Here is a 72089-nt window from a genome sequence, read left to right as displayed (position 1 = left end):
GGATGAATTTTATGATGCTGTATGGAGTCTAGAACCCACTTCTCCGACACATGGGTAATCTGGGCAAAGTTCCCTCGTGCTCCTGATGCAGCAGTGGGAATACCTATTACCAAATTTGCACTGCGAATGTTTGATACCACTACAGCCCCACACAAATGCAACAGGAGCTGAAAAAAAAGTATCAATACATGTATAAACATTTACATTAAAGATTTTCTGTACTGCAATGCTTGTATAACAAAATATTTAGAGGTAACAGACTTTTCATAAGCATAGCCAACAAAATATCAATGAACTAGATTCTTCAAGATGCTAATTACTGTACTGGGTCATGTTGCTAAATTATCATTACTGAACAGTATATAGTTTTAAGGCATGCATGTGCAGTTATTAATACTGGATGATGACTTGACCACATGAATGAAAATCACTATTCTTATATTATTATGCTGACAAAAAAAATTAACTTTGTATGGGTCATTTAATGCAGCAGCACATACCTGTAGCTGATCTGACGGAGGTACACATCCCTCCAGAACAAAAATGCCACCTACTCCAGAGAAGAGTGTATGCTTGTACGAGGCTCCTTGAAGCTGCTTTTGTTCTCGACAAATCTGAAAACAGAAAGATAAAAGAGTGATACTGTTAAGTCTTAATAATAAGTGACATTTAAATAACATCTAATACAGGAGATCCCCCAACTTACAATCTCCCCAAGTTACAAATATTTACACTTACAAATGGGGCACTTAAAAGCCAGTTAATTTTTACAACCTCTGAGCAGCAGTACTAACATGTGTAAAACATAACCATTCCTTGCCATATTGCTTTAATACAAACCATTAAACTAGTAAAATTATTCAAAATATTTTTTTACATTCTGCAATCCATATCCAGTGGAAATAGAGGAAATATCTTCCATTTGTGCTAAAAGAAATACTGGATTCTTGTGGGGAAACTGGTACTCCTCCCTCCCATAAAAATGGATCTTATTCCTTGCCACAAACTATTACCACATTAAGGAGACTTAGCATCCAGGGGGCAGCAAGGCAACATGACTGCCCCATTGTTCACTCAATAGCTGTTTTTTCAAAGTAGGAAGACATCTCAATTCCAATATCCTTCATTTTTTGAGTATAGGCACTGCACTACCTACCTCAAGGACTTAAATAGTCCAGCTAACTGGTTTCTCTAATTTCCTTTATAAATGCTACCTTGCTCACACTCAACTGTGCATCAAATCCTTGAAAGCTCTCATCTCCACTCTGATCTAGCACACTCATATGACTGCTGGATGCTCAAGTCCCTATACTAAAGACCTCCTTCACATCCTCTCTCCAACCTTATCTGTGATGATCCCCTACCTTTCTATCCTTCCAAAATAGATTTATACACTCATTATATTTTGCTCTATCCTCCCTGAATGCTCAAACTTTAAAACCCTACCCTCTGCCTCTGAATTACTGTATATCTTTTGTAACCTCACATTATCTTCGAACTTCTATACCTCACGGTCTCTCCATAGTATTAACACTACACATTGCTCTCAAATATGGCATCTCCACTGCCTCCAATTTATTCCTCATTGTAAACTTATAATACAACAGAAATAAAAATAATAACAAAATACCTTAGCTCCTGGGGCAAATGTAAATATTTCAAAAGGTTCCTCAGGGGCCCAAGTTCCCATTTCCAAGGACTGATATAGCCAAGATACATCGACAATCCAACATCCCCTCGCTATGCCAAGCAAGAGATTCATCGTGCGTCTGGCTGCTCCGCACACTACATGTGATGTGTCGCTGTTCACGTGTTCAGTTACACCATAACTTCCAAGTTTCTTGATTATTGGAATGAGGATACTCATTTCTCTGTTGACGATTCACCAGACTAATGTAGACTCACAATTTAACTTCTCATGCAATAAAGTTAAACAAAGATGCTTAATAAAGAACAAAAAGGCACACAGGAGAAACAAACTTATGACTGTTATGGTCCGACTTGGACCAAAATATCATCACGAGTTTCTTTCTCCTGTGTAAAGATGCTTAATAATTGATGAAAGTAAAATAAATACAACAGGAACTAAATCAAAATCTGCACAGAAAATAATCAAATTAATTAAGGAACAACAATACAGAAAACAATGAACACATACCAAACTTATCAAATAAAAATAATTATGCAGGTCAAATCATTAAAAATTATAAATTAAACCTGACAATATAAAACGTAAGAGGAAATTGTGATGATACATTTTAAGTACTGTATCACTAACCAAATTAAATTTGTTTTTTTTATTATTATTATTAACACATCGGCCGTTTCCCACCAAGGCAGGGTGGCTTGAAAAAGAACTAAATTTGTATTAACGGTTAAATAAAAAGGGGACCACGAAGGGTGTGATAAGCGCATGCTTAATAATTGACAGTTCAGTATTTAAAGCTATCCTGTCTACATTATGTACTTACTTGGAATGTACACTTGTGATGCACATTGACAATTTCTTGACACGTTTTGGTCTATCTCGCTTCCCTCCCTTTGGTGTTATGCCGTTCTTAAACTCAAATTCTTCCGTTGATCTTCTAGTTCGTGGAAGTGGTTTGATTTTTGACTTCTGAAACACACTATCATTCCCAGAGCTATAAAGTGTTTCATCCTCTGATGTAGATTCTTTATGTAACATATTTTGAGATGACAATGAAGTGTCTGAATCTATTTTATTTAACTCATTTTCTTCTGATATAGACTCATATTTTTTCCTTTCTAATAAAGAGCAAAATTCAGTAGATAACTTTTTATTACAAGATTTAGTCTTGTGGTTACGTGGCAGTGGTATAGACGCACTTCTATCTCTCTGATTCCTCAGCATTGCTCGCTGTGTTCTGGTGCCTTTAATCTGTAGTTCAGCGTATGGTCCCGATGTAAGTTTTTCACGAGCATCTGGAGTAACAGGTATTATAAGTTCTTGAGAGGGATTCATAACATCCATACTGAGTAGCTTTCTTCTGCGAACTTGTGAGGAGCTGAAATACGAATTATTATGCGAGTCTGATACAGAAGGAAACTGGTTATCCCTCGAGCATTTTATATCTTTACTCGATAACCTCTCTGCTTGTTTACTCAATTCGCTATTAAATTTTTGACTGCTGTTTGTGGGAATACTACAGTCTACTACTTTATCCTTGTATGTGTATGATGATTCGGGAGTGTCTTTCTCCGAGGTTGTATTATCATTAACTTTTCGTTTTCCTCTGCATCTTACTGATTTTTGTTTCTCATTTTTTGTAATTGAAGTTCTGTTATTAGTTAATTTATTACTGTTAGAATTTGTGCTGGATCTAGTAATTCTACCTGTTATTTCAGATGCTTCAGTAGCTATTTCATATTCGCCTTGTTTTGAACCAATTAATCGTTTGGGATTTGAGTCCTTCATGTATAATGCTATATTTTCTTCTGATGATGTAGATTTCCTTTTCTGTGGAGACTTATTTTCAACACTCTTATGATTATGGTTTGAAACACATCGACTTGACAGTGGCAACACCTTGTCTATTCTGCCACATCTGTCTGACCTTGTTGGCACGCTGTCTATTGTGTCACACTTGTCTAAGCTTTGTGGCACACTATTTATTGTACCACAACCCTCAGGTTTGTTCACAGAGTTACAGTGCTCAAGGCTGGAATCCATCAGCAATGAGTTCTCATTATTGCTACAATCTGAAGTTTCAAATGTTAATCTTTTATTTACATCTGAGAGGTCAACAAGCTTCCTATTCCTTCTACGTGGTTTACTATACACTGTTTCTATAGCATTTTTCTTCCCATTTTGCACACAATTCACAGTTCTTGTATTTGCTTTGGGTTGCATCTCGGTTAATCTTATAGGCATATCTCCTCCTTCATTATTATCACTGTTGTCCATCAGACTTAGCCTCAAGTTCATACTCTCATCACTAGCAACTGTCATCTGGCACTCCAGGTTTTCTAATGTACCATTATGTACCCTTCCTCTTTCTGAAATCTCTCTATCACTTTCACAAGAGGCATCATCACTAGAGGTGTTCAGAGTGAGACCTTGTTCCTTATCTCCTATGGAACCTCTTAATGGTCTTTCAGTGATACTGCACTTTGGAGAGATGAATCTGAAAATAAAATTGCTAAATTAACCCTCTGACTGTTTTGGTCGTATATACAGTGGACCCCCGCACAACGATGGCATCACATAGCGATTAATCCGCATACCGCTTGCTTTAATCGCAAAAATTTTGCCGCGCATACCGCTTAAAAACCCGCTCACCGATTTTCGTCCGAGACGCGTCCAATGTGCGCCCTCAGCCAGCCTCACATGTGCCGCCCGTGCCATTGTTTACCAGCCAGCCTCCGCGGTAACATCCAAGCATACAATCGGAATATTTCGTATTATTACAGTGTTTTCGGTGCTGTTTCTGGAAAATAAGTGACCATGGGCCCCAAGAAAGCTTCTAGTGCCAACCGTACACCAATAAGGGTGAGAATTCCAATAGAAATGAAGAAAGAGATCATTGATAAGTATGAAAGTGGAGTGCGTATCGCCGACCTGGTCAGGTTGTACAAGAAACCCCAATCAACCATCGCTACTATTGTGGGCACCAGAAAGGCAATCAAGGAAGCTGTTCTTGCCAAAGGTTTAACTGTGTTTTCGAAACAAAGATCGCAAGTGATGCAAGATGTTGAGAGACTCTTATTGGTGTGGATAAATGAAAAACAGCTAGCAGGAGATAGCGTCTCTCAAGCGATCATATGTGAAAAGGCTAGGAAGTTGCATCAGGATTTAATTAAAAAAATGCCTGCAACTAGTGATGATGTGAGTGAATTTAAGGCCAGCAAAGGTTGGTTTGAGAGATTTAAGAAGCGTAGTGGCATACATAGTGTGATAAGGCATGGTGAGGCTGCCAGTTCGGACCACAAAGCGGCTGAAAAATATGTGCATGAATTCAAGGAGTACATAGACAGTGAAGGACTGAAACCTGAACAAGTGTTTAATTGTGATGAAACAGGCCTGTTTTGGAAGAAAATGCCAAGCAGGACCTACATTACTCAGGAGGAAAAGGCACTCCCAGGACATAAGCCTATGAAAGACAGGCTTACTTTGTTGATGTGTGCCAATGCTAGTGGTGATTGCAAAGTTAAGCCTTTATTAGTGTATCACTCTGAAACTCCCAGAGCGTTCAGGCAAAAGAATGTCCTCAAGGATAATTTGTGTGTGCTGTGGAGGGCAAACAGTAAGGTATGGGTCACTAGGGACTTTTTCTAGAACTGGTTACACCATGCATTTGCCCCCAATGTGAAAGATTACCTAACTGAAAAGAAATTAGAACTTAAGTGCCTCCTGGTGTTAGACAATGCCCCTGGTCATCCTACAGACGTGGCAGAGCGACTTTATGGGGACATGAGCTTCATTAAGGTGAAGTTTTTGCCTCCTAATACCACTCCTCTCCTGCAGCCCATGGACCAGCAGGTTATTGCAAACTTCAAAAAACTGTACACAAAAGCTCTGTTTGAAAGGTGCTTTGTAGTGACCTCAGAAACTCAACTGACTCTAAGAGAGTTTTGGAGAGAGCACTTTAATATCCTCAATTGTGTAAACCTTATAGGTAAGGCTTGGGAGGGAGTGACTAAGAAGACCTTGAACTCTGCTTGGAAGAAACTGTGGCCAGAATGTGTAGACCAAAGGGATTTTGAAAGGTTTGAGGCTAACCCTGAGAGGAGTATACCAGTTGAGGAATCAATTGTGGCATTGGGGAAGTCCTTGGGGTTGGAGGTTAGTGGGGAGGATGTGGAAGAGTTGGTGGAGGACGACAATGAAGAACTAACCACTGATGAGCTGATAGATCAACTTCAAGAGCAAGAGGCCAGACCTGAGGAAACTGGTTCAAAGGAGGGGAGAGAGAAATTGAAGGAATTGCCTACTACAAAGATTAAGGAAATGTGTGCAAAATGGCTTGAAGTGCAAACCTTTTTTGATGAAAATCACCCTCACACAGCTATTGCAAGCCGTGTTGGCAACCTGTACACTGACAATGTTGTGAAACACTTTAGGGAAGTCATAAAGGAACGAGAGGTACAGGCCACTATGGACAGATATGTTGTGCGAAAGAAGTCCAGTGACTCTGAAGCTGGTCCTAGTGGCATTAAAAGAAGAAGGGAAGTAACCCCAGAAAAGGACTCGACACCTCAAGTCTTAATGGAAGGGGATTCCCCTTCTAAACACTAACACTCTCTCTCCCCTCCTCCCATCCCATCAATCATCACCAGATCTTCAATAAAAGTAAGTGTTATGTAAGTGTGCATGCCTTTTTCAGTTTGTGTGTATTAAAATTAACATTTCATGTGGTAAAAAATTTTTTTTTTCATACTTTTGGGTGTCTTGCACGGATTAATTTTATTTCCATTATTTCTTATGGGGAAAATTCATTCACATACCGATTATTTCGCATAACAATTACCCCTCTTGCACGGATTAAAATCGTTATGCGGGGGTCCACTGTATACGTCTTACGAGCCAGTGTTTCAGATGTATATATACTCAATAATTCTAGCGGCTTCAAATCAAGCGGAAGAAAGCTGGTAGGCCTACATGTGAGAGAATGGGTCTGTGTAGTCAGTGTGCACCACATAAAAAAAATCCTGCAGCACACAGTGCGTAATGAGAAAAAAAAAACTGATCGTTTTTTTGGATTAAAATGCCGACTTTGAGGTGTATTTTCGTATAGTATTTATTGATGTATTTGCGTTTTCATGGTCTTAGGTGATAAAATGGAAAACATATTACAGAAATAGAGATGATTTTCATTACTTTGACGATGAAAATGACCTTGAAACTGAGCTCAAAGTAGCGGAAATGTTCGATTTTTACCAATGTTCAGGAGTAAACAAATCACACCACACGTCCAATACACATCAACTGGGGAGTCTAATATTCTTTCACTAGTGCACTGATATTATTTATACCATTTTTACAATAATGCAGTAGTCTGCATAACAGTAAATTTTGTATTTTTTTGTATGAATAAAAAATCAAAATAGAAAGCAATAATAATATAAGAGGGGCCTAGAGATGTGACTAATGAACAGAGGATATGTTATTTTAGTGCCAAGAATGTCTACCTTGTTTATTCTGGACCCTATTTTGAAATTGGCATCTTTTTTAGTTTGCGTGAAATTGGCCAAATTTCCAATTTCTGACCACAATATTGGGTAGTCCAAATTGGTAAATGGGCGGTTTCTTGTACTCAGCTGATAGATAAAATGGAGTTCTAAAGAAATAGCTATGAGTTTGGTCAACTGGAAAAACGGAATTGGCTGAAAATAGGGCTCAAAGTCTGCGAAATCGCCGATACGCATATGTCGCTGAGACCGCTAACTTCGCGGGAGCGTAATTCCATGAGTTTTAGACCAAATTTCGAACTTTTGGTGTCATTACCATCGGGAAAAGATTCTCTATCATTTCATAAGAAAAAAATTTTTTTTTTTTTTTTCAAAAATTTAGAGACATAGAATGACAGTTTCAGAAAGGGGCCTGAAACAGTCAAAGGGTTAAACAACAGAAAAAATTACCACACATTTAATTTTTTTAATGCACAGGTTATCTCCCACCAAGATAGGGTGAACCAAAAAAGAAGAAACACTTTCATCATCACTCACTCCATCATTGTCTTGCCAGAGGCATGGTGATACTACATTTCACAATTGCAAATATCTCCACCCCTCCAGAGTGCAGGCACTGTACTTTCTACCTCCAGGACTCAATTCCAGCTAACTGGTTTCCCTGAATCCCTTCATAAATGTTACCTTGCTCACACACCAACACGTCAATTCACAAAACCACTTGCCTCCACTCACTCCTATCTAACACACTCACACATAAATGAATATGAGTAGGTAATACTTAGATAATGTGTGAGTGTTTTAGAGTGAATTTAGAGGAGACAATCATTTTCTTTTAGTTGACATACCACTGGAGTGTGAGCAAGGTAAAATTTATGAAGACATTCAAGAAATCTAATCAACTGGACTCAAGTCCTGGAAGTGATACAGTGCCCCCACACTGAAGACCCTGATATTTAGGCACTTCTGGCAAGACAGTTAGAGAATCAGTAATGGTGAATGCTTATTTTTTTTCCAACAGTTCTTGGTGGGGAAACAGCTGGTTTAAAAAAAAAACATTTTTAATACACCCCTGATAAACATGCACTTCCTAACAGATACAACTACAACCCTGTAACACTTAGTAAGTGCTTTAGTTCCAATTAATTTCTTCCTAAAATATTCTAATTGATGTGCACAAGTTGTGAATCCAAAATCCCATGAAATGCATGTACTTATCTAGAGAAAATAAACTAATTATTTAATGCCTAGCCATGCTAGGTGTTCTAGTGGTACACTCTGTAATTATTATTTTACTTCATGTAAACCACACAATAACCAAATTCTGTAAACTCAGCATTGTAATCTTTATAGAGAATAAACTTTGAATTTGAATTTGAATAGATTTGATGCCCTGCTGGAGTGTGAAGATAGTAGTAAATATACAACTCTGGCACACAGATACCTACACCCAAATTTGTAACGTCTGTAAGCACAATGAATTTATTCTAAAAGTGTGGAAGGATGTGGGATGGTCAAGACCATCCCAGTCCAATAATAATCCATTATAATGGTTTGATCTGCTTCCCTCTGGAGAGATAGCTAGAGTGAGTTATGGTAAACAAAGAAGTAAAAATATGAAAAGATACTAGTAACTACCTTATCAAAACAATTGTTTCTTCGTACTTTATACCTTTTATAGAGGCGTTGTACAAGTGGGGAGTTAATGTCTTGTGGCATGCCTGATACTGGGTTTATTTCTTCCTCTTCACTGGAAGTCGAGGACCCAGACTTCCGTCGTTGTGGGGTCAACAAATGCCCAATGCCAAACAGTGGTGAGTCTCTAGCCTATAAAGGTACTATTGTTTAGTAATGGGATGATGAAGAAGGAAATATATTAGAATTATGTTTTAAAAGAACATTCATGGAAGCTACATGTAAAAAATATTCATTCTTAATACAGTATAAATTTTTTATAGAAACATTCACAATCTATGCCACTTTCTTTCTCAAACCACAACTCTAGTTCTTCAGTAATCTTAAGAGATGGTTATTATTCATTACTTGATGTGTTGTTGTAGTGTGAGCAAGGGATTCAGGGAACCTGGTTAGCCAGACTTGAGTCCTGGAGGTGGGAAGTACAGTGCCTGCACTCTGAAGGATGGGTGGGGATACTGGAGTTTGGTAAAGCATCTGAACTGTTGTATTAGTGTGCCTCTAGGAAGACAGTGATGGAGTGAGTGATAGTGAAAGTGTTTCTTCTTTTAACACTTGCCATCGCAGTGAGAGATGGGCAGTGTTAAAAATAAAATAATTTTTCATTTATTTTATCTATTCCTTGGTATTCTCTTGGGTAAGGAAAGACATATGGAGAAGTCTCCCTGCATCTGCTACCCATGCTCATCTATCAGTAAATAGGTAACTGGGTTGCATCCTAGGGGACAAAACTTGAGCACAATACATATATACCACAGTTTGATTTTCTTGGGTTATTAAGTTTCTGGGGCAAATAATATAAAGGAAATCTTCTTATTCTACCTCCTTTTCTACTGCATTCCAGGTGTTTACCATCCTTAAGCCGAGTTCTTTCTTAATACTACAGAAAGTTCATTTTATTTAATATTCGTGTTTTCCCTCATACCCTTTTCAAACACCATCTTAATACACAAATAACCCGCACATAAAAGAGAGAAGCTTACGACGACGTTTCGGTCCAACTTGGACCATTTACAAAGTCACACTAACCAGAAGTGGAGCAGGACGGCTATATATAGGCAGGAAGAGGTGGTGGTAAGCTTCTCTCTTTTATGTGCGGGTTATTTGTGTATCGTTCCGGTCACGGTATTGTGCCTTTTTTTTTTTGTTACCATCTTAATCTACCCTGCTGATACCTCTGAGTATTTTCTCTGAAGTACAGGAGGGCCCTGCTTTACAATGTTTTGCTAATGCAGTTGTTTTAAATTATACCCATTCTTCACTTATTCAGAGTTCCTACAATATATATATTGACCACTCACGATAAGCTAAGGAAGATAATATTTTAAGGGAAGTAATGTGTGTATTGTATATACACTTTTTAGGCCTAGCTATATTGCTTACTTAATATATGATAGCATAAACATGCTATTGGGCTCTGGTGGCCTGGTGGTTAACGCTCTCGCTTCACACGGTGAGGGCCTGGGTTCGATTCCCACCCAGAGTAGAAACATTGGACGTGTTTCTTTCCACCTGTTGTCTATGTTCCCCATCAGTAAAATGGGTACCTGGGTGTTAGTCGACTGGTGTGGGTCGCATCCTGGGACACTGACCTAAGGAGGCCTGGTCACAGACCGGGCCGCGGGGGCGTTGATCCCCGGAATTCTCTCCAGATAAACTCCAGATATATGCATTTGAAAGTAATTTTTGCTTTACAGCAGTAGCCCGGAACCTAACTTGCCGTATAAGTGGGGTCCTACTGTAACTCACACACTGGAGGTGAAACTAAGCAACATTTCAGTCTATTATGTACTATTATCAAGTAGCACCTTGATACCTGTGCAGGATGGACTGAAACTACAATGATACAAACAAGGTTCAAACAGATAAAATACTGAGAAAGCAACATGTGTGATATAGCTATTCTTTGTGCTATCATTTTCTAAAGTATACTAGGTTCAGGGCTTTAAATATCTTATTCAACAGTGGAAACACCAGGAATGATACTCATTCTCACCTCATTGATAGAACTATATGATGGAACAGAAAATTGCAATTCACTCTTCAGAGAAGATGGAGTCGATGAAGAACTTAAGGTCTTTATCCGGCGACGTGCACGAGCAGCCGCTAGATTTTCCTCTTCTGAAAGCTCTTTTGGCTGCATAGATTTCAACCTCTGAAAAGAGTTTAGTCTTTAAGTTTGCCTTAGCATTACAAATGCTATTTTGTTCAATAATAATTTAGGTGAAGAGTAAAGTAGCTCTACTGGTAACTTGATAATTGTCCACAATGATCTGAAATACTGTTTAAAGATTCATGGTCAATTAGTAAGTTGTGAATTATTCCAACCACAGTTTGGGTCTTTATTCATAAATAAAATAGCTTCACTCGCCCCCTTTTTTTTTCACCCATAGTTATATATGCATGTCATAAGAGTTGACTAAAATGCTGGGAGTAAGGGGCTAGTAACCCCTTCTTCTGTATAAATTACTAAATTTCAAAAGAAAAAAAAAATTTTTTTTTTTTAGGTCACCAGGTGTGCCAAAAGAAAGAAGTTATATATGACTGTGTACACAGTAAGATATACTCATCCACACTGTGCTTTAGCTGGGTCTCAATGAGGATTTTGAAGGCAACATTAATTTTTAGCAATTCTAGCAGAGCACTGATGTTTTCTTTGTTTGCTTAGTACCATGGCATTGCAATTAAACCTTAACATATTCTTGAGATCTGGAGGTGGAAAGTACAGTGGCTGCACTGTACCTCCCACTTTCCTACTGCACTCACTCTGAGTTTAGTGGGAAGCATTGGAGCTTTGTAGAGGTCAATTGAACAACTGGGGAAGAGTGCCTCAGGTACATGTTGACGCTTCTCCCGACAAGCCTCCACCCACAGTGATGACACTAAGTGTAGCCTAGACTTCACAGCTCGATTAAAAACAGACTGCAATAGAGATATTTGATCATATTTTAAGACACCAAAGAAAGTTTACGATGATGCAAGTACTGTTTCTGATTCTGAAGGGGCTATGCAAATTCAGAGAAAAATGCTAGAAACTGCTGAATCAGTGAAATATGCAAAAGGGATTTTTTTTTCAACAAGTCGGCCGTCTCCCACCGAGGCCGGGTGGGATATGTTGAATTGTTTCTAATACTAACAGTCAAAATGTTGTGGGATGGATCAAGTGTGGCAAATTTGTTCCTATTCACCAAACATTTACTGATATAGAGATTATGAAATGATTGATGTTGCCTTAAGCTCAACTACTGTGGAAAGTGATGACAGTCATGAGGATTCAGTCGATGGAGGTACAAGTATGACAATGAAAGTTATTAGTTAGACTGATTGATGCCCTCCTTAATGGCAGAAAAATACTGCAATTAATTAATGTATTTAACAGTAAATCCTGCAGATATCTATTATACAGGAAACTTTTACCGATGAGAAGCCTAAATGTGTAATTCAGATGACACTGATACCATTATTTAAAAACAAATTACCAATACTGTTATTTGATGAAGAACCAGGACTGGAAAAAACTGACCAGCAACATATCAAACGACGAGCCCAATACCAGTACTCCCACGACTGTAGAATTTGCCTTCTCCCCAGCTCTCTCTACTTCCTCAACCCTTGATGATATTATTGTTATAGCTTGCAATGGTTCAAGGAATTATCGCTCCCAAAGCACAGTTTCAGACTAAGCTTCATAAAGTCGACACGAAAAATTACATGAATAAAAGTTATTAAGAAATACACAAGAAAGTAAAGTAGAAATTTGTAAGAATTTTCTGAAAAATTTAAATGAAATGAAACACAAAGTAAAGACCAGTAATCCTGCCAGAGTGCAAAACATTTAACAAGTATCTATTTCACACCTACATGACAAGTCTGGTAGTGCCTCCTTGGATGATTGCTGTCTATGAACTTAGTACTGTACCTTAACTTTTATTAAACTTTAAGATATGAAAGGGAACGGTGATGAGATTGCCTAAATCATCACACTGCCAGATTCAAACTTAAATATAATTACAGACCTTAGAGCCATCCTTGAAAATAACATGGGTAACAGCTGCTGTTAACCTTTCCCGCACCTCTGCCCCCAAAGCTCGCACTTGTTCTTTAATGACTGCAGACCGATTGTCACTTCCCATGCGTACCTCCACATATGCCACTACACCTGTTGATGAAAGTTCGCTAATTGCAGTAAATACTTTTGACACAAGTGCGCATGCGGGCATGTATACTTATGTGAGTATGTATGTATATGTACAGGTCTCCCTCAACATTCACGTTTTCAACTTTCACGGGCTTCACACATTCGCGAATTCCCAACCACCAAATTCCCAGCCACCAAATTCCCAGCCGCCAAATCATATTTAAGTTTCCCGCCACCTGCGAGTCCCTACTACCCCCCCTTTGACCCCCGCAACTGGCAGCCAGCCCTCCCACCACTCAGTGTGGTGAGTGTTTTGTTTGTTCATTATTTGCTATTAAACTACAGAATAAATAATGTAAACCCATTCATGACTGCATATTGGAATGGCTATTAGGAAAGGTATTAGATGGTGACATCATGTGTTTACTCTTGAACACTGCAAAGAATTAAACATTTCTGCTACAGCTAATAATAACAATAGTAATAATAATAATAATAATAAATACGATATAATTGAAGGAGGATATTGTACAAAAATACGTGGGAGTGGTTGACACATCGTCAGTGTGACTTTGTTTATGCTGGAGTGAACATTAGTCTCCCTGCTCTTCCAAACATTTCACAATAATTCATTGTGTTTGGTGCTTGTAGATTGAGTGTGACTGGAGTGGTAGAGGCAGTGATTGAGGCAATGGTATTTAATAACATACATGTTAATAATAATACATGTTATTAATAATATGTACTCTTATTATTTATAACATATATGTTATTAAATACATACGTTATTAATAATAACATGTACTATTATTATTTATAACACATATGTTATTAAATACCACTGCCTCAACCGCTGAATTATTGTGAAATGTTTGGAAGAGCAGGGAGACTAATGTTCACTCCAGCATAAACAAAGTCACACTGACGATGTGTCAACCACTCCCCCGTATTTTTGTACAATTTCCTTCTTCAATTATATCGTATTTATTATTATTATTATTATTATTATTATTATTATTATTATTACTATTGTTATTATTAGCAATAGCAGAAATGTTCGATTCTTTGCAGTGTTCAAGAGTAAACACATGATGTCACCGTCTAATACCTTTCCTAATAGCCATTCCAATATGCAGTCATGAATGGGTTTACATTATTTATTCTGTAGTTTAATAGCAAATAATGAACAAACAAAACACTCACCACACTGAGTGGTGGGAGGGCTGGCTGCCAGTTGCGGGGGTCGGAGGGAGGGTAGTAGGGACTCGCAGTGGTGGAGGCATTGGTGGAGTCTGTGGTATTAAATAACATACATGTTATTAACATACGTTATTAAAGCATAACATGTATATAGTATTTAGTACAATTTACAACATTTTCATGTATTTTATGATTATTCATGGTTCAACAAGTTAAGGAAGCAGTATTGTAATATATTTCCCTACAATATATTGGGGCACCAAACATTCACGGTTTTTCAACATTCGCGAGGCTCTTGATCCCCTAACCCTCGTGAATGTTGAGGGAGACCTGTACACTCCAAGAGTTCATCAGGTCCCAAAAACCATTTGCCTCCACTCACCGACTCCTATCTATCTGTCTGTGTGTGTCTGTCTGTATGTGTAAGTATGGTACATCATACAGGATTTTGTTAAAAGTGTGCTCACTGGATTTCCCGTTCCTAAATCTCTTAAAATTCTGGACATTATTGCGAGTGTTAATATCAGTGAGGTCACAGATGTCACCTCTGAAACATTACTGTGAGTGTTAACATCAGTGAGATCACAGATGTCACCTCTGAAACATTATTGCGAGTGTTAACATCAGTGAGGTCACAGATGTCACCTCTGAAACATTATTGCGAGTGTTAACATCAGTGAGATCACAGATGTCACCTCTGAAACATTATTGCGAGTGTTAATATCAGTGAGGTCACAGATGTCACCTCTGAAACATTATTGCGAGTGTTAACATCAGTGAGATCACAGATGTCACCTCTGAAACATTATTGCGAGTGTTAACATCAGTGAGGTCACAGATGTCACCTCTGAAACATTATTGCGAGTGTTAACATCAGTGAGATCACAGATGTCACCTCTGAAACATTATTGCGAGTGTTAACATCAGTGAGGTCACAGATGTCACCTCTGAAACATGAGGTCACAGACGTCACCCCTGAAACAAAAAGCCCAAAATTTATTATAAGAACAGATTTTTATGATTCTTTGCAATTTCTGGAATAGGAAGGATGATTCTAAAAGTTTTACACTATGCAAATTAGGATGTATCATCAACATTTATAAATACAATTTATTTATTAATGCATGCACTTATATTTCAAATTATTACACGAGTAACATTAAATAAATTCAAGATATATTATTAAACTCAAAACTGTCTCAAGCACTTTACCTAATAAAATTGAGCTCAGTTCTGGAAGAGATTCTGCAGGTTCCTTTGCTGTAGTATCGTTGCTATCATTATTCTTCCTTTTAAGGTTGTTATTCCAGCTGCAATCAAGTTTTGCTGGTGTTGCATCATTGTGTTTCTTTTTCGAGTTGTTATTCAAGTTGCAGTCATGTTCTGTTGCTGCTGCACTTTCCTGCACTTGATGCTCCATCGCTACTTTATGTTCATTACCATCAACTAACTGCTGCGATTCCAGCCCATCTACAATACTCTGCACAGCATTCTCGATCAAATGCTGACTGCTGCTGACTGGAGTCAAGAGGATATCCTCACTATCAAAATATATAGTTAAATTATTTCCCTTTTCAAACTGTGTATTTTCCTGACGAACATTTTTAATTTTTGTGCTTGACTGTGTCTGCGATGTGTTCAAGTTTGTTAGTCTAGAATTTGTTGGGGTACTGATAGACTTCCTCGATTTCTCTCTTTTTTCAATACCTTTAAGTTTGTGTGAACAATGCTTTGAATTATTAAGATCAAATGGCAATATAGTATCTGCTAGTGATAATCTCTTTCGTCCTTTCACAGGAGAAAGCATCCCTACTCTTTCTCTTAATTTTTTCTTTTTACCAACATTATTTTCACGAAAAAGCATCGAGCTATTTTTTATTTTTTGCGACTGGAGGGATTTTGTGAAGGAATGCTCAGATTCTAACAAAGACAAAAGTTTCTTTCTTCTGCCGAGGTTAAGATCCGGCGACACATAAAGTAAGTCCGATTCATCATTTTCATCACAATCGTTTTCCTGTACATCTTCACTCTTTTCATGATTTTCATTGCTTGCATTGGTTTCATCTTTATTTACCACATTTAGCACCTCTTCGTCTGGCGTTTCCATTACCGATACCAAGGTGGAAACAGCGGCCATGCTAGTGCTGGGACACGACATTTCTGGTGTTTCTGGGACCACCAATGAGGTGCTAGTACTATACCCAATACGTGAATTAAAGAGGATATCTTGCATATTAGATGTATTTTTGGGCTGTAAGGAAGTTCTTGGTTGAAACGCTTCTTTTCTGTGCTTCTTCATCTCTGAGGATGAAAACCTGTAATTATAAATAATAAATTACCATATGTATATATATTTTTTAATGTACAGGCCAGAAGCCACCAGTGTAGGGCAGTTATTGTGGGAGATGGGGGTTATTGTAGGTGGAGGCAGTTATTGTAGGAGGTGGAAGTGGGGTTATTGAAGGAGGGGATATTGTAGGAGGGGCTATTGTAGGGGTAGGGGGTTATTGTAGGGGAGGAGGGGGTTATTGCAGGGGATGGGGGTATTGAAGGGGAGGAGGGGTTATTGTAGGGGAGAGGAGGGGTTATTGTAAAGGAGAGGATGGGTTATTGTATGGGAGAGGAGGGGTTATTGTAAAGGAGAGGATGGGTTATTGTATGGGAGAGGAGGGGTTATTGTAAAGGAGAGGATGGGTTATTGTATGGGAGAGGAGGGGTTATTGTAAAGGAGAGGATGGGTTATTGTATGGGAGAGGAGGGGTTATTGTAAAGGAGAGGATGGGTTATTGTATGGGAGAGGAGGGGTTACTGTAGAGGAAGGGTTATTGTATGGGGAGGGGATTATTGTAGGGGGGAGCACACTGTTATTGTAGAAGGACGGGTTTATTGTAGGCAGTATACAAATATGTTACAATGAAAGACGACCATAATCATCAAAAACTGTGTAATCATACTTAATTAAACTTATTACTTAAGGACTAAATACAACCCTCACTGCACCTAGCAACCTCAAGTCGATGTTTAAATAATTAAAGAGAAAGTTATCTGTACGACTTACATTATATAGTAACTACCACTTACTATGACATGTAATACAGTGTTTGAGTGCCTCAGAGTGACCCCTGATAGGCAATCTGTGACCCTGATAGGCACTCTGTGGCCCTGATAGACACTCTGTGATGCTGACAGGCACTGTGACACTGACAGGCAAGCTGTGACCCTGATATGCACTCTGTGACCATGATAGGCACTCTGTGACCCTGACAGGCAGTGACCCTAATAAGCACTTTGTGACCCTGATAGGTACTCTGTGACCCTGATAGGCACTCTGTGGCCCTGATAGACACTCTGTGATGTTGACAGGCACTGTGACACTGACAGGCAAGCTGTGACCATGATAGGCACTCTGTGACCATGATAGGCACTCTGTGACCCTGATAGGCACTCTGTGACCCTGATAAGCAGTGACCCTGACAGGCACTCTGTAACCCTGATAGGTACTCTGTGACCCTGATAGGCACTCTGTGACCCTGATAGGCACTCTGTGACCCTGATAGGCACTCTGTGACCCTGATAGACACTCTTGAGAGTTCACAAGACACTTGTAGTTGACTCTGGCTCCTCTAACTCCCTCACAACACTCAACCACTGGATGTAACCACACTCGTCTCCCTCCCATCAGGTCACTTCACCACCAAACTCTGTCATTCGCCCATAAAAATCATTATTAAATGAATTAAAAGACAGAAAAATGGTTTAAAATACTGTGTAGTGGCGGGAGGTCTGTCAGGGGCACAAAACAATGGCTGCGTCTGACTTACATCAAGACGTCTTGGTAGACATTAGGATTTATGTACTCTTATTGGGAAAATTAATATTTCGTTAATTTATATGTTATACTAGTATTGTACATGTAAATCTAACCGAGTATAAAATTTGTATATATGATTATTCTCATAATTTTTCAATATTACAGTCTGGTAAGTGAGGGATTTTATGTACAGGGGTAAGTTTTCAAATAATCCATCCGGAATGATGTTATCAATAATCTTTTAATATAAAACATATATGCAGTCAGAATAACATGTATGTACATAATTTAATTTTGGAATATTATTATAGACAATATTAGTGTTAATGCTTATCTTATCTTACTCGAAATACTGAGTGATTAAACAATGACAGACTTGCAGCCGGGAATGATATACACATTATGCTCTTTTCAAATTATTATTACATGTTTAATTATAATATTTAGGATTTTTTTTTTCGATTTTTGACATAAGGTGAGAAGACATTATCTTAGTTTTGTGATGCGGCCGAAGAAGGTGAAAACACTATCTTGAGTGAATTTCTCAACGAAAACTAACATTATTATTATTATTGTAAGTAAGTAAGTAAATAATTAAGTAAGTAAGCAAGAAAGTTTACTTAGATAGAGGTGCACATAAGTACAATTATCATACATATTGTAAATTACCCAGAAAAGGCCAAGGTGACTTATTACCATTACTGTCATTGTCAATTTCTTAGTTAAATCGTAAAAGTTAAAACACCTAACTCAACTGAGAAATGTTGGCCTCCAGCCCCTGGGCCCAAGTAACTCAACTGAGAAATGTTGGCCTCCAGCCCCTGGGCCCAAGTAACTCATCTGAGAAATGTTGGCCTCCAGCCCCTGGGCCCAAGTAACTCAACTGAGAAATGTTGGCCTCCAGCCCCTGGGCCCAAGTAACTCATCTGAGAAATGTTGGCCTCCAGCCCCTGGGCCCAAGTAACTCATCTGAGAAATGTTGGCCTCCAGCCCCTGGGCCCAAGTAACTCATCTGAGAAATGTTGGCCTCCAGCCCCTGGGCCCAAGTAACTCATCTGAGAAATGTTGGCCTCCAGCCCCTGGGCCCAAGTAACTCATCTGAGAAATGTTGGCCTCCAGCCCCTGGGCCCAAGTAACTCAACTGAGAAATGTTGGCCTCCAGCCCCTGGGCCCAAGTAACTCATCTGAGAAATGTTGGCCTCCAGCCCCTGGGCCCAAGTAACTCATCTGAGAAATGTTGGCCTCCAGCCCCTGGGCCCAAGTAACTCATCTGAGAAATGTTGGCCTCCAGCCCCTGGGCCCAAGTAACTCATCTGAGAAATGTTGGCCTCCAGCCCCTGGGCCCAAGTAACTCAACTGAGAAATGTTGGCCTCCAGCCCCTGGGCCCAAGTAACTCATCTGAGAAATGTTGGCCTCCAGCCCCTGGGCCCAAGTAACTCAACTGAGAAATGTTGGCCTCCAGCCCCTGGGCCCAAGTAACTCATCTGAGAAATGTTGGCCTCGAGCCCCTGGGCCCAAGTAACTCAACTGAGAAATGTTGGCCTCCAGCCCCTGGGCCCAAGTAACTCAACTGAGAAATGTTGGCCTCCAGCCCCTGGGCCCAAGTAACTCAACTGAGAAATGTTGGCCTCCAGCCCCTGGGCCCATTACGTGCCACGGGACAAGTATGACCTATTCATCAGCATGAATGAATAACACACATGTTTAACATCTGGGTATCTTTATTGATGAATAACACATGTTTAACACCTGGGTATCTTTATTGATGAATAACACACATGTTTAACATTGGTTATCTTTATTGATGAATAACACATGTTTAACATTAGGTATCATTATTGATGAATAACACACATGTTTAACATCTGGGTATCATTATTGATGAATAACACACATGTTTAACATCTGGGTATCATTATTGATGAATAACACACATGTTTAACATCTGGGTATCATTATTGATGAATAACACACATGTTTAACATCTGGGTATCATTATTGATGAATAACACACATGTTTAACATCTGGGTATCATTATTGATGAATAACACACATGTTTAACATCTGGGTATCATTATTGATGAATAACACACATGTTCAACACCTGGGTATCTTTATTGATGAATAACACATGTTTAACATCTGGGTATCTTTATTGATGAATAACACACATGTTTAACATCTGGGTATCTTTATTGATGAATAACACACATGTTCAACACCTGGGTATCTTTATTGATGAATAACACATGTTCAACACCTGGGTATCTTTATTGATGAATAACACATGTTCAACACCTGGGTATCTTTATTGATGAATAACACACATGTTTAACATCTGGGTATCTTTATTGATGAATAACACACATGTTTAACACCTGGGTATCTTTATTGATGAATAACACACATGTTCAACACCTGGGTATCTTTATTGATGAATAACACACATGTTTAACATCTGGGTATCTTTATTGATGAATAACACACATGTTTAACACCTGGGTATCTTTATTGATGAATAACACACATGTTCAACACCTGGGTATCTTTATTGATGAATAACACATGTTCAACACCTGGGTATCTTTATTGATGAATAACACATGTTCAACACCTGGGTATCTTTATTGATGAATAACACACATGTTTAACATCTGGGTATCTTTATTGATGAATAACACACATGTTTAACACCTGGGTATCTTTATTGATGAATAACACACATGTTTAACACCTGGGTATCTTTATTGATGAATAACACACATGTTTAACATTGGTTATCTTTATTGATGAATAACACACATGTTTAACATTAGGTATCATTATTGATGAATAACACACATGTTTAACATCTGGGTATCTTTATTGATGAATAACACACATGTTTAACACCTGGGTATCTTTATTGATGAATAACACACATGTTTAACACCTGGGTATCTTTATTGATGAATAACACACATGTTTAACACCTGGGTATCTTTATTGATGAATAACACACATGTTTAACATTAGGTATCATTATTGATGAATAACACACATGTTTAACATTAGGTATCTTTATTGATGAATAACACACATGTTTAACATTAGGTATCTTTATTGATGAATAACACACATGTTTAACATTAGGTATCTTTATTGATGAATAACACACATGTTTAACATTAGGTATCTTTATTGATGAATAACACACATGTTTAACATTAGGTATCTTTATTGATGAATAACACACATGTTTAACATTAGGTATCTTTATTGATGAATAACACACATGTTTAACATTAGGTATCTTTATTGATGAATAACACACATGTTTAACATTAGGTATCTTTATTGATGAATAACACACATGTTTAACATTAGGTATCTTTATTGATGAATAACACACATGTTTAACATTAGGTATCTTTATTGATGAATAACACACATGTTTAACATTAGGTATCTTTATTGATGAATAACACACATGTTTAACATTAGGTATCTTTATTGATGAATAACACACATGTTTAACATTAGGTATCTTTATTGATGAATAACACACATGTTTAACATTAGGTATCTTTATTGATGAATAACACATGTTTAACACCTGGGTATCTTTATTGATGAATTTATTTATTTATTTATTTATTTATTTATTTGAACATGATACAGAGAAATACAAAAGAATACAGTTAAGTGCAACATGCCAAAGCCCCTTGTATGCAGATCATTATGGGCAGCTTAAAATTAACTTAAGATTAACTAAGCAATGATATATTCAGTGGTACAAACATTATTGTAAAACAGACAACGATTTAGTACAAATGAGTATTACAAAGACAGGTTATATGGTCATTACTGTGTTGCTGTGTAATCACTAGAATGGAGTATTATGTTAGGTAATGAAGTTAAATAGTAACAAAGTTTGATTGGGTCACAGGTTGACATTTATGAGATACAATAATGAGATACATATATGAGATACAATTTATGAGATACAATTATTCAGTATTTATTTAGTTGTGGGTGAGTAAGTGATTTTTGAGAAGAGACTTGAATTTATAAACAGTGTTTCTTTTATATTCACAGGTAATGAATTCCAGATTTTAGGGCCTTTTATGTGCATTGAGTTTTTGCATAGTGTGAGATGGACACGAGGAACATCAAAGAGTGATCTGTGTCTTGTGTTATGGTCATGTGTTCTGTTGAGGTTGGTAAGGAGATGTTTGAGGGGAGGGTTTATGTCAGAGTTAAGTGTTCTATGTATGTAGTAGGTACAGTAATAAGTATGGATGTTTTGTATTGTGAGTAGGTTTAGAGTTTTGAATATTGGTGGAGTGTGCTATCTGTAGTGGGAATTTGTTATCATTCTGACTGCAGCCTTTTGTTGAGTAATTAATGGTCTGAGATGGTTTATTGTTGAGCCCCATTCACAAATTCCATAGGTGAGATAGGGGTAAATAAGTGAGTGATATAGGGCCAGGAGGGCTGACTGTGGAATATAGTACCGTATCTTCGATAGTATGCCTACGGTCTTGGAATTTTTTTGGAAATTTGTTGTATATGTGTTTGAAATTTGAGTCTATTATCAAGGTGGATTCCTAGGAATTTTCCCTCTGTGAGTTTTGTGATAGGTGATCCATTTATCATTATGTTAAGAGACACATCTGTAGCTCTGTTACCAAACTGAATGTAGTAGGTTTTGTCAATGTTTAGAGTAAGTTTGTTGGTCCTCATCCAGGTTGATATTTTCTGTAATTCGGTATTTACAGTATTGGCTAGAATGACTGGGCTCGGGTGAGAGTAGACGTATGTAGTGTCATCTGCAAATAGTGTGGGTTTGAGTAGTTGCGATGCATTTGGTAGGTCATTTATGTATATGAGAAAGAGAAGAGGGCCTAGGACACTTCCCTGTGGGACACCAACTGTAATTGGCTGTGCGGAAGAGTTTGCCCCATTTGTGTACACATATTGGCTTCTGTTGCTGAGGTAAGACTTGAGGTAGTTGAGGGAGTGCCCTCTTATACCATAGTGTGACAATTTTATGTGGAGCAAGTCGTGGTCAACTGTATCGAAAGCTTTACGTAAGTCAATGAATATCCCCAGTGGGACTTTTTTTTTCTCTATTGCTGTATATGTTCTAGCACGTGGATAATAGCATCATTAGTATTTTTATTAGGCCTGAACCCAAATTGACAGGGGTTGAGTATGTTGTGGGAGATGAGGTAGGGATAGATACGCTTATGGATTAATTTTTCAAAGATTTTAGAGAGAGGGTGTAAGTTGGATATTGGCCTATAGTTATTCACTGGACCCATTGTGTACCTTTGTAATCTTTTGACTACCGCCCACAGGATGGGTATGGGGTGCATAATAAAGATATTAAACTAAACCGCGCGCGTGTGTGTGTGTACTCACCTAATTGTACTCACCTAATTGTGGTTGCAGGGGTCGAGACTCAGCTCCTGGCCCCGCCTCTTCACTGATCGCTACTGGGTCCTCTCTCTCTCTGCTTCCTGAGCTTTGTCATACCTCTTCTTAAAACTATGTATGGTTCCTGCCTCCACTACTTCACTTGCTAGGCTATTCCACTTGCTGACAACTCTATGACTGAAGAAATACTTCCTAACGTCCCTGTGACTCGTCTGAGTCTTCAGATTCCAGTTGTGACCCCTTGTCCCTTTGTCCCCTCTCTGGAACATCCTATCTCTGTCCACCTTGTCTATTCCCCGCAGTATCTTGTATGTCGTTATCATGTCTCCCCTGACCCTTCTGTCCTCCAGTGTCGTCAGTCCGATTTCCCTTAACCTTTCCTCGTACGACATTCCCCTGAGCTCTGGGACTAGCCTTGTTGCAAACCTTTGTACTTTCTCTAGCTTCTTGACGTGCTTGACCAGGTGTGGGTTCCAGACTGGTGCTGCATACTCCAGTATGGGCCTAACATACACAGTGTACAGTGTCTTGAACGATTCCTTATTAAGGTATCGGAACGCTATTCTCAGGTTTGCCAGGCGCCCGTATGCTGCAGCAGTTATTTGGTTGATGTGTGCCTCCAGTGATGTGCTCGGTGTTATGGTCACCCCAAGGTCTTTCTCCCTGAGTGAGGTCTGTAGTCTTTGTCCACCTAGCCTATACTCTGTCTGCGGTCTTCTTTGCCCCTCCCCAATCTTCATGACTTTGCATTTGGGTGGATTGAATTCGAGAAGCCAGTTACTGGACCACATGTCAAGCCTGTCCAGGTCTCTTTGCAGTCCTGCCTCATCTTCGTCCGATTTAATTCTTCTCATCAACTTCACGTCATCTGCGAACAGGGACACTTCAGAGTCTATTCCTTCCATCATGTCGTTCACATATATCAAAAATAGCACTGGTCCTAGAACTGACCCCTGTGGGACCCCGCTCGTAACAGGCGCCCACTGTGATACCTCTTCACGTACCATGACTCGTTGCTGCCTCCCTGTCAGGTATTCCCTTATCCATTGCAGTGCCCTCCCTTTTACATACGCCTGATCCTCCAGCTTCTGCACTAATCTCTTGTGGGGAACTGTGTCAGAGGCCTTCCTGCAGTCTAGGAAAACGCAATCTACCCACCCCTCTCTCTCGTGTCTTACTTCTGTTACCTTGTCATAAAACTCCAGGAGATTTGTGATACAGGATTTGCCTTCCATGAACCCATGCTGGTTTTCATTTATAATCTTGTTCCTTTCCAGGTGTTCGACCACTCTCCTCCTGATAATCTTCTCCATGACTTTGCACACAATACATGTCAGAGACACAGGTCTGTAGTTTAGTGCCTCGTTTCTGTTTCCTTTCTTAAATATGGGGACTACATTAGCTGTCTTCCATTTCTCAGGTAGTTGCCCAGTTTCAAGGGATGTGTTGAAGATTGTGGTTAGAGGCACGCACAGCATCTCTGCTCCTTCTCTAAGGACCCATGGGGAGATGTCCGGTCCCATCGCCTTTGAGGTGTCAAGGTCACTTAAGAGCTTCTTCACCTCCTCCTCAGTTGTTTGTATGTCATCCAACACTTGTTGGTATATTCCCTCTTGATGTTCCCTTCTGTGCTGTCTTCCCACAGCCCTTCCTGTCTCTACTGTAAAAACTTCCTTAAATCTCCTGTTCAGCTCATCACATACCTCCTGATCATTTCTTGTGAGTTCTCCACCTTCTGTCCTTAATCTGATCACCTGGTCTTTGACTGTTGTCTTCCTCCTGATGTGGCTATACAACAGTTTCGGGTCAGTCTTGATTCTCGATGCTATGTCATTTTCATACTGTCGCTGGGCCTCCCTCCTTACCTGTGCATACTCATTCCTGGCTCTGCGACTGATCTCCCTATTTTCGTGTGTTCTCTGCCTTCTGTACTTTTTCCATTCTCTATTGCGCTTTGTTTTTGCCTCCTTACACCGTCGGGTAAACCAGGGGATCGTTCTGGTCTTCCCGTTGTTACTGTTGCCCTTGGGAATAAACTTTTCCACTGCCTCCTTGCATTTTGTTGTTACGTATTCCATCATTTCATTTACTGGCTTTCCTGCCAGTTCTCTGTCCCACTGGACCTCCCGCAGGAAGTTCTTCAACCCTATGTAGTCCCCTCTTTTATAGTCAGGCTTTTCCCATTCAACTCCTGTTATTCTCTCCACTTGCAGCTCTACTATGTATTCAAAGCACAGAACCACATGATCGCTAGCTCCTAGGGGACTCTCATACTTGATGTCCTCAATGTCTGAGCTGCCCAGGGTGAACACAAGGTCCAATCTTGCTGGTTCATCCTCCCCTCTCACTCTGGTAGTGTCCTTACCTGGAGTTTACCTGGAGAGAGTTCCGGGGGTCAACGCCCCCGCGGCCCTGTCTGTGACCAGGCCTCCTGGTGGATCAGAGCCTGATCAACCAGGCTGTTACTGCTGGCTGCACGCAAACCAACGTACGAGCCACAGCCCGGCTGATCAGGAACCGACTTTAGGTGCTTGTCCAGCGCCAGCTTGAAGACTGCCAGGGGTCTGTTGGTAATCCCCCTTATGTATGCTGGGAGGCAGTTGAACAGTCTCGGGCCCCTGACACTTATTGTATGGTCTCTTAACGTGCTAGTGACACCCCTGCTTTTCATTGGGGGGATGTTGCATCGTCTGCCAAGTCTTTTGCTTTCGTAGTGAGTGATTTTCGTGTGCAAGTTCGGTACCTGGAGTTTACCTGGAGTTTACCTGGAGAGAGTTTCGGGGGTCAATGCCCCCGCGGCCCGGTCTGTGACCAGGCCTCCTGGTGGATCAGCGCCTAGTCCCTCTAGGATTTTCCGGGTGTATATAATCATGTATCTCTCCCGCCTGCGTTCCAGGGAATACAGGTTCAGGAACCTCAAGCGCTCCCAGTAATTGAGGTGTTTTATCTCCGTTATGCGCGCCGTGAAGGTTCTCTGTACATTTTCTAGGTCAGCAATTTCACCTGCCTTGAAAGGTGCTGTTAGTGTGCAGCAATATTCCAGCCTAGATAGAACAAGTGACCTGAAGAGTGTCATCATGGGCTTGGCATCCCTCGTTTTGAAGGTTCTCATTATCCATCGTGTCATTTTTCTAGCAGATGCGATCGATACAATGTTATGGTCCTTGAAGGTGAGATCCTCCGACATGATCACTCCCAGGTCTTTGACGTTGGTGTTTCGCTCTATTTTGCGGCCAGAATTTGTTTTGTACTCTGATGAAGATTTAATTTCCTCGTGTTTACCATATCTGAGTAATTGAAATTTCTCATCGTTGAACTTCATATTGTTTTCTGCAGCCCACTGAAAGATTTGGTTGATGTCCGCCTGGAGCCTTGCAGTGTCTGCAATGGAAGACACTGTCATGCAGATTCGGGTGTCATCTGCAAAGGAGGACACGGTGCTGTGGCTGACATCCTTGTCTATGTCAGATATGAGGATGAGGAACAAGATGGGAGCGAGTACTGTGCCTTGTGGAACAGAGCTTTTCACCGTGCCTGCCTCGGACTTTACTCTGTTGACTACTACTCTCTGTGTTCTGTTAGTGACGAAATTATAGATCCATCGACCGACTTTTCCTGTTATTCCTTTAGCACGCATTTTGTGTGCTATTATGCCATGGTCACACTTGTCGAAGGCTTTTGCAAAGTCTGTATATATTACATCTGCATTCTTTTTGTCTTCTAGTGCATTTAGGACCTTGTCGTAGTGATCCAATAGTTGAGACAGACAGGAGCGACCTGTTCTAAACCCATGTTGCCCTGGGTTGTGTAACTGATGGGTTTCTAGATGGGTGGTGATCTTGCTTCTTAGGACTCTTTCAAAGATTTTTATGATATGGGATGTTAGTGCTATCGGTCTGTAGTTCTTTGCTTTTGCTTTACTGCCCCCTTTGTGGAGTGGGGCTATGTCTGTTGTTTTTAGTAACTGTGGGACGACCCCCGTGTCCATGCTCCCTCTCCATAGGATGGTAAAGGCTCGTAATAGGGGCTTCTTGCAGTTCTTGATGAACACGGAGTTCCATGAGTCTGGCCCTGGGGCAGAGTGCATGGGCATGTCATTTATCGCCTGTTCGAAGTCATTTGGCGTCAGGATAACATCAGATATGCTTGTGTTAACCAAATTCTGTGGCTCTCTCATAAAAAATTCATTTTGATCTTCGACTCTCAGTATGGTTAGTGGCTTGCTAAAAATTGAGTCATATTGGGACTTGAGTAGCTCACTCATTTCCTTGCTGTCATCTGTGTAGGACCCATCTTGTTTAAGTAAGGGCCCAATACTGGACGTTGTTCTCGACTTTGATTTGGCATAGGAGAAGAAATACTTTGGGTTTCTTTCGATTTCATTTATGGCTTTTAGTTCTTCCCGCGATTCCTGACTCCTATAAGATTCCTTTAGCTTAAGTTCGATGTTTGCTATTTCTCTGACCAATGTCTCCCTACGCATTTCAGATAGATTGACCTCTTTTAGCCGCTCTGTTATTCTTTTCCGTCGCCTGTAAAGAGAGCGCCTGTCTCTTTCTATTTTACATCTACTCCTCCTTTTTCTTAGAGGAATAAGCCTTGTGCAAACATCGAGTGCCACCAAGTTAATGTGTTCTAGGCATAAGTTGGGGTCTGTGTTGCTTAGTTTATCTTCCCAGCTTATATCGGTTAGGACTTGGTTTACTTGGTCCCACTTTATGTTTTTGTTATTGAAGTTGAATTTGGTGAATGCTCCCTCGTGACTAATCTCATTTTGTCGGTCTGGGGCTCTGCGCATACATGTCGGAACCTCAATTATGTTGTGATCTGAGTATATTGTTTTTGATATGGTGACATTTCTTATCAGCTCATCATTGTTAGTGAAGATGAGGTCTAGTGTATTCTCCATTCTAGTAGGCTCTATTATTTGCTGGTTTAAATTGAATTTTGTGCAGAGATTTAAAAGCTTGTGTGAGTGTGAGTTTTCATCAGAGCTGCCTCCTGGTGTTATTTCTGCAACAATATTATTTGCTATATTCCTCCATTTTAGGTGCCTTAAGTTGAAATCCCCCAGGAGCAAGATGTTGGGTGCAGGAGCTGGAAGATTTTCCAGACAGTGGTCAATTTTTAACAGCTGTTCCTGGAATTTCTGGGATGTTGCATCCGGAGGCTTGTAGACTACCACAATGACTAGGTTTTGGTTCTCGACCTTTACTGCTAAAACTTCCACTACATCATTTGAGGCATTAAGCAGTTCTGTGCAAACAAGTGACTCTGCAATGTACAGGCCAACCCTTCCCCTTTTGCCTGTTCACTCTGTCACATCGGTATAGGTTGTAACCTGGGATCCATATTTCGTTGTCTAAGTGATCCTTTATGTGGGTCTCAGTGAAAGCCGAGAACATTGCCTTTGCCTCTGCAAGCAGTCCATGGATGAAAGGTATTTTGTTGTTTGTTGCTGGCTTTAGACCCTGTATATTTGCAAAGAAGAATGTCATCGGACTGGTGGTATTGTTGGTACTGGGGGGGGGATTTTTTTTCCGGCATTAGTATCTGTATCTGTTGGTTTGGAGTGGAGGCCATCGACTGTGGTTCCACTCCAGGAATGACTGGATTTGGTGTACAATTTCTGCCATTTCCTGCCAGTTTTTTTTCCTTCCTGGCACTAAAAAACCTCTCCTTCTTGAGTGGCTGTGGCTACCCAGGTTTTCCCATGGCCTGGATGTTTTGTATCTTTTTGTCCCCTTTAGATGGTGTGCCTGGCAATTTAAGTTATAGCACAGTCTTTCCTGTACTGAAGAGGTACACATTTCAGGGTGAAAAAGCTTACAGGAAGGGAGTTTGCAATTTCCTGTTGTTATATGGGCACGGCATTTTCTAGGGTGGTCATAGTTGCACGTCCCATCTGTTTTTCCAGATTTCCCATGTCTGCAGATACCAAGTGCATAGTATGTGCACAGGCTTGGTTTTCGTTTGCCTTGGGTTTCTGTGACTGTATTCCCTGTTGGTGCATGTTTCCCTGTCTTACTTCTATCCTCCCTAGCACCAACAATGGAGCTCCCACCAGTTGTTTTTGGTAATATATCCTCACTATTGCTAGTGGAGTCCTCTTGTTTGCTATTTCCTGTTGTATTTCTTGTTTGCAATATTGGTTTTATCTTATCTTTGACTACACTTGTTTCCCCACTACGGCTCCTGTCCCCTATGAGGTCATTTATATGCATTCCTTCCTGCGTATAATTCCCGACTACCTGGACAAAATTTCCAGCTTCACCATTACTGTCTCCCAGGACAGCACCTCCAGCTTCACCATTACTGTCTCCCAGGACAGCATCTCCAACTTCACCATTACTGTCTCCCAGGACAGCATCTCCAGCTTCACCATTACTGTCTCCCAGGACAGCACCTCCAGCTTCACCATTTCTGTCTCCCAGGACAGCACCTCCAGCTTCACCATTACTGTCTCCCAGGACAGCACCTCCAGCTTCACCATTACTGTCTCCCAGGACAGCACCTCCAGCTTCACCATTACTGTCTCCCAGGACAGCACTATCAGCCCCACATTTACTGACTACCAGGACATCACCTCCAGCCTTACAGTTTCTGACTACATGGCCAGTATCAAGGGCAGTACCATTCAGCCCAGACTTTTTATGTTCCCATCTGTTGTAGAAAGCTTCCAGGTTTTCTATGAAAGCAGCTTTGATGTTATCCTCTTTTAATACCCTTGTGATTTTAGTCCACAGATTTTCCTCATTTGGGCATACCCAAAAACACTTCCCTGTTTTAATACTGCTTGTAGCTAGTTCTTGGATATCTGCACAAGGGGCGTGACACCAATTTCCACAAAAATGACAATTTATCCATGTGGAAGCCCGTTTGTTTGATTTATTGCAGACTACACACAGCTTCATAATGATTTGAATGGTTGATTTACTGTAATTCTACTAGCAACCTCTTGAATACTCTATTAATAACCTCTTTAAGTAGATTTAGATTAGATTTTGCCACCGAAGTGGCTAGTTTATTGTGCACCCCATATCCATCCTGTGGACGGTAGCGCGAGAGCATATGGATACACAAAAGGCCTAGGAACTAGGCCCCAAAGGGTTAAAAGGAATACATATGGATTTATATCTACATATCTATAGTTCACTTATCTGTTACAAGCAAATTTAGGAAATTTGCTTAGTATATCTGGTATCTTATTTTCATTAATAAGATATCTTGACATGTCACATAGGTTATTATACTGTCTGTCTCTGTATTCCTCAATAAGTGGACAATTAAGCACATAGTGTTCAAGAGAGTGACCATATGCCTGATCACATAATTTACATTTAGTTTGATTATCATCTGTGTGTCTCCCAAACTGCCAGAAGTACTTGTAACCAAGCCTAAGCCTGGCCACTACAACATCAGTCAGTCTGTTCACATTGCAAGTTGCACCATAAACATACTTATCTACGTTCATGTTATCATAGTGGGTTATAGATCTACTCAGGCTTCTAACTGTTAAGTAAAGCTCTAGCTTTCTAGGTTTTCCAGCACCACGTCCAGCATCCTGGCTCTCCATGTTTCGGGACCCCCATGTGGCTCCAGGTTTTCCCAGTCGATCTCCCTGTGGTTGAAATCCCCCATAACCAGCAACTTTGCTCTGCTGGAATGAGCTCTTCTTGCCACCTCAGCAAGTGTGTCCACCATTGCTCTGTTGTGTGTGTACTCACCTAGTTGTACTCACCTAGTTGAGGTTGCGGGGGTCGAGTCCGAGCTCCTGGCCCCGCCTCTTCACTGATCGCTACTAGGTCACTCTCCCTGAGCCGTGAGCTTTATCATACCTCTGCTTAAAGCTATGTATGGATCCTGCCTCCACTACATCGCTTCCCAAACTATTCCACTTACTGACTACTCTGTGGCTGAAGAAATACTTCCTAACATCCCTGTGATTCATCTGTGTCTTCAGCTTCCAACTGTGCCCCCTTGTTACTGTGTCCAATCTCTGGAACATCCTGTCTTTGTCCACCTTGTCAATTCATCTCAGTATTTTGTATGTCGTTATCATGTCCCCCCTATCTCTCCTGTCCTCCAGTGTCGTCAGGTTGATTTCCCTTAACCTCTCCTCGTAGGACATACCTCTTAGCTGTGTGTGTGTGTGTGTGTACTCACCTAGTTGTACTCACCTAGTTGAGGTTGCAGGGGTCGAGTCCGAGCTCCTGGCCCCGCCTCTTCACTGATCGCTACTAGGTCACTCTCCCTGAGCCGTGAGCTTTATCATACCTCTGCTTAAAGCTATGTATGGATCCTGCCTCCACTACATCGCTTCCCAAACTATTCCACTTACTGACTACTCTGTGGCTGAAGAAATACTTCCTAACATCCCTGTGATTCATCTGTGTCTTCAGCTTCCAACTGTGTCCCCTTGTTACTGTGTCCAATCTCTGGAACATCCTGTCTTTGTCCACCTTGTCAATTCCTCTCAGTATTTTGTATGTCGTTATCATGTCCCCCCTATCTCTCCTGTCCTCCAGTGTCGTCAGGTTGATTTCCCTTAACCTCTCCTCGTAGCTCTGGGACTAGTCTTGTTGCAAACCTTTGCACTTTCTCTAGTTTCTTCACGTGCTTGGCTAGGTGTGGGTTCCAAACTGGTGTACTCACCTATTTGTACTCACCTATTTGTGGTTGCAGGGGTCGAGTCCTAGCTCCTGGCCCCACCTCTTCACCGGTTGCTACTAGGCCCTCTCTCTCCCCGCTCCATGAGCTTTATCAAACCTCGTCTTAAAACTGTGTTTGGTTCCTGCCTCCACTACGTCATTTTCTAGGCTATTCCACTGCCTTACAACTCTATGACTGAAGAAATACTTCCTACTATCTCTCTGACTCATTTGTGTCTTCAACTTCCAATTGTGGCCTCTTGTTTCTGTGTCCCCTCCCTGGAACATCCTGTCCTTGTGTGTGTGTGTGTGTGTGACTCAACAATCAATATTTGCACCAATAACTTATTACAGTTGTGACCGGGTGTGGAAGTGTGAATTGCTCATTACACTATAATTTGTTCATGATTGTAGCCATGTATAAACGTAAGTAACCATTCTTACAGAATTCATTACCTTTGTAACTTGTGAGCTCATTACCTTTGTACCTAGTTCAGCTATCAAAACTTTGGGGGCCCAGTCCCTGGACCCATTACGTACCTCTGTAATCTGTAAATACCTTTGTAACTTGTGAGCTCATTACCTTTGTACCTAGTTCAGCTATCAAAACTTTGGGGGCCCAGTCCCTGGACCCATTGTGTACCTCTGTAATCTGTAAATACCTTTGTAACTTGTCATGATTGTGACCAGACCTACCTGGAGTTCATTACCTTTGTAAATTGTGAGTTCATTACCTCTGTAACTTGCTCAGCTATCAAAACTTTGGAGTTCAGTCCCTGGACCAATTATGTACCTGTACCTACCTGTGAGAGAATTGTCCTCAGGTTAAAACTGAGTTATTATCACTATTAAAAACTATCCTGAATATTTGTGTATACATCAGTCAGTCAGCGACGGACATATTTAACACAAAATTTATCGTATATCGCCTACATAACATTCTTAACAATAATTCGAGGGTAACTATATTCTGAACACTAGTATATGAGGTGAACCTCAGTAAATTTGAATAACAGAAATTTGTAAGAAAAATTTGATTGTATAGCTTACTTCGCCTGCCTCTGAGACTTCTTTTATTCCAAGAGGTCTCAGAGCAAGAAGTAACCATGGATTCTCACAGCTCCAGCGATGATGAGTTTGTGGTGATTGTCCCTTCCGTTGAGGATCACCGGAAGCTCCGGGATAAGGTCATCCAACAGGCAAAAGAAGATATGGAAGTCAACAGGGCAGTGTATGCTAAAAATATCGATTTCGGAAGAACCCAATCCGAGGTCTATCAGCATTTTAAGAAGTTCGGTGAGATCATTAGTTTTACCATGGAGTCTTACATTACTCCAGAGAGTCACCGTGGCTGGGCTCTTGTAAAATATAATAGGAATTCTCTAACACACAGAGTTGTAAGAGACGACCACGAAGAGATCAGTATGGCAGGAAGGAAGGTGTACCTTAGAGTTGAGTACGACGTCGATATTAATAAGGCCGAAGTCACTGAAAAAACCCTTCCAGGAACAAAAGAAAGTATGCTAACTATCGAGGCTTCACCACCACCAGTGATCACAGCTGCTACTAATGTCTCACCACCACCAGTGATCACAGCTGCTACTAAAGTCTCACCACCACCAGTGATCACAGCTGCTACTAAGGTCTCACCACCACCAGTGATCACAGCTGCTACTAAGGTCTCACTACCAGTGATCACAGCTGCTACTAAGGTCTCACCACTACCAGTGATCACAGCTGCTACTAAAGTCTCACCACCACCAGTGATCACAGCTGCTACTAAGGTCTCACCACCACCAGTGATCACAGCTGCTACTAAGGTCTCACCACCACCAGTGATCACAGCTGCTACTAAGGTCTCACCACCACCAGTGATCACAGCTGCTACTAAGGTCTCACCACCACCAGTGATCACAGCTGCTACTAAGGTCTCACCACCACCAGTGATCACAGCTGCTACCAAAACCTCACCACCACCAAACCTGAACCAAAAAATTTCCTTGAAAAGGGCACTAGTTGTGTCAGAGTCCAGCGATACACGATCTTCCTCACCAAGAAAGAAAAACTCTATTTGGAACAGAATCTCCCCACCAATGGATGAACCTACTACCGGAGTTTCCCTACCAAGAATCACTGCTAGGAAAAGGATCTCCCCACCAAGAGATGAACCTACTACCAGAGTCTCCCCAGCAAGACTCACCGTTAGGAGCAGAATCTTCCCACCAAGGGATGAACCTACTACCAGAGTCTCCCCAGCAAGAATCACTGTTAGGAGAAGAATCTCCCCACCAAGGGATGAACCTACTACCAGAGTCTCCCCAGCAAGAATCACTGTTAGGAGAAGAATCTCCCCACCAAGGGATGAACCTACTACCAGAGTCTCCCCAGCAAGAATCAATGTAAGGAGAAGAATCTCCCCACCAAGGGATGAACCTGTTACCAGAGTTTCCCCATCCTCAAATTGGAACAATAAAATTTCTACAAAAAGGACAGTGGACATTTCAGATACAAGGGAAAACCAACTTCCAGCAAAAAGAAAAGTAAAATTGTCTAGGAACAATTTCAGAATTACCTTTGACAATTGAAAAAGCTTGTTAAAGTGCAGAAAAAAATATATAATAACAAATAGATTGTGTTTTATGGAGACGACGAAAACTCTGGCAGAATTATAAATAATTATCGTTTTATTTGTAAGATTATTTTTACTTTAAGTTAATGCTTAGGAAGAGTTAATATTTATGTTCATTTTTAAGTTAATATACTTATTATAAGTTAATATTTAAGTTTGGGGAAAGGAGAGAAGAGATGATAGTATTGAATGAATACTACACAACATTCATCACTACACAACATTCATCACTACACAACATTCATCACTACACAACATTCATCACTACACAACATTCATCACTACACAACATTCATCACTACACAACATTCATCACTACACAACATTCATCACTACACAACATTCATCACTACACAACATTCATCACTACACAACATTCATCACTACACAACATCATTGTAGGAGCTGCCAGATATCACCGGCTCTTCAACACGCAAGTTATACTTTTGTATCAGTCAAATCACATATTACTCGGGTAGATAATTTCCAGTAGATCCTTCATGTGTTAGCTCAAATCACCGACCAGTATGTTTTAAATAAGTGACCCACTGATCAGAGCAGATCGACTGGTCCGAACCCTTGACTGGTCCGAACCCGGGACTGGTTTCAAACAGTTTCGTTGGACAATAAAGCAGACTGTAAACGGATGGGTTTGTAGGCGCCCTTATAAACACAAACATTAAAAATCAGGAACGTGACGGTAAGCTGTCCAATATACAAAAAGAGTTAGAAACAGAAATACAAATAGCTAGAGCTTCATTTAAGGTTATTAATATAATATTCAAGAGGTTGCTAGTAGACTTGCAGTAAATCAACCATTCAAATCATTATGAAGCTGTGTGTAGTCTGTGGTCAGTCAAACAAACGGGCTACCACATGGATAAATTGTCATTTTTGTGGAAATTGGTGTCACGCTCCTTGTGCAGATATCCCAGAACTAGCTACAAGCAGTATTAAAACAGAGAAGTGTTTTTGGGTATGCCCAAATGAGGAAAATCTGTGGACTAAAATCACAAGGGTATTAAAAGAGGATAACATCAAAGCTGCTTTCATAGAAAACCTGGAAGCTTTCTACAACAGATGGGAACATAAAAAGTCCGGGCTGAATGGTACTGCCCTTGATACTGGCCATGTAGTCACAAACTGTAAGGCTGGAGGTGATGTCCTGGTAGTCAGTAAATGTGGGGCTGATAGTGCTGTCCTGGGAGACAGTAATGGTGAAGCTGGAGGTGCTGTCCTGGGAGACAGAAATGGTGAAGTTGGAGATATTGTCCTGGGAGACAGTAATGGTGAAGCTGGAGATTTTGTCCAGGTAGTCGGGAATTATACGCAGGAAGGAATACATATAAATGACCTCATAGAGGACAGGAGCCATAGTAGGGAAACAAGTGTAGTCAAAGATAAGATAAAACCAATATTGCAAACCAGAAATACCGCAGGAAATAGCAAACAAGAGGACTCCAATAGCAATAGTGAGGATAAATTACCAAAAACAACTGGTGGGAGCTCCATTGTTGGTGCTAAGGAGGATAGGAATAAGACAGGGAAACATGCACCAACAGGGAATACAGTCACAGAAACCCAAGGCAAACGGAAACCAAGCCTGTGCACATACTATGCACTTGGTATCTGCTGGCATGGGAAATCTGGAAAAACAGATGGGACATGCAACTATGACCACCCTAGAAAATGTCATGCCCATATGACAACAGGAAAATGCAAACTCCCTTCCTGTAAGCTTTTTCACCCTGAAATGTGTACCTCTTCAGTACAGGAAAGACTGTGCTATAACTTAAATTGCCAGGCATACCATCTAAAGGGGACAAAAAGATACAAAACATCCAGGCCATGGGAAAACCTGGGTAGCCACAGCCACTCAAGAGGGAGAGGTTTTTTAGTGCCAGGAAGGAAAAAAACTGGCAGGAAATGGCAGAAATCGTACACCAAATCCAGTCATTCCTGGAGTGGAACCACAGTCGATGGCCTCCACTCCAAACCAACAGATACAGATACTAATGCCGGAAAAAAAATCCCCCCCCAGTACCAACAATACCACCAGTCCGATAACATTCTTCTTTGCAAATATACAGGGTCTAAAGCCAGCAATAAACAACAAAATACCTTTCATCCGTGGACTGCTTGCAGAGGCAAAGGCAATGTTCGCGGCTTTCACTGAGACCCACATAAAGGATCACTTGGACAACGAAATATGGATCCCAGGTTACAACCTATACAGATGTGACAGAGTGAACAGGCAAAAGGGGGGGGTTGGCCTGTACATTGCAGAGTCACTTGTTTGCACAGAACTGCTTAATGCCTCAAATGACGTAGTGGAAGTTTTAGCAGTAAAGGTCGAGAACCAAAACCTAGTCATTGTGGTAGTCTACAAGCCTCCGGATGCAACATCCCAGCAATTCCAGGAACAGCTGTTAAAAATTGACCACTGTCTGGAAAATCTTCCAGCTCCTGCACCCAACATCTTGCTCCTGGGGGATTTCAACTTAAGGCACCTAAAATGGAGGAATATAGCAAATAATATTGTTGCAGTAATAACACCAGGAGGCAGCTCTGATGAAAACTCACACTCACACGAGCTTTTAAATCTCTGCACAAAATTCAATTTAAACCAGCAAATAATAGAGCCTACTAGACTGGAGAATACACTAGACCTCATCTTCACTAACAATGATGATCTGATAAGAAATGTCACCATATCAAAAACAATATACTCAGATCACAACATAATTGAGGTTCAGACATGTATGCGTGGAGCCCCAGACCGACAAAATGAGACTAGTCACGAGGGAGCATTCACCAAATTCAACTTCAATAACAAAAACATAAAGTGGGACCAAGTAAACCAAGTCCTAACCGATATAAGCTGGGAAGATATACTAAGCAACACAGACCCAAACTTATGCCTAGAACAGATTAACTCGGTGGCACTCGATGTATGCACAAGGCTTATTCCTCTAAGAAAAAGGAGGAGTAGATGTAAAATAGAAAGAGACAGGCGCTCCCTTTACAGGCGACGGAAAAGAATAACAGAGCGGCTAAAAGAGGTCAATATATCAGAAATGCGCAGGGAGACACTGGTCAGAGAAATAGCAAGCATCGAACTTAAGCTAAAAGAATCCTTTAGGAGTCAGGAATCGCGGGAAGAACTAAAAGCCATAAATGAAATCGAAAGAAACCCAAAGTATTTCTTCTCCTATGCCAAATCAAAATCGAGAACAACGTCCAGTATTGGGCCCCTACTTAAACAAGATGGGTCCTACACAGATGACAGCAAGGAAATGAGTGAGCTACTCAAGTCCCAATATGACTCAGTTTTTAGCAAGCCGCTAACCAGACTGAGAGTCGAAGATCAAAATGAATTTTTTATGAGAGAGCCACAAAATTTGATTAACACAAGCCTATCCGATGTTATCCTGACGCCAAATGACTTCGAACAGGCGATAAATGACATGCCCATGCACTCTGCCCCAGGGCCAGACTCATGGAACTCTGTGTTCATCAAGAACTGCAAGAAGCCCCTATCACGAGCCTTTTCCATCCTATGGAGAGGGAGCATGGACACGGGGGTCGTCCCTCAGTTACTAAAAACAACAGACATAGCCCCACTCCACAAAGGGGGCAGTAAAGCAACAGCAAAGAACTACAGACCAATAGCACTAACATCCCATATCATAAAAATCTTTGAAAGGGTCCTAAGAAGCAAGATCACCACCCATCTAGAAACCCATCAGTTACACAACCCAGGGCAACATGGGTTTAGAACAGGTCGCTCCTGTCTGTCTCAACTACTGGATCACTACGACAAGGTCCTAAATGCACTAGAAGACAAAAAGAATGCAGATGTAATATATACAGACTTTGCAAAAGCCTTCGACAAGTGTGACCATGGCGTAATAGCGCACAAAATGCGCGCTAAAGGAATAACAGGAAAAGTTGGTCGATGGATCTATAATTTCCTCACTAACAGAACACAGAGAGTAGTCGTCAACAGAGTAAAGTCCGAGGCAGCTACGGTGAAAAGCTCTGTTCCACAAGGCACAGTACTAGCTCCCATCTTGTTCCTCATCCTCATATCCGACATAGACAAGGATGTCAGCCACAGCACCGTGTCTTCCTTTGCAGATGACACCCGAATCTGCATGACAGTGTCTTCCATTGCAGACACTGCAAGGCTCCAGGCGGACATCAACCAAATCTTTCAGTGGGCTGCAGAAAACAATATGAAGTTCAACGATGAGAAATTTCAATTACTCAGATATGGTAAACATGAGGAAATTAAATCTTCATCAGAGTACAAAACAAATTCTGGCCACAAAATAGAGCGAAACACCAACGTCAAAGACCTGGGAGTGATTATGTCGGAGGATCTCACCTTCAAGGACCATAACATTGTATCAATCGCATCTGCTAGAAAAATGACAGGATGGATAATGAGAACCTTCAAAACTAGGGAGGCCAAGCCCATGATGACACTCTTCAGGTCACTTGTTCTATCTAGGCTGGAATATTGCTGCACTCTAACAGCACCTTTCAAGGCAGGTGAAATTGCCGACCTAGAAAATGTACAGAGAACTTTCACGGCACGCATAACGGAGATAAAACACCTCAATTACTGGGAGCGCTTGAGGTTTCTAAACCTGTATTCCCTGGAACGCAGGAGGGAGAGATACATGATTATATACACCTGGAAAATCCTAGAGGGACTAGTACCGAACTTGCACACGAAAATCACTCACTACGAAAGCAAAAGACTTGGCAGACGATGCACCATCCCCCCAATGAAAAGCAGGGGTGTCACTAGCACGTTAAGAGACCATACAATAAGTGTCAGGGGACCGAGACTGTTCAACTGCCTCCCAGCATACATAAGGGGGATTACCAACAGACCCCTGGCAGTCTTCAAGCTGGCACTGGACAAGCACCTAAAGTCAGTTCCTGATCAGCCGGGCTGTGGCTCGTACGTTGGTTTGCGTGCAGCCAGCAGCAACAGCCTGGTTGATCAGGCGCTGATCCACCAGGAGGCCTGGTCACAGACCGGGCCGCGGGGGCGTTGACCCCCGAAACTCTCTCCAGGTAAACTCCAGGTAATTCATCGGTACTCAACATTCATCACTACACAACATTCATCACTACACAACATTCATCACTACACAACATTCATCACTACACAACATTCATCACTATACAACATTCATCACTACACAACATTCATCACTACACAACATTCATCACTACACAACATTCATCACTACACAACATTCATCACTACACAACATTCATCACTACACAACATTCATCACTACACAACATTCATCACCACACAACATTCATCACTACACAACATTCATCACTACACAACATTCATCACTACACAACATTCATCACTACACAACATTCATCACTACACAACATTCATCACTACACAACATTCATCACCACACAACATTCATCACTACACAACATTCATCACTACACAACCATCACTACACAACATTCATCACTACAGAACCATCACTGCACAACATCCATCACTTCATAACATTCATCACTACACAACTTTCTTAACAAGAATTCGAGGGTAACTATATTCTGAACACTAGTATATGAGGTGAACCTCAGTAAATTTGAATAACAGAAATTTGTAATAAAAATTTGATTGTATAGCTTACTTCGCCTGCCTCTGAGACTTCTTTTATTCCAAGAGGTCTCAGAGCAAGAAGTAACCATGGATTCTCACAGCTCCAGCGATGATGAGTTTGTGGTGATCGTCCCTTCCGTTGAGGATCACCGGATGCTTCGTGATAAGGTCATCCAACAGGCAAAAGAAGATATGGAAGTCAACAGGGCAGTGTATGCTAAAAATATCGATTTCGGAAGAACCCAATCCGAGGTCTATCAGCATTTTAAGAAGTTCGGTGAGATCATTAGTTTTACCATGGAGTCTTACATTACTCCAGAGAGTCACCGTGGCTGGGCTCTTGTAAAATATAATAGGAATTCTCTAACACACAGAGTTGTAAGAGAGGACCACGAAGAGATAAGTATGACAGGAAGGAAGGTGTACCTTAGAGTTGAGTATGACGTCGATATTAATAAGGCCAAAGTCACTGAAAAAACCCTTCCAGGAACAAAAGAAAGTATGCTAATTGTCGAGGCTTCACCACCACCAGTGATCACAGCTGCTACTAAGGTCTCACCACCACCAGTGATCACAGCTGCTACTAAGGTCTCACCACCACCAGTGATCACAGCTGCTACTAAGGTCTCACCACCACCAGTGATCACAGCTGCTACTAAGGTCTCACCACCACCAGTGATCACAGCTGCTACTAAGGTCTCACCACCACCAGTGATCACAGCTGCTACTGAGGTCTCACCACCACCAGTGATCACAGCTGCTACTAAGGTCTCACCACCACCAGTGATCACAGCTGCTACTAAGGTCTCACCACCACCAGTGATCACAGCTGCTACTAAGGTCTCACCACCACCAGTGATCACAGCTGCTACTAAGGTCTCACCACCACCAGTGATCACAGCTGCTACCAAAACCTCACCACCACCAGTGATCACAGCTGCTACTAAGGTCTCACCACCACCAGTGATCACAGCTGCTACCAAAACCTTACCACCACCAAACCTGAACCATAAAATTTCCTTGAAAAGGGCACTAGTTGTGTCAGAGTCCAGCGATACACGATCTTCCTCACCAAGAAAGAAAAACTCTATTTGGAACAGAATCTCCCCACCAATGGATGAACCTACTACCGGAGTTTCCCTACCAAGAATCACTGCTAGGAAAAGGATCTCCCCACCAAGAGATGAACCTACTACCAGAGTCTCCCCAGCAAGACTCACCGTTAGGAGCAGAATCTCCCCACCAAGGGATGAACCTACTACCAGAGTCTCCCCAGCAAGAATCACTGTTAGGAGAAGAATCTCCCCACCAAGGGATGAACCTACTACCAGAGTCTCCCCAGCAAGAATCAATGTAAGGAGAAGAATCTCCCCACCAAGGGATGAACCTGTTACCAGAGTTTCCCCATCCTCAAATTGGAACAATAAAATTTCTACAAAAAGGACAGTGGACATTTCAGATACAAGGGAAAATCAACTTCCAGCAAAAAGAAAAGTAAAATTGTCTAGGAACAATTTCAGAATTACCTTTGACAATTGAAAAAGCTTGTTAAAGTGCAGAAAAAAATATATAATAACAAATAGATTGTGTTTTATGGAGACGACGAAAACTCTGGCAGAATTATAAATAATTATCGTTTTATTTGTAAGATTATTTTTACTTTAAGTTAATGCTTAGGAAGAGTTAATATTTATGTTCATTTTTAAGTTAATATACTTATTATAAGTTAATATTTAAGTTTGGGGAAAGGAGAGAAGAGATGATAGTATTGAATGAATACTACACAACATTCATCACTACACAACATTCATCGGTACTCAACATTCATCACTACATAACATTCATCACTACACAACATTCATCGGTACTCAACATTCATCACTACATAACATTCATCACTACACAACATTCATCAGTACTCAACCATCACTGCACAACATTCATCATTACACAACCATCACTGCACAACATTCATCACTACATAACATTCATCACTACACAACATTCATCACTACACAACCATCACTTCACAACATCCATCACTACATAACATTCATCACTACATAACATTCATCACTACAGAACCATCACTACACAACATCCATCACTACATAACATTCATCACTACACAACCATCACTACACAACATTCATCACTTGTCTGTGAGTGCCTGAAGACCAGCCAGCACAGGAGAGCGATGATCTACAGTGCCAGATACTGGTCTGTGAGTGCCTGGAGACCAGCCAACACAGGAGAGTGATGGTCTACAGTGCCAGATACTGGTCTGTGAGTGCCTGGAGACCAGCCAACACAGAAGAGTGATGGTCTACAGTGCCAGATACTGGTCTGTGAGTGCCTGGAGACCAGCCAACACAGGAGAGTGATGGTCTAGAGTGCCAGATACTGGTCTGTGAATGCCTGGAGACCAGCCAACACAGGAGAATGATGGTCTACAGTGTCAGATACTGGTCTGTGAATGCCTGGAGACCAGCCAACACAGGAAAGTGATGGTCTACAGTGCCAGATACTGGTCTGTGAGTGCCTGGAGACCAGCCAACACAGGAAATTGATGGTCTACAGTGCCAGATACTGGTCTTTGAGCACCTGGAGACCAGCCAACACAGGAGAGGTCTGTAGGGTGCGTAGTTTAGCCATCTCCCGCTGTACATCCTGCAGTCAACAGTATTTTAGTATACAAGGAGAAACATTAACCTTCAGAGTCACACAAAATCCATTCTATAAAGGGAACAATATCGCCAATCCCTTGACTCAAGAAACTTTTAAGTGTATCAAGGTAACATCGCCCTTGCTTTGAAAGAAAGGTCTCTATAACAACCTTACCTTCAAGGAAGGGACAGTGGGTATTGGGTGACTACCACCCACAGGATGGGTATGGGGTGAATACTACCCACAGGATGGGTATGGGGTGACTACCACCCACAGGATGAGTATAGGTGAATACCAACCCCTGGATGGGTATGGGGTGAATACCACCCACTGGATAGTATGGGGTGAATACCACCCACTGGATAGTATGGGGTGAATACCACCCACTGGATAGTATGGGGTGAATACCACCCACTGGATAGTATGGGGTGAATACCACCCACTGGATGGGTGCAAAATAAAGATATCAAACTGACCTGAACAAGGATGGTGTTGCGAGTCAGTGCCTCCTGGTAGTGACCCTGGAGGTGAGTGTCACTCTGCTGTGACCTCTCCTGCTGTGTCAGCCTCATACTCTCCCTCGCTGACCTCCTGTTCAACCCCCAGTCATAATTAATATTAACCAAACACACACACACACCTCTGTACCTCAGAATGTGACAGTATCTCTCAATGTGATACACATATACTAAATTATTATTTAGTATATACGTATAGTACTATATAATAATTTTCTAATAATACTCACAGTTCTTTTCTTTTTGTGTTCAATTCCTCCAATTTTTTGTCCATATCTTTGTTCATTGTCGAAATTTATCAGTTTTCTCTCCTTGTGATATATTTAAATTATTTTAAATAAATCAGATTTCTTAAGTATATGTAGGCACATGTATATATAACTGTCATACATCTTGGTGTATTCTGGTATTATTATGTATACAAAAAGCAGAAATGGTGGTCAAAATAGTGATCAATGTTTATTTTTCAGTTATATTTGTTGTGATTATTTTCCAGTACGTTATACAGGGGATATATACACTGGGAGGTGTATGTATACCTGGTATACCATCATACCTGGTATACTATCATATCTGTATACTATCATATCTGGTATACTATCATACCTGGTATACTATCATACCTGGTATACTATCATACCTGGTATACTATCATATCTGTATACTATCATATCTGGTATACTATCATACCTGGTATACTATCATACCTGGTATACTATCATACCTGGTATACTATCATACCTGGTATACTATCATACCTGGTATACTATCATATCTGGTATACTATCATACCTGGTATACTATCATATCTGGTATACTATCATACCTGGTATACTATCATACCTGGTATACTATCATATCTGGTATACTATCATACCTGGTATACTATCATATCTGGTATACTATCATACCTGGTATACTATCATACCTGGTATACTATCATACCTGGTATACTAACATACCTGGTATACTATCATATCTGGTATACTATCATATCTGGTATACTATCATACCTGGTATACTATCATACCTGGTATACTATCATACCTGGTATACTATCATACCTGGTATACTATCATACCTGGTATACTATCATACCTGGTATTACCTGGAGTTTACCTGGAGAGAGTTCCAGGGGTCAACGCCCCCGTGGCTCGGTCTGTGGCCAGGCCTCCTGGTGGATCAGAGCCTGATCAACCAGGCTGTTACTGCTGGCTGCACGCAAACCAACGTGCGAGCCACAGCCCGGCTGGTCAGGAACCGACTTTAGGTGCTTGTCCAGTGCCAGCTTGAAGACTGCCAGGGGTCTGTTGGTAATCCCCCTTATGTATGCTGGGAGGCAGTTGAACAGTCTCGGGCCCCTGACACTTATTGTATGGTCTCTTAACGTGCTAGTGACACCCCTGCTTTTCATTGGGGGGATGGTGCATCGTCTGCCAAGTCTTTTGCTTTCGTAGTGAGTGATTTTCGTGTGCAAGTTCGGTACTAGTCCCTCTAGGATTTTCCAGGTGTATATAATCATGTATCTCTCCCTCCTGCGTTCCAGGGAATACAGGTTTAGAAACCTCAAGCGCTCCCAGTAATTGAGGTGTTTTATCTCCGTTATGCGCGCCGTGAAAGTTCTCTGTACATTTTCTAGGTCCGCAATTTCACCTGCCTTGAAAGGTGCTGTTAGAGTGCAGCAATATTCCAGCCTAGATAGAACAAGTGACCTGAAGAGTGTCATCATGGGCTTGGCCTCCCTAGTTTTGAAGGTTCTCATTATCCATCCTGTCATTTTTCTAGCAGATGCGATTGATACAATGTTATGGTCCTTGAAGGTGAGATCCTCCGAAATAATCACTCCCAGGTCTTTGACGTTGGTGTTTCGCTCTATTTTGTGGCCAGAATTTGTTTTGTACTCTGATGAAGATTTAATTTCCTCATGTTTACCATATCTGAGTAATTGAAATTTCTCATCGTTGAACTTCATATTGTTTTCTGCAGCCCACTGAAAGATTTGGTTGATGTCCGCCTGGAGCCTTGCAGTGTCTGCAATGGAAGACACTGTCATGCAGATTCGGGTGTCATCTGCAAAGGAAGACACGGTGCTGTGGCTGACATCCTTGTCTATGTCGGATATGAGGATGAGGAACAAGATGGGAGCGAGTACTGTGCCTTGTGGAACAGAGCTTTTCACCGTAGCTGCCTCGGACTTTACTCTGTTGACGACTACTCTCTGTGTTCTGTTAGTGAGGAAATTATAGATCCATCGACCGACTTTTCCTGTTATTCCTTTAGCGCGCATTTTGTGCGCTATTACGCCATGGTCACACTTGTCGAAGGCTTTTGCAAAGTCTGTATATATTATACTATCATATCATATCATATCATAGTATACTATCATACCTGGTATACCATCATACCTGTATACTATCATACCTGGTATACTATCATACCTGGTATACCATCATACCTGGTATACCATCATACCTGGTATACTATCATACCTGGTATACTATCATACCTGGTATACTATCATACCTGGTATGCCATCATACCTAGTATACCATCATACCAAGTATACCATCATACCTGGTATACCATCATACCTGGTATACCATCATACCTGGTATACCATCATACCTGGTATGCCATCATACCTAGTATACCATCATACCTGGTATACCATCATACCTGGTATACCATCATACCTAGTATACCATCATACCTAGTATACCATCATACCTAGTATACCATCATACCTGGTATACCATCATACCTGGTATACCATCATACCTAGTATACCATCATACCTGGTATACCATCATACCTAGTATACCATCATACCTGGTATACCATCATACCTGGTATACCATCATACCTGGTATACCATCATACCTAGTATACCATCATACCTGGTATACCATCATACCTGGTATACCATCATACCTAGTATACCATCATACCTGGTATACCATCATACCTAGTATACCATCATACCTAGTATACCATCATACCTGGTATACCATCATACCTGGTATACCATCATACCTGGTATACCATCATACCTGGTATACCATCATACCTAGTATACCATACCTGGTATACCATCATACCTGGTATACCATCATACCTGGTATACCATCATACCTGGTATACCATCATACCTGGTATACCATCATACCTAGTATACCATCATACCTAGTATACCATCATACCTGGTATACCATCATACCTGGTATACCATCATACCTAGTATACCATCATACCTGGTATACCATCATACCTAGTATACCATCATACCTGGTATACCATCATACCTGGTATACCATCATACCTGGTATACCATCATACCTAGTATACCATCATACCTGGTATACCATCATACCTGGTATACCATCATACCTGGTATACCATCATACCTAGTATACCATCATACCTGGTATACCTAGTATACCATACCTGGTATACCATCATACCTGGTATACCATCATACCTGGTATACCATCATACCTGGTATACCATCATACCTGGTATACCATCATACCTAGTATACCATCATACCTGGTATACCATCATACCTGGTATACCATCATACCTGGTATACCGTCATACCTGGTATACCATCATACCTGGTATACCATCATACCTGGTATACCATACCTGGTATACCATCATACCTGGTATACCATCATACCTGGTATACCATCATACCTGGTATACCATCATACCTGGTATACCATCATACCTGGTATACCATCATACCTGGTATATCGTCATTCACCACAAGTGCGTCAAGGATCTCAATGGTAATAAGTCACTTTGTCTTGGGTTATCTTGTATGATAATTGTACTTATGTAAGCATCTTCCTAAATAAACTTACGAAGTCTATAATATTAAATGTTATGACAAGTGTCAATATTATTGTTTGTTACTGTTGTCATGGTAACCAGCATTCAATTATGACCGAAAATTTCAGTAAGGGATCATTTACTTCGTAGTTTTTGTTTCAGTAAGAATACTTAAAGCATGATTTTTTTTTTTGCAACTGCTTGTTGTATATTACATACACCCACGGAGAGTTTACGAAGTCGCTAATGGAAATAATTTCAAGCATTTGTCGTTTTCGGGTTATATTTATATAATGTACTTTTTAATGTGATAACATGTGTCCTCAAGATCATTGTTTAAAGATATATATTTTTGCGTATTATTTAACCAAAGGTTCAATGGAAAGTTGAGGAAATAAGGATCACAATGGAAATAAGTCACTTTATCTGACCGTTTTCATGTTACTCTAGGCAATATACACATATATTACCATGTATGATAATTTGTGTAAGCATATTTATGTGTAACTGTGCCTAAATAAACATACTAACTAACTTACTAATAATGATTGAATCAGTTGTGAATGTGAGTGTGTTTACATGAGAGGTCATGGCTGACCTAGACCCTGATAATTTATCAACCAGCGCTGATGAAGTCGATTATCCCCCTAATAACTATATCTATCGATGGATTGATGTCATGTTTGTCGTGGGAGGGATGTGCACATACTTCTTAGACTGGGTAAGACTGGGATTTTGTGGTTTTTAGGAAAAATTTGATTCGGCGCATTTTGCTGCCAGTGACTTGGGGGATTTTATGTAATTTTTGAGCAAGAGTTGTATATATCTAACCTCTTAAGGGGCTCTTTGATGCTGGTGAGTGGCTCTTGATCCAAGCAATGGGCTCAGTTGGTAGCCGGTTCAGTTCTCTATTAGGAACCAAGGTTTGATCACCGGCACGAGTGGAAGAGCCGGTCATGTTTCCTTATTTACCTAGCAGTAAGTAGGTACCTGGCTGAGGTGCCTTACATTTGTTGTCACTGTTCACCTAGCAATAAGTAGGTACCTGGAGAGAGTTTCGGGGGTCAACGCCCCCGTGGCCAGGTCTGCGACCAGGCCTCCTGTTGGATCAGAGCCTGATCAACCAGGCTGTTACTGCTGGCTGCACGCAAACCAACGTGCGAGCCACAGCCCGGCTGGTCAGGAACCGACTTTAGGTGCTTGTCCAGTGCCAGCTTGAAGACTGCCAGGGGTCTGTTGGTAATCCCCCTTATGTGTGCTGGGAGGCAGCTGAACAGTCTCGGGCCCCTGACACTTATTGTATGGTCTCTTAACGTGCTAGTGACACCCCTGCTTTTCATTGGGGGGATGGTGCATCGTCTGCCAAGTCTTTTGCTTTCATTGTGAGTGATTTTCGTGTGCAAGTTCGGTACTAGTCCCTCTAGGATTTTTCAGGTGTATATAATCATGTATCTCTCCCGCCTGCATTCTGCGAACCCGCGGTCAGAGAGTCTCAAAACTCCAGACCGTCAAGTTAGCTACTGAAAGCGGGTTCAATCCCCACCTATGGTATGGTTTGTTTGCAATCATGTCATTACGATTTCGTGAGTCATCCTCTGGTCTCCTCACAGTGTTCTAAACTTAGCCTAATTTTCTCTCATTTAATTTTATAAAACCAGATATAACACAAAAATAAATCTAGTACATGAAGAAATCTGTTTTATGTGGCATTGACTCGATCTTAAAATTCTCAGTAAGATATACTACCAGTCACAGTAATCGTAATTACTGTAATTAAAAAGTTAATCATCCTTAACCAGTTCTTTTCAAGTAATGAACACTCTCTGGGTATTAATGTTGATTGAAACTTAAGGAGCAGTAACATAATACTGTGTTGTATAAGTTTTTCCTTAGGCAGAGAGCAATTACAGCAATTCTTAAACAAAGGGTAACTCTACCTGACATCTGCTGGTGAGGGGCTCTTGGTCCAGGGAATTGGATCTGTTCTCCAGGTCCCTGAATTAAACCTGAATACCTTCCACATTCCCCTTCAGGCGCTGTATAATCCTACGGGTTTAGCGCTTCCCCCTTGATTATCATAATAATCGTCATCTACCTGACATCAAAATAGGAAAGGTCCATTTTTTTTTTAATTGGGATGAAAAATTACATCAACACTGCATTATTGTTACTTTGCATTTTATGTCACTAGATGTTTGTCAGCAGTGTGAAGGCTGACCCTTTCCAGAAGCTCTGGTTATGTTAGGCCTTACTGTATTGCTGTACATAAATAACCCGCACATAAAAGAGAGAAGCTTTACGACGACGTTTCGGTCCGAGCTGGACCATTTACAAAGTGTGACTTTGTAAATGGTCCAAGTCGGACCGAAACGTCGTCGTAAAGCTTCTCTCTTTTATGTGCGGGTTATTTGTGTATCGTTCCAGTCACGGTATTGTGCCTTTTTTTGTTATTGCTGTACATTACAGTACACATACAGTACTGTATATATTTTTGCCTGTAGTATATTTCTCACCATTGTGAAGGCTGAATATAAGCTTGTGTTATGTCATGTAGCTTTGCATTTGCAATATAATGTATAGCTGTATGTCACACTTTTAAGGTAGCTTTTGTAATCTTGGCTTGCGAAGCAATGATTGTCTTGCCAAATAAGCTGATGTAGAGTCATTGTTACAATAACCTGCAAAAATGAATCTGAACATCAGAGAATTAATACATTTTATTGTTGTTAAATAATATTGCTTAAGATAGTTTGTTTAGTATTAAGCTGAATTATTTTATGTTAATTTAAGCAGAATTAGGTGGTGTTGCCAAGTTATTTTGATGCAAAATTTATATTTTTTAAGCATGCTAATTCACAGAAATATATGCATAAGATCATTTTTGCAATAAGACAGTTTTATTGCACTTTGGCTTGTGTGACCAACTCTGAAAAAGTAAACACAATGTGTAAATTTTTGCACGCGTGTTCTGTACTAGCTTGAAGGCTGATTTATTCCTTAGGCTTGAGTTATGTTTCACTTCATTATGCAACATATATTTTTGCTGCAAAGATACTTGAGCAGTGTGCACCTTTATTCTTGGCTCTCTTCTTTCAGGGTTTGGACATACTAACTGCGTACACCCACTGGAAGCATAATGACGTCGTCTGGTTCACGCTTACTGTAATTTTTATAAGCGTTCCATCTTTAGTTATGACTGGTGTTTCACTTCATTGGTAACTGTTGAGTGTTTATTTTGCAAAGAGCTTTTTCTGTAATAAGTTTGCAATGTGGCCCTCTCTCTCTTTTTAATTGCTCTCATGCAATGTTTAAATAAATCTATTTAGAATTAAAATTCAGAGGTTTTATTTAAAATTGCATATTTTTAATTGTTTTAACACTAGCCCACAGTTATTAACTTACAGTATTTATAGTTAAAGTATGTATACTGTCTTCATTCAGTGGCTCAAACATATCATGTATATTATATACACAGAGTATATACAAGAGGGTGATTTTATCTACAGGATCTAAAGTTAAATTTAATTCTTACTGAGTTTTATATAATGGTCTGACTGTTTATGGATTCCAGTATAAGCCTTAAGGTGTGCATTATTATGTTAGATACTTCATTAGGTAGTAGGATGGTAGACAGCAACCACCCAGGGAAGTACTACCGTCCTGCCAAATGACTGTGAAACAGAAACCTGTAACTGTTTTGCATGATGGTAGGATTGCTGGTTTCTTTTTCTGTCTCATAAACACGCTAGATAACAGGGATATCTTGCTACTCCTACTTACACTTTGGTCACACTTCACAGACATGCACATGCATATATATGTATATATATATATATACATACATCTAGGTTTTTCTCCTTTTTCTAAATAGCTCTTGTTCTTCTTTATTTCTTCTATTGTCCATGGGGAAGTGGAAAAGAATCTTTCCTCCGTAAGCCATGCGTGTCGTATGAGGCAACTAAAATGCCGGGAGCAATGGGCTAGTAACCCCTTCTCCTGTAGACATTTACTAAAAAAGAGAAGAAGAAAAACTTTATAAAACTGGGATGCTTGAATGTGCGTGGCTGTAGTGCGGATGACAAGAAACAGATGATTGCTGATGTTATGAATGAAAAGAAGTTGGATGTCCTGGCCCTAAGCGAAACAAAGCTGAAGGGGGTAGGGGAGTTTCGGTGGGGGGAAATAAATGGGATTAAATCTGGAGTATCTGAGAGAGTTAGAGCAAAGGAAGAGTAGCAGTAATGTTGAAGGATCAGTTATGGAAGGAGAAAAGAAAATATGAATGTGTAAATTCAAGAATTATGTGGATTAAAGTAAAGGTTGGATGCGAAAAGTGGGTCATAATAAGCGTGTATTCACCTGGAGAAGAGAGGAATGTAGAGGAGAGAGAGAGATTTTGGGAGATGTTAAGTGAATGTATAGGAGCCTTCGTACCAAGTGAGAGAGTAATTGTGGTAGGGGACCTGAATGCTAAAATAGGAGAAACTTTTAGAGAGGGTGTGGTAGGTAAGTTTGGGGTGCCAGGTGTAAATGATAATGGGAGCCCTTTGATTGAACTTTGTATAGAAAGGGGTTTAGTTATAGGTAATACATATTTTAAGAAAAAGAGGATAAATAAGTATACAAGATATGATGTAGGGCGAAATGACAGTAGTTTGTTGGATTATGTATTGGTAGATAAAAGACTGTTGAGTAGACTTCAGGATGTACATGTTTATAGAGGGGCCACAGATATATCAGATCACTTTTTAGTTGTAGCTACACTGAGAGTAAAAGGTAGTTGGGATACAAGGAGAATAGAAGCATCAGGGAAGAGAGAGGTGAAGGTTTATAAACTAAAAGAGGAGGCAGTTAGGGTAAGATATAAACAGCTATTGGAGGATAGATGGGCTAGTGAGAGCATAGGCAATGGGGTTGAAGAGGTATGGGGTAGGTTTAAAAATGTAGTGTTGGAGTGTTCAGCAGAAGTTTGTGGTTACAGGAAGGTGGGTGCGGGAGGGAAGAGGAGCGATTGGTGGAATGATGATGTAAAGAGAGTAGTAAGGGAGAAAAAGTTAGCATATGAGAAGTTTTTACAAAGTAGAAGTGATGCAAGGAGGGAAGAGTATATGTAGAAAAAGAGAGAGGTTAAGAGAGTGGTGAAGCAATGTAAAAAGAGAGCAAATGAGAGAGTGGGTGAGCTGTTATCAACAAATTTTGTTGAAAATAAGAAAAAGTTTTGGAGTGAGATTAACAAGTTAAGGAAGCCTAGAGAACAAATGGATTTGTCAGTTAAAAATAAGAGGAGAGTTATTAAATGGAGAGTTAGAGGTATTGGGAAGATGGAGGGAATATTTTGAGGAATTGTTAAATGTTGATGAAGATAGGGAAGCTGTGATTTTGTGTATAGGGCAAGGAGGAATAACATCTTGTAGGAGTGAGGAAGAGCCAGTTGTGAGTGTGGGGGAAGTTTGTGAGGCAGTAGGTAAAATGAAAGGGGGTAAGGCAGCCGGGATTGATGGGATAAAGATAGAAATGTTAAAAGCAGGTGGGGATATAGTTTTGGAGTGGTTGGTGCAATTATTTAATAAATGTATGGAAGAGGGTAAGGTACCTAGGGATTGGCAGAGAGCATGCATAATTCCTTTGTATAAAGGCAAAGGGGACAAAAGAGAGTGCAAAAATTATAGGGGGATAAGTCTGTTGAGTATACCTGGTAAAGTGTATGGTAGAGTTATTATTGAAAGAATTAAGAGTAAGACGGAGAATAGGATAGCAGATGAACAAGGAGGCTTTAGGAAAGGTAGGGGGTGTGTGGACCAGGTGTTTACAGTGAAACACATAAGTGAACAGTATTTAGATAAGGCTAAAGAGGTCTTTGTGGCATTTATAGATTTGGAAAAGGCGGACGACAGGGTGGATAGGGGGGCAATGTGGCAGATGTTGCAGGTGTATGGTGTAGGAGGTAGGTTACTGAAAGCAGTGAAGAGTTTTTATGAGGATAGTGAGGCTTAAGTTAGAGTATGTAGGAAAGAGGGAAATTATTTCCCAGTAAAAGTAGACCTTAGACAAGGATGTGTGATGTCACCCTGGTTGTTTAATATATTTATAGATGGGGTTGTAAGAGAAGTAAATGCGAGGGTCTTGGACTTCCAGCAGGCATGCGTGAGCGTGTTTGATAGGAGTGAATGGAGACAAATGGTTTTTAATACTTGACGTGCTGTTGGAGTGTGAGCAAAGTAACATTTATGAAGGGGTTCAGGGAAACCGGCAGGCCGGACTTGAGTCCTGGAGATGGGAAGTACAGTGCCTGCACTCTGAAGGAGGGGTGTTAATGTTGCAGTTTAAAAACTGTAGTGTAAAGCACCCTTCTGGCAAGACAGTGATGGAGTGAATGATGGTGAAAGTTTTTCTTTTTCGGGCCACCCTGCCTTGGTGGGAATCGGCCAGTGTGATAATAAAAAATAATAATAATACTTCATTAGTAAAAGTTAATTAGGTAAATACTCAGTGTATCATAATCTACACTTGAAGATGGTGAAGGGAATAGTTCCATATCTACACACTGAAATTATTCCTCATAGATACATAGTAGATGGTTTAAAATACTTCTCAATTGAAAGCAGGGATGCAGTACGTACACTGAGAGGTACAGTGACTCAATAAGCATAAAGTGTTTAGGATATTTTGATGATTTATCTGTCCTATATCTGGGAGAATTTTAGGTGTTGCTCTCCCACCTTCCCATGTATTTGTCTACGAGAAACTAAGTTAAAAACAGCAAGTGATGTAAAAGAAAAGAAAGGTGCTAAAATTCTTAATTATAAAAAAAAGTGTTGAACTTCCTATGGATATAATGATAATAATTGAGAATTGTCTGACTTTCTACGTGCAATACAGTTTTTCATATATATTCTGTATGTTTTTATAATTAAAGCCATTGGGGTACCTTTGTACCAGTACTGTATACGTATAACATTTTGTAAACCAACTTCTGATTGTTTTTGAACGAAAATCTTTTTAAATAGCAAATTCTGTCCCACATTTTTGCTTTTACAACACAGTATTCAGATATTTCTCTTCTGCTGATTGTAATTATAATTATTATTATGCACATTTTAAGTATAAAAAATTACAAATATGTAAGAAGTATTGACTTCATATTGTTGCAAGTTAATGTGTTATAACTGTTTTCCAGGTACATTAAGGATGCCGATAACTCACATGTACCCAAGGCTTCAATGTGTCGTTGGGTGGTGCGCATAATTCTACTTGTATTTCAACTCGGACCGATTCTTAGGTAACACATATCCAGGATTTTGTTTGTAAACAAGCTATTTTGGAATTGTTTGCTGTGCTGTACATAATGATGCAGTTAAACCTGTTTATACTTTTGATTTTAGAATTTCATAATACACCTAAGTTAAAAAATTATTGTTATATATACATGTATTATTGTTTGCACATTTACAATAAAGAGCTAAAGCCTCATACCCTCATGGATAAAGAGAAGAAGTGTGAAGGGTGAGTGAGGTCAGACCTTAAAGAAGTGTGAAGGGTGAGTGAGGTCAGACCTTAAAGAAGTGTGAAGGGTGAGTGAGGTCAGACCTTAAAGAAGTGTGAAAGGTGAGTGAGGTCAGACCTTAAAGAAATGTGAAGGGTGAGTGAGGTCAGACCTTAAAGAAGTGTGAAGGGTGAGTGAGGTCAGACCTTAAAGAAGTGTGAAAGGTGAGTGAGGTCAGACCTTAAAGAAGTGTGAAAGGTGAGTGAGGTCAGACCTTAAAGAAGTGTGAAAGGTGAGTGAGGTCAGACCTTAAAGAAGTGTGAAGGGTGAGTGAGGTCAGACCTTAAAGAAGTGTGAAGGGTGAGTTCAGTTCTGAAAGAAGTGTGAAGAGTGAGTGAATTCAGTTTTTAAAGAGAAAAGTCAAGTTTTAGTAATAGATAGAACAGACACAATACATGATAAAATTTAATTAACAGCTATATAACAGGAAATACATATTACCTAATGTTCAAATTTCCATCCAGTACAATATTTTATGAATTGTTGTATAAATTAAAGTTTGTGTTTTGAATATTTTCACATGTTAAATGTGAGAAATATTAATTATTTTTTTTGTATTGCATTTCTTTATATTTAAAGCAACCGGCTTTCTTTCTATTGCACTCTGAAGGATGGATGGGGTTATGAACCGTAGTATTGGTGTCCCTCTGGCAAGACAGTGATGGAGTGAGTGATGGTGAAAGTGTTTCTTTTTTGGGTCACCCTGCCTCACTGGGAAATGGCTGGTGTGTTAAAAAATTGAAGAATTTTGGCTCATTTGATTAATGATAAAGTTACTGTGGATGATGGTAATGTCTATTTATTTCCTTTAACAGATATTTAGATTCTCTGTATCATGGCATCAAGAGTCAGAAATACTTCAAGAGAGGGGACAAGAAACAGCAACAGGCATACTATACTTTGATGTTGTATGAAGAGAGCGATGCAATTTTTCTCCGTCTCTTTGAGTGCTTCATGGAGGCGGCCCCTCAGGTTGTGCTCCAGCTGTACATCCTGACTCAGCATCCAGAGTCTGATGAATATGGCAAAAAATGGGGTGAGTGCTATTTATAGTACTGGAATATTACTGATGTTATATTCTATATACTCAATGGCTTTCATCTTCTTATTACATATATTGATGTCTTAGGGATTGTCTCAGGCTGTGATTTATAACTGTAATATAATGCTGAACTGAGCCCTGGAGGTGAAAAGTACAGTACTGAAGGATCAGTGAGGATGTTGAGGCTCAGAGGGGCATTTAAATTGTCATATCTGTACACTACTAGGAGGACAGCTATTGAACGAGTGATGGTGGGAAATGGCTGAAGGAGTAAAAATAATATTTTTAAAGTTTTACTTCTCATTTAAGAATTGTCATACATGCTTATCCCACTTACTCTTAACCCCTCCAGGGAGGTTCCTTGATGTTGGTGAGGGACTCTTGATCTAAGGAGGACCTGTGCTCCAATTTCTTGAATTAAGCCTGGTTACCTTCCATTTCCCAGGCGCTGTATGACCCATACAGGTTTAGTGTTCCCCCATGAATGTAATAATAATAATTCTCTTAAACATATGGAAGCATGTTTAGATTATTTCACATCTTGGAAACCTTGCATTATTGCTGGTTTGAGAAAGGCTTGGGAAAATTGTGAACATTATAAATGATTGGTCATTTCTCAAGTTGTGAGAATAGGGAAACCTGATATGAAGCTACATTATATGTATTTATAATTTTTATACATATTTACAATTTGCAGCATTTAGAAATATGCATAGCTTATTGACATAGTTAACAAGATAATGAAACATATGATTAAAAAATATCATGGTAATTGGTGTAGTATATTTATATTAACGTATTTTCAGAGTATGTACTGTTCCTCGGGTGTGTTACATCCCTCTTAAGCTTGGCTTGGGGTGTGACAGCGCATGCACGAGGAAGTAGATTCACCAACTTGAAGAAAAACAACATATCTATCCTTGGAACCTTTGTTCTTTTTCTGTGGCATATCTTCAGCATAGGTATAGTATAACAGTTACATTTTTTTCAACAAACCGGCCAAATCCCACTGAGGCGAGGCAACCTAAAAAGAAAAACGAAAGTTTTCTTGACAGTTACATCTAGTATTTACTTTCATAGATGAATAAAATTTCAACAAATTTCCTTTGTTTGACATCTGTAATTTCCATATGCAGTAATGTTTTAAACAAATGCTATCACTATGGTTGTTACCATGTTTCACCAAAAACCTGCATTTATAATGATATTTATAGTCCAGCTTGGGCCATTGTCAAGTTAACATATATTTTCAACATCTTAATGTTTGTTCTACTCTGAACCAATGATGTAATGTATCTTACATTTAAAATGAGTAATTCTGTGTAACAAATATGTACAATACAGTGGACCCCCACTTAACGATCACCTCCCAATGCGACCAATTGTGTAAGTGTATTCATGTAAGTGCGTTTGTACGTGTATGTTTGGGGGTCTGAAATGGACTAATCTACTTCACAATACAGTGGACCCCCGGTTAACGATATTTTCTCACTCCAGAAGTATGTTCAGGTGCCAGTACTGACCGAATTTGTTCCCATAAGGAATATTGTGAAGTAGATTAGTCCATTTCATACCCCCAAACATACACGTACAAACGCACTTACATAAATACACTTACATAATTGGTCACATTCGGAGGTTATCGTTAAGCGGGGGTCCACTGTATATGGTTTTTAACAAGCCTGATATAAGAATATGATTAGTATTCAGCTGTTGTTTACAACGATTAATAAAGTGTGGTTGATCTTACTTGCAGGTGCTCGTGTCACTGCCTTGGTGCTCTTTGCAGCTAGGTTTCAGCTGTATTTGAGTGTAGTGTGTGTTGGTCACTGGATTTTAATGATTATGTGGCTTATGTCACGGAGATCTCTTAGTGGAGTGTGCTCCCGAGCTGTGGGAGAATGCTTTCTTAGGTAAAGAATTGACCCTAGTCATAAGGGTTCACCTTTGTTATAATGTTAGATTTATTTTACTAAAATCCTTACAGTTTTATTTATATTTATAATGTTATTGGATAGATTTGAGTCATGATTTAATTTGTGTCATTTATAATAATTGTAAACTGCATTGTGTTGTATTCAGGAGTTGATATATTAGGTAATAGGTCAGTGAAGGATGAAGGAAAATCATAGAATAGACAAGGGAAAATATTACAGGAGTGTTGCCATATTTTCGCGATTTTAATAAAAACTAATCACACTTTCAGTAGAGATAAATAATTGTAATAATATTTTTCAGTTGTGTATTGGGGGCTGTGTACATTTTTGTCTTCATCAATGACAAAGATGAGCCAACAAGAAAGAAATATGTCTTCTACTATTTTGTTTGTGGACTAGAGAATTTGGTAATGATAACACTGTTTCTAATATTCACCGATCCCTCCACATGGTACTACATATCAGGTAGGTTCAGGAAGTTTATTGCACGTCTCTGGCAAAACAATGGTAGTGTGAATGATGGTGAAATTGTTTCTTTTTCGGGCCACCCTGCCTCAGTGGGAGATGTCTTGTGATGTTTTTAATTGGAGACATATTACAACCTACCTGCAGTAATGCTTCCCAAGTATGTGTATGATGTATAGGTGCAATAGTGAAAATTATCATTGATTAAACATGCATCAGAAAGTTTTCTCCATATGAAACAATGTATGTTTCATATTTAAATATACAGTGGACCCCCGGTTAACGATATTTTTTCATTCCAGAAGTATGTTCAGGTGCCAGTACTGACCGAATTTGTTCCCATAAGGAATATTTTGAAGTAGATTAGTCCATTTCAGACCCCCAAACATACACGTACAAACGCACTTACATAAATACACTTACATAATTGGTCGCATTGGGAGGTGATCGTTAAGCGGGGGTCCACTGTATTTTTCTACTAATAATCTAGGGCTCTGGTGGCCTGGTGGCTAACGCTGTCGCTTCATACGGCGAGGGTCTGAGTTCGATTCTCTGCCAGAGTAGAAACATTGGGCATGTTTCTTTCCACCTGTTGTCTATGTTCCCCCATCAGTAAAATGGGTACCTGGGTGTTAGTCGATTGGTGTGGGTCACATCCTGGGACATTGACCTAATTTGCCCAAAATGCTGAGCATAATAAGGGGCTTTCTATATAGTAGTATGTCATTGATGTCAGCTAGGCCTGTATACCATGTACATGTACTTGTAGAAAATAAAGATATTATTATTATTATTATTCTTTCTTTCAACACACCGGCTGTATCCCACCGAGGCAGGGCGGCCCAAAAGGAAAAATCAAAAGTTTCTCCTTTTACATTTAGTAATATATACAGGAGAAGGGGTTACTAGCCCCTTGCTCCCAGCATTTTAGTTGCCTCTTACAACACGCATGGCTTACGGAGGAAGAATTCTATTCTACTTCCCCATGGAGATGAGAGGAAATAAACAAGAACAAGAACTAGAAAGAAAATAGAAGAAAACCCAGAGGGGTGTGTATATATATGCTTGTATATGTATGTGTAGTGTGACCCAAGTGTAAGTAGAAGTAGCAAGACATACCTGAAATCTTGCATGTTTATGAGACAGACAAAAGACACCAGCAATCCTACCATCATGTAAAACAATTACAGGCTTTCGTTTTACACTCACTTGGCAGGACGGTAGTACCTCCCTGGCCGGCTGCTGTCTACCAACCTACTACCTAGAATTATTATTATTATTATTGCTTATTTGTTTATTAATCCCTGTCAGAACTTTTTGTGCTGATTTCTGCAAAGCAACTTTCTAGTATATACTGTGGGTGTAAACAAATTCAAGGTCCAAAATTTGTTTTACAAATTTGAGTCTGGTGAGAGTGAGGTGCGATAGTGTTTGTGTTGCCATTGTTGTTTAGTAAATTGTATGTGTCATTGTGGTATACACCTTGGTAATTGATACTCACAAATTGTATCATTGTACTGTTATGCTGAAGGAGACTTGCCATATGTAGATAATATTCAGAAATGAGTATATTAATTGAGACCTGTACAAATAATCCATTTTTTATTATTTATATTTGATGCTTTTTTGCAAAATAGAGTATATTACTATATGATAAGCAAGCTTCAACTATGTATATCCATGTAAGTCTGTTTAATTAAAAGGTTTATGATTGACGGTCAAAAGAGAATGTAAGAATTTGGTGAAGGCTTCTAGATATTACTGTATTGTTAATGGTATATGTTGGGTGACACAATCAGTAATATGAAAAGAAAATTGGATTAAAAATTAACAAACTATGGAACAGACGAGGTTTTAACGCACGGTGACTGAGTCCTAAAACTCCAAATGCAAGTTTTTACAGATGAATCTCCCAGCAGTGTGACTGGCACGAGATTCATCTGTAAAAACTTGCATTTGTGGTTACAGTGGTGGCCCATGCTAACCTCCCTGTGGTGTATAGAAATATACCTAGTTGAATGACTCTTGTTGTAGCCAGCTGGCCAAGTGGCTTGTGCACTGGCCTGGAGTTTTAGGATTCAGTCGCCAAGGGTTCAAACCCCACCTCTTCTGTGGTTTGTTTGCAATTGTATTATTATGATTCAGTGAATCAGTAAAATCAGATTAATTTGAAAGTACAGAACTTTTCCATTCTGGACTGAAAGACTGTACTGACATATTTGTTCCATTTCAGGTGTGGTGGTCTACTTCATATTATTTGTTCTGGGACTGATATTCATGACTCTGTACTACAGTCTCCTTCATCCTACAGTGCCACATGCTAACCACTCTCAAAAACTGCAGAAAACACAAGTGAATTCTCAATAAAAATAAAAGTACGTAATTTCTTGTCTCCCTGCAGTACAAGCTACCAATAAGTCACAAACCCAAAGAATGCAAATAATGTAAGTGAATTCTCAGTGAAGAGTCTCAAGCAATTCCTTGTACACTGCAGTATTCTACAGTACACTACCAAGTCACAAACCCAAAGAATACAAAGAACACAAGTAGATTTTTAGAAAGTCACAGTGTTCCTAGGATAGAGTACAATGATATACGGTAGTAGCTTTTTAATCATTTGGCAAGTTGTTCAATCTGATACCCAAACATATAATGCCAAAAGAAGGAAGAGAATGCACAAAAAATAAAGGGCCATAAAAAATTATGTAATCACCCGGTGATGACAATGCAGTGCGCCCTCTGCCAGGTAATTGATGATTTAACATTTCTGAGTTGTGTAAGTTGTTAGTAATTGTTATACAAGGGCTAAATTGATGCTGTTTCTGCACATGTCCAGAGACGTACCTTAGTCAGTGTTCACCTCGATCAAATGTAAGACTTAAGTCACGACCTCTGTTAGTGTTCAATTTAAGATTAAGGAAGTTGTTACTGCATCCATCTTTTTTATTTTGTTTCACATATTTTGTGTATGAAAATGCTGCTGTATAATTGTACCAGTGCAATATGATTGCTGTTGTCAAGGCTTTATGCTTTACATGTCTTGTGTATGAAAGTGGTGCTGTATGAATGAAATATACTGCAGCATGCCTGCAGTATATTTTCAACCATCTCAGTTATCTTGTTACATTATTACTTTGTTAACAATTTTCATCTACTGTTTAGGCCTTCTCAGGAAGAGGATAACTTAAGATAAAAAAAAATATTAGTTTTTCTTTTGTCACTTTGTTTCTGCATGGTAACTGGAGAATACCCTTTCAGATTGACCTCAGACTTTCAAAGATTGTGTATCATAGTAAAATAAGATACTTTAGGGCCAGAAAGAATAACAAAGCACAATATTATAACTGGAATGATACACACACCAATCCCACACATAGGAGAATGAAATTTATAGTATGACATTTCAGTCCAACTTGGAGCATTAACTAGTCACACAGAAGCATGAAGGGAAGAGAGCCAGTATACACAAAGTTCAACTGGGGCTAGATTTTTAGAAGGCTTTTACTTGGTTTCTGAGTGATGCCCAGTTGGCAGGGTTCACTAAACTCCTTACACTTTTTCTTTGACTCCCAGATGAAAAGTAGGCAGGAAAATTTAGATATATTTGTAGACATCCTTTATCTTTTCATATTTTCTCTCGTGTGTGTAAAGTTGATAAATAACACACGTGCAACAACTGCATATATTTCTTGAATAATACACATGTGCAACACCTGGGTGTCTTAACTGATGGATAAGTCATCTACAACATCTGGGTATCTTTACTGACGAATAAGACACATGTGCAGTATCTGGGTATCTTTATTGATGAATAAGACACTTGTGCAACATCTGGGTATCTTTATTGAAGAATGTTTTGCTCTTCAGGAGCTTTGATATAAAGTTTTGTGTTTTGAGCTTTTAGTCAACCTCTTAAATTACATTTTATTCATGTTTAAAATCAACAAACATTTGGTTTTGGGCAGTAACACACTGTAAAGTCAAAGATTTATTTCCACATGATACAGTGTTTGTACAGAGATGGCTGATATTTGGTTGTGCATGCAGAAAGCCCCTGGTTATGCAGAGCATAACTTGTATTCTTATGAACTTGTGTCTGTATGAGCAGTCTGTGAAAGCTGAGGTCACTGATAATGTTAAATTTCACTTTTGTTTTTGCTGTTTGCAGCATTAATCTTTGGTTGGTGTTTCAAAAAAGATTTCAAAATCAGAATGGGTTCTTGGGGATGATAATACCTTTCTTTGTTGCATACTAATCAAAGTATATACAGTATATTGCTGGGAGAAATCATTTGCAGAAAGGGTGTTTGCTTATGCAGCTCCTGAGCTGTATAATGGGTTACAAGTGTCTCTTAAGAATCAGGAATTTGTTGATGCTTTCAAGTCTTAGTTCAAAGAACATCTCTCTTCTAGAGTTTATGATCTTGATGATCATACTGGCACCCTTATGATGCCGATGATCATACTGGCACTCTTAATGATTCTGATGATCATACACTCACTCATCAGTACTAAATCTCCTCAGTATCTCTTCTTTATTGTTGTTGCTGCATATCTGGCTTGGTGTTAGAGTACTCAGGAATTTCTTGAAAGAACAGGCACTCAAGAATAACATAATTCTAAATTATTTTTGTTATGATGATCATGGGGACGTATTACATCTTGATCATATAGTGAGTGGGTAATGGGATTTAATTAGACTTGATCCAGAGAAGAGGAGCATAGTTCCAGTTTCTTGGCTCAAGATCCCTTCAGTAGCATCAAAGTACCCTTACTTGAAGGGATGTAAATAAAAAGAATTAAATGAATTCTGGGTGAAGCTGTATGTATGGTCAAGTCGTCTTACATCTGATGCCCCTGAAGAATAAAAGTCACAGTATCAGAGCTGAAACAGTTCACCAGTTCTGCACTAAGGAGAGGAGCTGTATGACAACAATTCAGTCAGTCCTGGGCTACTGCTGTTAAATCTTGACTGACTGACTTTACAGTAGTCCAAGACGGACCAGAATGTTGTCATAACATTCCTCGCCTAGGGTTTTTTTTTTTTTTTGTAGTAAACCTAATGCCCTTGTTCACCTAGCAGTAAATAGATAACCTAATGCAACACGTGAGCATACATGTTTATTAGAAAATGTTTTGGTCGTGGGACCTTGACCCATATATGTTAGAAGTAATCAAGGTCCCAGACCAAAATGTTTTCTAGTATACATAACCCAATGTTTGCTTACATGTCTTTTTTTTTTTTTTTTTAATTTGTTGTGTGGGTTACATCCTAAGGAAGTGAAGTGAACATAATTACCACTTGGAATTAAACCACACTGCTTAATTTTCTAAGGTTATGCTTGGCTGTTAACCCTCTGAGGTTAATAAAAATACTGCGACTTTTCTTCTTCCAGGCAAACAAAACTTTGTATGACCTATATGGGTTTCGCATTACTTTTCTCTTTTTTTAAACACCTGCCGTCTCCCACTGAGGCACGGTGACCCGAAAGAGAAGGCATACAGTTTTTCTTCTTTTTCTTTTGGTAATGTTTACAGGAGAAGGGGTTACTAGCCCTTTCTCCCTGCATTTTAGTCGTTCTTTCGACACTCACGGCTTACAGGGGAAAGATTCCTCTCCACTTCCCCCTGCAGTTGTAGCATTAATTATTTAATATAATAATAATCCCAGGCATACAAAAGAATTATAAATACTGTTAATATTATGGCTATATTATATATTATATTCTCAACTTGAAGGATCTAATTTGTGTGAGACGTAGTGTTAGAAATATTGCCTTAGTGAAGAAGATAATCCTTAGTTTGTTATCTTATTTATTAAATATAGGAGTCTTTATCTTCCTTGTTAATGTGTTATATCAAACATGATCAAGCTTAATACAAATTTGAGAGTTAAATTCTTTAAAAATAGGCATTAATTTATTGGAATTTAATTTATTGGAATTTTAAGAATGTGATAATTTAGGTCTAATTATTTTGTTACAAATGTATATGTTGAATAAAATAAATTTATATATTATGTCTTACTGATTGAAGTATACACAGTTACCAGTTAATGTTAATCTTTCAGATCTGAATAGAAAAATTGCTTACTAAGCAATTTATTATTTTTATGCAATGTTTATACAGTAATGTATTGAAGCAACAGATGTATTTTTTTAATTTTCATGTGAATAAATATTAGGTTGAGTAGAAAAGAGCCCCAGAAGCTTGTATAAGAGCTCCAGAAGCTTGTATAAGAGCCCCAGAAGCTTGTATAAGAGCCCCAGAAGCTTGTATAAGCTCCAGAAGCTTGTATAAGAGCTCCAGAAGCTTGTATAAGCTCCAGAAGCTTGTATAAGAGCCCCAGAAGCTTGTATAAGAGCTCCAGAAGCTTGTATAAGAGCTCCAGAAGCTTGTATAAGAGCCCCAGAAGCTTGTATAAGAGCTCCAGAAGCTTGTATAAGAGCTCCAGAAGCTTGTATAAGAGCTCCAGAAGCTTGTATAAGAGCTCCAGAAGCTTGTATAAGAGCTCCAGAAGCTTGTATAAGAGCCCCAGAAGCTTGTATAAGAGCTCCAGAAGCTTGTATAAGAGCTCCAGAAACTTGTATAAGAGCCCCAGAAGCTTGTATAAGAGCCCCAGAAGCTTGTATAAGAGCTCCAGAAGCTTGTATAAGAGCTCCAGAAGCTTGTATAAGAGCCCCAGAAGCTTGTATAAGAGCTCCAGAAGCTTGTATAAGAGCTCCAGAAGCTTGTATAAGAGCCCCAGAAGCTTGTATAAGAGCTCCAGAAGCTTGTATAAGAGCCCCAGAAGCTTGTATAAGAGCTCCAGAAGCTTGTATAAGAGCTCCAGAAGCTTGTATAAGAGCTCCAGAAGCTTGTATAAGAGCCCCAGAAGCTTGTATAAGAGCCCCAGAAGCTTGTATAAGAGCTCCAGAAGCTTGTATAAGAGCCCCAGAAGCTTGTATAAGAGCTCCAGAAGCTTGTATAAGAGCCCCAGAAGCTTGTATAAGAGCTCCAGAAGCTTGTATAAGAGCTCCAGAAGCTTGTATAAGAGCCCCAGAAGCTTGTATAAGAGCTCCAGAAGCTTGTATAAGAGCTCCAGAAGCTTGTATAAGAGCCCCAGAAGCTTGTATAAGAGCTCCAGAAGCTTGTATAAGAGCCCCAGAAGCTTGTATAAGAGCTCCAGAAGCTTGTATAAGAGCTCCAGAAGCTTGTATAAGAGCCCCAGAAGCTTGTATAAGAGCCCCAGAAGCTTGTATAAGAGCTCCAGAAGCTTGTATAAGAGCTCCAGAAGCTTGTATAAGAGCCCCAGAAGCTTGTATAAGAGCTCCAGAAGCTTGTATAAGAGCCCCAGAAGCTTGTATAAGAGCCCCAGAAGCTTGTATAAGAGCTCCAGAAGCTTGTATAAGAGCCCCAGAAGCTTGTATTAGAGCCCCAGAAGCTTGTATAAGAGCTCCAGAAGCTTGTATAAGAGCCCCAGAAGCTTGTATAAGAGCTCCAGAAGCTTGTATAAGAGCCCCAGAAGCTTGTATAAGAGCTCCAGAAGCTTGTATAAGAGCTCCAGAAGCTTGTATAAGAGCCCCAGAAGCTTGTATAAGAGCCCCAGAAGCTTGTATAAGAGCTCCAGAAGCTTGTATAAGAGCTCCAGAGCTTGTATAAGAGCCCCAGAAGCTCCAGAAGCTTGTATAAGAGCTCCAGAAGCTTGTATAAGAGCCCAGAAGCTTGTATAAGAGCTCCAGAAGCTTGTATAAGAGCTCCAGAAGCTTGTATAAGAGCTCCAGAAGCTTGTATAAGAGCTCCAGAAGCTTGTATAAGAGCTCCAGAAGCTTGTATAAGAGCTCCAGAAGCTTGTATAAGAGCTCCAGAAATAAGAGCTCCAGAAGCTTGTATAAGAGCTCCAGAAGGTTGTATAAGAGCTCCAGAAGCTTGTATAAGAGCTCCAGAAGCTTGTATAAGAGCTCCAGAAGCTTGTATAAGAGCTCCAGAAGCTTGTATAAGCTCCAGAAGCTTGAGCTCCAGAAGCTTGTATAAGAGCTCCAGAAGCTTGTATAAGAGCTCCAGAAGCTTGTATAAGAGCTCCAGAAGCTTGTATAAGAGCTCCAGAAGCTTGTATAAGAGCTCCAGAAGCTTGTATAAGAGCTCCAGAAGCTTGTATAAGAGCTCCAGAAGCTTGTATAAGAGCTCCAGAAGCTTGTATAAGAGCTCCAGAAGCTTGTATAAGAGCTCCAGAAGCTTGTATAAGAGCCCCAGAAGCTTGTATAAGAGCTCCAGAAGCTTGTATAAGAGCCCCAGAAGCTTGTATAAGAGCTCCAGAAGCTTGTATAAGAGCTCCAGAAGCTTGTATAAGAGCTCCAGAAGCTTGTATAATAGCTCCAGAAGCTTGTATAAGAGCTCCAGAAGCTTGTATAAGAGCTCCAGAAGCTTGTATAAGAGCTCCAGAAGCTTGTATAAGAGCTCCAGAAGCTTGTATAAGAGCTCCAGAAGCTTGTATAAGAGCTCCAGAAGCTTGTATAAGAGCCCCAGAAGCTTGTATAAGAGCTCCAGAAGCTTGTATAAGAGCCCCAGAAGCTTGTATAAGAGCTCCAGAAGCTTGTATAAGAGCTCCAGAAGCTTGTATAAGAGCTCCAGAAGCTTGTATAAGAGCCCCAGAAGAACTCCAGAAGCTTGTATAAGAGCCCCAGAAGCTTGTATAAGAGCTCCAGAAGCTTGTATAAGAGCCCCAGAAGCTTGTATAAGAGCTCCAGAAGCTTGTATAAGAGCCCCAGAAGCTTGTATAAGAGCTCCAGAAGCTTGTATAAGAGCTCCAGAAGCTTGTATAAGAGCTCCAGAAGCTTGTATAAGAGCTCCAGAAGCTTGTATAAGAGCTCCAGAAGCTTGTATAATAGCTCCAGAAGCTTGTATAAGAGCTCCAGAAGCTTGTATAAGAGCTCCAGAAACTTGTATAAGAGCTCCAGAAGCTTGTATAAGAGCTCCAGAAGCTTGTATAAGAGCCCCAGAAGCTTGTATAAGAGCTCCAGAAGCTTGTATAAGAGCCCCAGAAGCTTGTATAAGAGCTCCAGAAGCTTGTATAAGAACTCCAGAAGCTTGTATAAGCTCCAGAAGCTTGTATAAGAGCTCCAGAAGCTTGTATAAGAGCCCCAGAAGCTTGTATAAGAGCTCCAGAAACTTGTATAAGAGCTCCAGAAGCTTGTATAAGAGCTCCAGAAGCTTGTATAAGAGCCCCAGAAGCTTGTATAAGAGCTCCAGAAGCTTGTATAAGAGCCCCAGAAGCTTGTATAAGAGCTCCAGAAGCTTGTATAAGAACTCCAGAAGCTTGTATAAGAGCTCCAGAAGCTTGTATAAGAACTCCAGAAGCTTGTATAAGAGCTCCAGAAGCTTGTATAAGAGCTCCAGAAGCTTGTATAAGCTCCAGAAGCTTGTATAAGAGCTCCAGAAGCTTGTATAAGAACTCCAGAAGCTTGTATAAGAGCTCCAGAAGCTTGTATAAGAGCTCCAGAAGCTTGTATAAGAGCTCCAGAAGCTTGTATAAGAACTCCAGAAGCTTGTATAAGAGCTCCAGAAGCTTGTATAAGAGCTCCAGAAGCTTGTATAAGAGCTCCAGAAGCTTGTATAAGAGCCCCAGAAGCTTGTATAAGAACTCCAGAAGCTTGTATAAGAACTCCAGAAGCTTGTATAAGAGCTCCAGAAGCTTGTATAAGAGCTCCAGAAGCTTGTATAAGAGCTCCAGAAGCTTGTATAAGAACTCCAGAAGCTTGTATAAGAACTCCAGAAGCTTGTATAAGAGCTCCAGAAGCTTGTATAAGAACTCCAGAAGCTTGTATAAGAGCTCCAGAAGCTTGTATAAGAGCTCCAGAAGCTTGTATAAGAACTCCAGAAGCTTGTATAAGAACTCCAGAAGCTTGTATAAGAGCTCCAGAAGCTTGTATAAGAGCCCCAGAAGCTTGTATAAGAGCTCCAGAAGCTTGTATAAGAGCTCCAGAAGCTTGTATAAGAGCTCCAGAACCTTGTAAAGGCAAATATATATTTGTACTTTTTATAGTCCCAGTTCATGTACTATATTTGTATATGGTATATTTTTATCCCAAGTACAAGACTGCTGCATCAAATAGAATTATTTTTCTCTCTCCAAACATTTCTGGTTGTAAGGAATTTTTCATTACAAAGTAATTCCAAATTGTATTGTCAAATAAAATATTTTTGCATCTTCATTTACTCTTTTGATTAATTGATTCCTTATTATTATATTGATTATGTGTACATCTGCAAGACTCATTTCACATGATGGGAAGGAAGTTGTTCCTCAGTTTTGAAGAACTATACAGAAAAGATAGGGGAAGATTAGGCAATCAGTCCCTCAGTCTGGAAGTTTGTGTTGACTACTTCAGTCCTGATATACCAGTATTAATTGTTGTAGTGTGCTTAAGACTCAGTCATCAGAAAGACTGACTTTCCAAGGGAGGTTCCTTGATGCCACAGCACTGTAAGACCCTGGTGGGTTTAGTATTTAGTTTTGATTATAATCCTTGATGCCAGTGAAAGGCTCTTGTTCCGAAGAATTGGAAACGTCCCTTCTCTTCCCTTGGACTGAGCCTGCTTGCCTCCCATTACCCTGGCACTGTATGACCCATATGGGTTCAGAGCTTCCCACTAATCACAATAAGCAACAATGAGCACATTTTGAATAATATCAAATGATTAATTTTAAATTTAATGGCATCATGCACTAAAGGATAATGGAATCTGTCACATAAAATAAAATTATTTTGTCCAAACTGCTTCACATACTAGTGGCTACCAGTCTCTTACAACATGTAAACACTAATGACCCTTGCGAGTTTAGTGCAAGGTTCCTTGACAATAGTGAGAGGCTTTAGATCTAAGGAATTGGATCTGTGCTCCAGTTCCCTGAATTGAGCCTGAATACCTTCCATCCCCCCCTATGCATTGCATAATCCTACGGGTTTAGCGCTCCCCCATAATAATAATAATAATACACGTAAACTACGTTATTTTGTGCCACATAAAAATTGTATTTGTATTGTTTATCTCCATGAGAAGAGAATCCCTCTTAAATCTTTGGTAAATTAAGGTTGCGGCAACTGTGGCATGTAATACGAGTCCTGCCGAGTCTTGTTGACTGTCTTAATATTGATCTTTCTATGTTAAATTCTTGCAGTTAACTGGATGTTCCAATGATAGTTTGACGTTATAGATTTTTTTTTCCAACAAGTCGGCCGTTTCCCACCGAGTCAGGGTGACCCAAAAAGAACGAAAATCCCCTAAAAGAAAATACTTTCATCGTCATTCAACACTTTCACCTTGCTCACACATAATCACTGTCTTTGCAGAGGCGCCCAGTTACAACAGATTTATTGTTGAATAATAGTAGGTAGTGAACACTCACACTCACACATTTCCATACATATATATATATATATATATATATATATATATATATATATATATATATATATATATATATATATATATATATATATATATATATATATATATATATATATATATATATATATATATATATATATATATATATATATATATATATATATATATATATATATATATATATATATATATATATATATATATATATATATATATATATATATATATATATATATATATATATATATATATATATATATATATATATATATATATATTGTGTGTGTAACAAGTTCACAGCAGGATTGGAACTTGCACACTCTACATCAACATTCCCCTGAATGAATCTGCCTGGATTTTGTACTCTGTTTCTGCAACATTGCAAGCTCCTGATATGATTACAACATGAAAGGCCTAGAGATACCATTCAACACCCCCTGTGGTTATTTTGCATTTTTTATTGCTCGTTTGCAATTATTGCACATATATATCTGCCATTTTCCACTAACGTAGGGTAACCCCCCCCCCAAAAAAAAACACTTTCACCATCATTCACACACAATTACTGTCTTGGCAGGCATTATATTTCCCACCTCCAGGACTCAAGTCCAACTAACCGGTTTCCATGAACCCTTTCACAAAATATTACCCTGCTCACACTCCAACAGCTCTTCAGGTCCTAAAAACCATTCGGCTCATTCACTCCTATCTAACACTTTCACACATGCCTGCTGCATGTCCAAGCCCCTTGCACACAAAACCTCTTATATACTTCCCCACACACTGTGTAGTATTGTGTATGTGATGCATAACCTTGTTTACCTGGAGTTTACCTGGAGAGAGTTCCGGGGGTCAACGCCCCCGCGGCCCGGTCTGTGACCAGGCCTCCTGGTGGATCAGAGCCTGATCAACCAGGCTGTTGCTGCTGGCTGCACGCAAACCAACGTACGAGCCACAGCCCGGCTGATCAGGAACTGACTTTAGGTGCTTGTCCAGTGCCAGCTTGAAGACTGCCAGGGGTCTGTTGGTAATCCCCCTTATGTGTGCTGGGAGGCAGTTGAACAGTCTCGGGCCCCTGACACTTATTGTATGGTCTCTTAACGTGCTAGTGACACCCCTGCTTTTCATTGGGGGGATGGTGCATCGTCTGCCAAGTCTTTTGCTTTCATAGTGAGTGATTTTCGTGTGCAAGTTCGGTACTAGTCCCTCTAGGATTTTCCAGGTGTATATAATCATGTATCTCTCCCTCCTGCGTTCCAGGGAATACAGGTTTAGGAACCTCAAGCGCTCCCAGTAATTGAGGTGTTTTATCTCCGTTATGCGCGCCGTGAAGGTTCTCCGTACATTTTCTAGGTCAGCAATTTCACCTGCCTTGAAAGGTGCTGTTAGTGTGCAGCAATATTCCAGCCTAGATAGAACAAGTGACCTGAAGAGTGTCATCATGGGCTTGGCATCCATAGTTTTGAAGGTTCTCATTATCCATCCTGTCATTTTTCTAGCAGATGCGATTGATACAATGTTATGGTCCCTGAAGGTGAGATCCTCCGACATGATCACTCCCAGGTCTTTGACGTTGGTGTTTCGCTCTATTTTGTGGCCAGAATTTGTTTTGTACTCTGATGAAGATTTAATTTCCTCATGTTTACCATATCTTGTGTATGAGATTGTGAAAGAGTTGTGGAAGCAAGCATAAAGCAATGCTATCTCACCGCTTGCTCAACTGTAATAATGTATATTGTTACATTGTGACATTATTCACCACCAGACTAGCAGGGGCGTGAATTACTCTGCCTATTAATGTCACGAGTCTGTTGCTGGCTCTCTCTCTCTCTCTCTCTCTTGGGTCTCATCACACCAAACATATCACTTGAACCACATATCAGCCATACAACTCCAGTGAGATATCACAACTAGCTAATGCAAGGAATGTTTTCAAGATTCTTAATAAAAGTTATAGGGGTTTAGATACAGAGTAATTATGGCCCATTTTCGAGTATGGTGCGCCAGCATGGAGCCCACACCTGATCAAACATAATGAAAAAGTACAACACCGTAATTGGAACAATATGCAAATAACTTGTACACAGGGGAAATATATAACGATATGCTATGTGTGGGTTGTGTTTTGATGACACATATGATAAATGGTTTAGGTATCCGACAGGTTGAAGATTGAGATACTTGGGAAACATTTTGGAATCTTTATTGAGGAAAGTTTGGCCACACAGTGGCTTCATCAGTGCAATACGACGATGAACGGTGGAAAAAGAGGAGGAGTTTGAGCTAATCAGTCTCTCAACCTGGACTCGGTGTGTTCAGTCCATCAAGACTGATTTACTGAGC

General features: G+C 40.0%; 2 protein-coding genes across 3 annotated transcripts in view; one reads left to right on the top strand and one right to left on the bottom strand.

Moving 5' to 3' along the window:
• Positions 1-17987, bottom strand: part of MCPH1 (Microcephalin) — a 19450-nt gene extending 1463 nt beyond the window's left edge. The window contains exons 1-10 of one of the 2 annotated variants that reach the window (XM_053774316.2): positions 17948-17987; positions 15395-16497; positions 12861-13003; positions 11611-11766; positions 10841-10999; positions 8822-8976; positions 2472-4145; positions 1631-1871; positions 501-614; positions 1-167 (exon numbers count right to left, since the gene is read on the bottom strand). The exon at positions 1-167 is cut by the window's left edge and continues 1463 nt beyond it. In XM_053774316.2, coding sequence (XP_053630291.2) covers positions 1-167; positions 501-614; positions 1631-1871; positions 2472-4145; positions 8822-8976; positions 10841-10999; positions 11611-11766; positions 12861-13003; positions 15395-16481 — 3896 coding nt within the window. In that variant the 5' untranslated portion in view covers positions 16482-16497; positions 17948-17987. Of the gene's footprint in view, positions 168-500; positions 615-1630; positions 1913-2471; positions 4146-8821; positions 8977-10840; positions 11000-11610; positions 11767-12860; positions 13004-15394; positions 16498-17947 lie in introns of those variants that run through there. The other variant, XM_070082663.1, reaches the window with a different exon arrangement.
• Positions 17988-47192: 29205 nt separating this feature from the next.
• On the top strand, positions 47193-60741 carry LOC128686981 (XK-related protein 6). Its single transcript, XM_053774321.2, has 8 exons — positions 47193-48092; positions 50468-50586; positions 54549-54650; positions 55730-55950; positions 56763-56918; positions 57713-57869; positions 58195-58358; positions 60592-60741. The coding sequence occupies exons 1-8, from the start codon at positions 47961-47963 to the stop codon at positions 60723-60725; spliced, it is 1185 nt and encodes a 394-aa protein (XP_053630296.2). The 5' UTR covers positions 47193-47960; the 3' UTR covers positions 60726-60741.
• Positions 60742-72089: the final 11348 nt, after the last annotated feature.

This window comes from Cherax quadricarinatus, chromosome 7 (genome assembly GCF_038502225.1).
Source record: "Cherax quadricarinatus isolate ZL_2023a chromosome 7, ASM3850222v1, whole genome shotgun sequence".
NCBI lineage: Eukaryota > Metazoa > Arthropoda > Malacostraca > Decapoda > Parastacidae > Cherax > Cherax quadricarinatus.
This window is presented reverse-complemented; position numbering and strand designations above follow the sequence as displayed.

What these genes read in the sequence shown, in the direction of transcription:
- LOC128686981 (XM_053774321.2), top strand. Translation starts at nt 47,961, where the DNA reads ATGGCTGACCTAGACCCTGATAATTTATCAACCAGCGCTGATGAAGTC. An exon ending in CAACTCGGACCGATTCTTAG is followed by an intron (nt 54,651 to 55,729) that starts GTAACACATATC and finishes TTCCTTTAACAG; the next exon opens with ATATTTAGATTCTCTGTATC. An exon ending in GTGGGAGAATGCTTTCTTAG is followed by an intron (nt 57,870 to 58,194) that starts GTAAAGAATTGA and finishes AATATTTTTCAG; the next exon opens with TTGTGTATTGGGGGCTGTGT.